Genomic DNA, 71,677 nt, shown 5'->3' with positions numbered 1-71,677 from the left:
AGCCACTTCCTTCATCTGCTTTCTGTTCTGTTTTATATCTGAATATCTTATTTTTGAAGAATAATTATCGTGAGCAGTTTACAAGGCACTTTCACACATGATATCTCACAACACACCCCCCCCCGCCCTCCGTTTGGCACAAATTTAAGGAGTGCCTGCTGTGGCCATTCACATTGCACCATGCAGCACACACACAATGATCCATGAAACAGCGCAGTGGCGCCTTCTACAATCTAGTTCAGGAGACTGACATTAACTGAATTATTGTAATAATAATTACAACTGTGGTAAGTGGAGCAGAAGAAAATACCGGGAGTTCTAAGACTCTGAGGGGTCAGGAAAAGTATCCTTGAGACTGAAAGATGAAAGAGACTCAGAGATGGCTAAGGTAGCATCCAGTCAGAATCAAGTCTGCCCCAGGGAAGCTCTGTAAAGTGATCACTCAGCTCCTGCCTGCACACTTGCTGGGACTGGAACCAGTGTGCATTTTGGAACAGCACTAAAAGTCAAAATAGAGCAGAATCTGGCTCATGTGCTTCTGCCCAGAGATCTATCCCTTGAGCCCACACAAATAAGCTTAATTCTCTCCAGCATGGCTTTGCACAGCTGGAAGACGGCAACACTAAGCTCCCCATTCACATACTTATAGATAGATCTGTTCTCTCACAGTTAAAAACAGGTTTTTCCATTTGTTTTTGTTTCCCAATGATGTCATGTTTAAAGAGACTTCTGCTTGTTTGCAAATACCCACTCCTAGCTTCTACAGAAACACTACTCCTTGCTTTCACATACAGAATTGCTAGCTAGATACCTGACTCTCCAGAAGAGAGAAGAGAGAAAAAAACCCTTACATTTTAGCTTCTCTTGCAACTGCATGCAGCAGATTACAATGTTTAACAATAAGCTCTCATAAAAGGGAAGGTGGAAAGCCCTGATTTGTAAAATGTGCCGATTTGAGTGGTGCTGATTCTCCTATGGCTAATTTCAAGCTATCACCATGACTTCCTGAACATGAAATTGGGAAGAAATGCACACACCGGGCTGTCGCAGGCCATAGGAACGGACTCCAGCACACCACTGGCAAGGTGGGGCCATACGATTTCATTCCCAGTGGAATGTGAGTGGAAGCGATGTGCACAACTGCTCAGTTGTGCCTTAAGTGGAAAGGAGGGCCCTCCACTTTCCCTTTTCCTTTTTCCATGGTCTGGAATACAGACACAGGGGAGAACCCATTTTATGCGATGTAGATAAGATATTTTTCTAGAGGCAGAGGAGCACCAAGATAGAAGGAGACTGGTTCCTAAATATTTTAGCCTTAGTTTCCTTGTGGGTGTTTTTTTTTATGTAGAGAAGAAAGGAATTTCTAACTTGTTTCAGCCTTTACTAATCTGAGTCTCTGTTGAAACAACTGAAATTATATCTCAACTGATAGAATCATCCTTCTCAAAATGTCAACCAGATCACAGCTCTATCACCGTGCAAAATGCTGCTATTTACAAGGCACAGTGTAAACAGGTGAACTAGACATCCTTCCTGCTCTAGGGATCTCAGCCCAGACCAAAGCTGGCGTGTAATCAAATTGCCATCAGGCAAGGTAGAGGTCACGGATGCTCTAAGGCTGTGCAGATGGTCAACCACACAGATTTAAAGGAGCTGATGATGGTGGTGGTGATGGCCATGATGATGTAGAAGAAGACTGAGGCAATATTTGAACTCAACCTTCAAAAATAGTTAGAATTTTGATGAGTAGAAATGAGCAACAGAGCTTTCCTGGCTGAGGGATTACACTTTTCACTCAGATTTGAAATTCCGATCATTCTGAAAATGTGATCCCTCAGAAAATCTCTAGACTGTTATTTTTCCTTCTCTAACAGAACAAATTAATATTGTAAAACTATGACAAAAATGTTTCAAACTTTTAACAGAATCAATTGTTTTCTGAGTCTCTGATCCCTCCCGCCATTTACAAAGAAGCCCTTGATTTGTTTATTTCAAAGCGTTTTGGTGGATTAATTAAAGCATCCCTCTAAGTGCTTTCCTAAGCAGTGCTTTCTGGGTTTATTTCAAATTACTAAAGGTACATAAAAAAACTAAAACTTCATTGTTTTTAAAAAATCGATGATGCAAACTCTTCATTAATACTAAGAGAACTCTTTCCCACTAGTCTTACTTAAGGAAATAAATGAAGTCTCATTCATTTTTTTAATTGCTTCACAGTACCCAGTATAGCAGTGAGCACAAGAGAAGCTCTCAGTACATACTTATTAGTGTGAATAGGAGACACAGAATTTGAGACATTGAAGGAGGAATGTGAGGTGAGGAAGGGACTGTGTCCATGGCCTGGAGATGGGAAGAACATGCCCACATGTTCACAGTAAAGACTTAGGAATGAGCCAACAGACCCTGGCACCAAAGCCCCGTTCTCCTCTCCCCTTCAGTTTACAGGTCAGAAATTAGAGGCCCTCAAGAAAAATGGCCTTGACTCCTAGAACTTAGTCCAGCTTCCTAGTGTCTTTCCAACCTAATTGATCCTTGTTACCCAAAAAATTATTTTAAAGTCGTGTTACAAAAAAGGATAAAAAGAATCTTATGCATTTTTTGACATTCAAATTCACACTGTTTCTTCCTCAGAAATTAATGCATGAAACTCCATAAAGTAATAGGAACAAAGTCATATACTGAAGTTCCAAGCTTGAAAATGTCACTCCTTTTTGTAAAGGAAGAAAAATTTTGAAGTTTGGAGGTTCTCCTAACCCATCAGAACATGCAGGTGTTACCTGTTTCCCTTACCCCTCTCTGTAGTGTTAGAAGATACAAGCCAGGCAGGCAGATTCCTGTAGCTAAAGCAAAGCAAAAGAACTAGAATCCCATGGAGGCTGTGGGGCTAGAGTATAAGGCAGAGCGGGGAGATCGGGGAAACAGGATGGTGCTGTCAGGACAGTGTGGATGGGAGCCAGTCCTTGTTAGGTATTAAAAGACGACTGGGTGGGGTTCTTCATAGGAGCGGCCATGAAAGACACACTTAAACCCTCTAACGTATCAGCAACAAAGTGTATTTATAAGGAAAACTTTTTACGAAGGGGGCAGCATGCTGGACTGAGAATCAGGCTCTGGCCCAAACTTAGTAACTTTTGTATAATTTGGACAACTTATCTCCCCTCTGAGTCTCAGTTTCTGCATCAAAAAGATAGGACCTCTACCACGTCTAGCAAGCTATGCCTCTTTCATATGTTAAAAGAACAATATTCATGTTTCTGAGAAAGTTTCAACTTTTCTGACTGAAGTATATACTCTACCATTAACTACTATAGGGCATTGAGAAGTATTTTCTTTTGCTTCCGTTGCTTAAAAATTGGCTAAATTATTTGGCTCACAGCCCATTTAAGGATTCAAGTCATATACATACCAAGAGAAGTGATGTGGAATGTTACTTTATTTTTCAACAGGAGAAGGAAAAACTGTCGATACACTTTTCAAAGACTATAATTACTTGGATTACTCTAGAGAGGCAGAAACAGTCACCTAACTTTGAATACAGATCTTATTTTCCTGAACTCTCCCATAATTCAAGACTTTAAAGATACGTTATCTTTAAATTTGGCACAGAGAGTTTTCTTTATTTGGAGCGAACTGTATAGACAATTGTGGCTCAAGCTACAATCATTTTAGGCTTAAACTCTTGGAATAACCTATTAACTCTTCTGCTTCTCTTATTGATTCCTCTCCCTTCTTACCACACACACCTCTCTTCTTTGCTCGCCCACCAAGTCTACTTCCACCTAGCAACCAAAGCGATCCATTCAAAACCCCAGTCAGATCATGGGACACCTCTGTTCAAAAAAAAGTTCCAGGGACTTTTAGGCTCAATCTGAGTCAGAGTCATAGTCCCATCTAGTCCTTGCAAGGCCCAGGAGACTCCCCTTCCTTCCTCACAGACCTCAGCCACTCAGCCACATGGGCCTCCTGACTCTCCCCAGGATGCCCAAGCATCCTCCCACAACAAGATCAATTCAAACGACATTCCTTCACCTGGAACACTCTTGCCCCAAATGGCAGCACCAAGCCCTCCCTCTTCAGACCTTGGATCAAATCTCACTCATACCAAATAGTAGTCCTCTGCCCCATCACTCTTTAACCTCCTTCCTCTAATGTAGTCTTTTGTACGGTGTTTTGCAATGTTATATTTTTTATCTGTATCTTTCTTGTCTCTTTCTTCCCACTAGATTATAAGCTCTCTGGATTCAGAGATGTTGTTTGTTATATTTATTCATTCTTGTAACTGTAGTGCTTAGAATTGTAGGTGGCATATAGTAGGCATTCAATACATATTTATTAAGTGAATATTCATGATGAGCTACTTTTTTCATATGTTGATGACTTTGTTTTGTTGGGCAATGTGTAATCTCCCTAAAAGAACAATTCAAATTAAGAAAATTTTATTTTTTCTAAGATGTAAAAACAGTGACCACAAAACATATCAAAACTGCCTCTGAGATTATTGCCAAGGATGGGAGAGTTCAGGGTAGTATGGAAAGGCACAGTGGGCAGTGGGCAGGCAACTGAAGAAAGTTCAGGAGATTTGAAGACCCAGAAGTTCCATCCTGTCACCCATTATGGGGCTATTTCTACCAAGTTGTGTATCAAGTACCACAACCAATGTTTTTCTTATCTCCTGGGAAACTCAGTTTTACAGGGGATATGTAACTATGTCCTTAATGACAATGACTATACTAATGTGAAGATCTCCCTTTAGATTGTAAAGCCATCATATCTTAATTCTATGAGTGTTACCTTATCAGATGGCTTGGGCTCAGGCAGGCATTATTCCTGTTTAGCTGGCTGAGCCATCAGGAAGTGTCAGAGGTACACACAGAGAAGGAGTACGTGGAACAGAGCCCAGCACCTTTGTGGAAGATTTCAAATCCAGGCTCAACCACTCTACACTGAGTGGATTAATAAAAACCAGTTAACTTCCTTAGACCACAGTGTTTTCTTCTGCAAAATATGAGTCATAAATAATTCCTGTTTTACCATCTCATGGAGTGAAATAACCAGTATGAGACTTTCTCAAAGTATATAGGATTACATGCAAACTGCTTAATAAATGACTAAATAAATGACTGGGTCCTCTGGCTGATTCCTGGAAAGAAGGTTGGGCATGTCTAGGTAAACAATCTCGCCTGAGCCCTGTGCATCACCAAGATACTGAAAATTAGGGAAAGGAGAAATCCAGTTTTACAGTATCTGGTTTTCAGTGCTATTCTGGGGATTTGTTCCTTCATTCAACAACACATCTACTGAGCACCTATTCTGTGTGAAGTATTGTACCTCAGATTCTGTGGGAGAATAAATTTGAACATAATCCAGCTCTTGTCCTTAAGGAGCTCGCACAGAATAGTGGGGAAGACCACATACACCCTGAAAAACTTCTAATCTACATAGAAAGGAACTTGTCAAAAGAAAGACCTGTGGAACGAAATCGACTCATGTGGGCTTGGGCAGTCATCTCAGTCCTCTAGGCTTCAGTTTCCTCTTCTTCAAAGTGCAATAATCAGAGGGTGATTGTCAGAATCAAGGTGGGATATTACTTTGTTTAGGTGCTTTGTTAACTGTATTGCCATCCAAGAGTCATTTCTCCTGCCCTGTCTCCTTCTTTCCTCCTTCTCTTCCTCTTCCTCCTCTTTCTTTTTTCTTCTCCTCTCCCCCTCCTCTTGTCTCCATCCTGATTGTTCTCCTTTTCTCTATCCTGTTTGCTGTGATAGGTGCTCCATTCTCCGTTACTGAGACATTCCCAAGTAGCCGGGTCTAGTTTGGTCATTAAAATAACAGCTGGGTTGGAAATGTTTTTGATCTGTCCTGTTTCCTTATTGTAGCACATGATTGGATAAGAGTTTTAGTGGATTTAATCCATATCTGATTTAAATTTTTTTTCCGGTTTGTTGATACACAAAAGATGTACAATGGGATGCAGGTGAATAATGACCTTCCTTTTCTAAGAGTTTAAATATAATGAGAAGGGGGGTAGAATTGTTGAGATATAAAATATAAAGTGCTCAATATTTCAAGTCAATTAGCACTTAGGAACTAAATAGACACACCCACAATTTCCCTGTTCCACCCTTTCATGTTATCTTTCTCCAGCCAAACCTTGATTCCCTGGAATTTATAATAGAATATCAAGGCTTAAAGGAACCTTAGACATCAGATTATTTGATATCCATCTTTTTTTTCCAGATGGTAAACGGAAGCCCTGGAAAAAAAGGGACCTGACCAAGATAATACAATTTAATTAGCAATAAAAGAATCTAGAACTCAGATTTCCTTATTCTCATTCAAGTCTTTTTCCCTACCTACTCCTTGGGCCACCCTCCAGGTCCAATAGGTGAGTAGCTACAGGCTCTTATTCTTATACACGCTCTTTACCTTGGTTTACACAGCCTTACTCTTCCACCCCACGAACCCCTCACAAACCTTTCTGAGTCACACCTCTGACAACCAAGACTCTCAGGTCTTCAGGACTATCGAAGCCAAACTTGGACTCATGAGTAGCCAGGCATCATGTTCCCTGAGCGCCATGCCTAAGTTCCCACAGTAAGCACCATCTCATTTAATCTTCACAAAAATCAGTGAGGTGTCATTTTTTTTCAGTCTTACAGACTAACCAACTGAAGCCTCACTGTCTTACTTACCACCAGCTTACACCTAGAAAGTAGTAGGGTCAGGATTTACATCTGATTTGGTGCCAGACCAACTTATTGCTTCATTGCCCCTTAAGCACAACCCTGACCTTGGAAAAGAAAACCCAGTGATTTAACTGAATACCCAGAAGGTAATTGACTCCTACCTCTTCTACTGGGGGAGAAGGCACTGTAATCCTGGACTGTTGAACAATTCTGAGTCCCTTAACCAAACACTAGGCAGTGAGAACTAGGGCGAGTAACCTTACTCCCACTCAGGTAGAATAAGTAACAATGCCTCCCTAAGGAGAGTTGTGAAAATTAAGGGCTAGAAGCAGGTAAGCACCCGGTATTGTCTGTAAAAAACTTATATAATGATTTGGTTTCAATACAGTAAATTACTCATGGTTTTCTTAATCCAAATGTTAATGATGATATTGTTTATATTATTTTATTACAAACATCCTCAAATATTTTAATTAAATGGTTAATATACAGATAAATAATTAAAATATTTTATTGGATTTTTAAAATCTGGCATCTTACCAAAAGGAAGGAAATTGGCTTATAGTTTATAAATGCGTATGTATTATTGTGCCAATCCTTTCACCTAGAGGAAAAAAAAACACTGCTGTCTTCTTAACAAACATTACAAAACACATGCTATGTGCCAGAGCCTGTTCAAAATGCACTCCATTCTCCAACATCTCATTTAAGTGTCAGGAAGTAGGTAACTTAATTATCTCCATTTTATAGATACGAAAATTAAAACTCAAAGCATTTAAGTAACTTGACGGAGGTCACACAATGGCTAAGTAAAAAAGGCAAGTTTTTAGACACATACGTGGTATATTTGATATTATTTCACACCATGTCAAAACAATAATTTTAAAAACTCCTGAGGGGCTTGTAATCAAGGTATTCAGTGCAATAACACATGGGCATCGTGTTGAAAGCTAACTGGTAAATATGTGTGTGCAAAGGGACGGGACACAGGCAGAAATGCATAGTAAAATTTAAGCTAAAGAAATGTAGTATAATTGACCATATATATTGTAGTTCGGTATTTCCTCACATAGAAAAACTTGTAGGCTTACCAACTAATTCATTAACCAACAAATAACTGAGCACAGACTATGTGCAAGGACAAGGGTTCAAGTCCAGCGAATATAGAACATGTAGTCACAGAACCTCCTTCATGGACCTCACAAACTCCTGAATAAATCGTCAGATATATGGACTTAAATTTATCGTGTGCATACCACTTAAGTAAATTGCCTCTGGGGTGTGCTCAAAAACTGGTTCTTATTCTAACTCCCTTTTCATACAACTGTTTAAGGAAAGGAGTAAAAAAGACTGTCTAATTTCAAAAATATGAGAATACAATTTGGAGAACAGGTGAGTTACTTAAATTGGTCAAGACATTAGGACATAAGATACTTTTATATTTAGTAGAACTTTGAGCTCTTTGCAAAAAAAATTTTAAATCCAATGTTCTGAAAGCTAAATAAAGCAAACTGGGCTTCTGAGTCCCCAAGGTTCATATTAGGAGCCCAGCTTTTTCATGTAGGACAGGTGGAAGGTGAGACTGGATTTCCATTATAAATAACCCCAGAGTTCCATCAATAATAATTTCTTTTAAAGCCCTTTAAGAAACCTGGGATGAGGACAGAGGAAAATACCCACTAGGCCAAGCCAGGAGAACAGGGGAATATATATATATATATATATATATATATATATATATATATATATATATATATATCTGATTTCATTTTGCAGAGCACTTTTGCTGCAAGTCCCAGCAAAAGAAAGCGGCCAGTGAGGGCAAAAGTAAGCCCTGATTCGAGGGCTCTGTCATCAAATGTTCTCTTCTCCACCACACAGGCAGCATGGCCTTTGCTTTCCTCTTGCAATATCTTCACATCTCCCTACATCAGAAAACAGAAGGACTTGGAATTAGAAGCTATGACATTCACATCCCAGTCCCTCCATAACAGCTCTTGTCACTGGCAGGTTATCTTATGTCCATGTGAGTTTCCTCATTGCCCCACATGGCCTACTTTACAGGGCTACTCAGACGATGTGATGGATGTTAAAGTGTACTGGGAGGCAGTCAAATTGCCCAGACCCAAAGGGAAAAATAATTTAAAGTCTAAAAGGTTTGAATACAGATGCCCATACTCACCCACAACTGAAAACAAAAAGGAATCCAGTGAACAATGCACATAAATCCATAAAAATATACCTGGTCTGCCTAGAATTGAAGACAAACTCCTTGACTAGTTCTCAAGGTCCTCCTCAAGCTATTTCCAATCCTTTTCTCTAGGATTGTCTCCTCTTCATGTCTTTTGTAATCCTGATAAATTAATTGCCCAGACTCTTAAGTACCCCAGATATGGACTTATTTTTTAATACCTATAATTATTTTGGGGGCTATTTCTACACCCTACAAAGCCTTTCTTTTACATGTCTACTTGTCCAAACCTGCTCATATGCAGCCTCCTCCAGGAAGAAAGCCTTATCTGATTTTCCTGTTTTACGTCACCTCTACTTAATCTGAGAACCCCTGGCACTTTTATTTGTAGGTTATACTTAAATAATTCATATTCTCATGGGTATATTGGTTCCTTGAGAAGAATGATTAAGTCTAATTCTTCTTCGTTTCATTTACCAAGGAAATAATAAAACCGATTGCTGAGATTTGTTGAGCACTTAGTATACATGATTTTCTTTAATCCTCATAGCTAAGGATACTAATACCAACATTTTTATCATTTCACAAATGAAGAAAACAAGGGCCCAGAGAGGTTAAGAAAGTTTTCCAAGTTATACAGCTATTAAGTTGTAAAGTCAATTTGGAAACTGGAGATTTCCAGTCTAAATGCATGGTTTTTAACATCTGTGCCTCCACTTACTATATGTTCTTATCATAGGAAGCACTCAATAAGTACTTACTAATTCAGTGAATAAACAAATACATGAATGAAAAAGTGAGTCTTAAATATAAATATTCTAATTTTGTGCACAGAACTTCACATGTCCTTTCAGGTAGTGGGCCACTGAATGAATATTTACTGTTAATGACTGGAATCAATGACTGGAAGAATCAGTACTAGAACGGATGACTCAGGGATTGTTGGGTCTAGAAATCTCTCAAAGGGGAGCCATTCACTCATCCTTTCAACAGTTACTCATCATTCATTCATTTATTCCTTCAACATTTATTAGAAGGCTGCTAGGTACTGAACAGATGCTGTAGAAATAAAGAATAAATCAGACATGAGTCCTGGTCTTTGGGAGCTTACATTTTTGTAAGAGGAGAACTGACTGTTATTTTTAAGCCTAAGAAAGAGCACACACTGATAGACGAAAGGTAACTCAAGCTCAGGCAATGGCCAACAAAACATTCAGAGGTATGCTATAAGGTAAGCCTGATATTGAACATAAAGAAACCTTCTCTTAAAGAGGAAACTAACTCAGCAAGAGTAACTGGATGACTCACCCATCGAAATAGGAAGCTCTGTATGGTAAGGAAGATGGTGGCATTCGTTGGCAGAAACCACGAGGATCCTGCTCAAGCACTTACCACAGTTGATAAACTTCACCCTTGCTGTTGGGTTACTGTGTGTGGACTGGAGCACCTGTTCACTGGCCAGGGCTCAATAGAGGCAGTGCAGCATTGCGGTGGGAGATCCCATGCTCTTGGAGTCACTGCCTCACTCTTACCAAAGCCTCCCTCACATAGCAGCTCTACAAACCTGGGTGGATATAAAAGAGGTGAGAATAGTAATTCTTCTTTACTCATTGGTGGAGACCAAAGAGTTAGTACCTGTAAATGCATAGAGCAATGCCTGGGTTATAGGAAGCACTCATTAAAGCTTAGCTATTTTTATTGTGTTTCTATTCTTTTATTGACTCTAACTATATATTTAAACTGAAAAACCCCTGGTGAATTTTATAAGGAAGAGAGAATGTTTATATTTTACTTGGGTAAGAAATAGAAATAGAAATCATACATTTTGCATCTTATAACAACTTCACTCATACAATGACAGTTCTCTCACTGGTTGGGGGACAGACTTCTCTAGAATGCTATGTAATTGTCCTTAGCAGCAGAACTCTAAGCAGATCATAATGTTCCATGTTTGTGGACTTTTGCCAAGACTTCAAGAGCAGCAATACAATGTTTCTGCTAAAATCACAGTCACATTTTCTTTCACTTTACCAGACCATTGCACGTAAGAAAGAAAAATTCATAATCTATTACTCTAACCTAAAATGTATATATTTCTTTATTAAGATAAGTACTGATTTAATCCATGTACTTCTTCTCTGTATATTTCTCTAAAATATATGCATTAAGGAAAAATTGTTAATGCGAGAATTTATAACCAGATGCTGGACCTACCCCTACTGCAAAAAAAGTTATTATTTTAAATTTTGCAGATACTTTTAATCTAAACATGTTTTAGTACAAACAACAGTTGGAAAAATTATGACCAATTAATAAATATTTTCAAAATGTTGTTATTTCTATTTAGTTTGTTTACATATCAGATATTACAAGTTACCTCTAGATGTGAGGGTATTTGCCTTATTTTCCATAAGATGCATCAAATATGAGGAACACACCAACAAATAGGGGAGATACTTTCCAAATTGACAGATAAGTTAACTAAGTTAAATAGTCAAGGAATTTTTTAAAATCTCAACTTTATTCCACTTCAGCATCAGTCATATCAAATGTTTAGGGCTTGATGGGCAGGCCATGGAGTGAGTTTGAAATTATCTAGAGATGGTGGCTGTGATGAAAATAGCCCAGGCTTTGGAGCCAGAAGACTGAGTTCCACATCTTGACTCTTCCATACTGGCCATATATCTTTTCAGCCTCACTTTATTCACCTGAAAAACAATCATAATAATACTAACCCCATAGAGTCATTGGAAAAGATTTGAGTTAATAAGGTATATGAAGTGCCTGGAGTACAGTAGACTCTCAATAACTTTCAGTTCTTATGGTGGGGATCATGTCAATATATTTGCATGCAGATAAAATTAAATGGCGTTTATTGTGTAATTATTTGTTGTGTATTCATATTTTAAAGATATGTTGGCAATCCTCACTAACAACTTCATGAGCTTGCTGCATGGGGAGGTAGGGGAAGCTGGTTCATTCCTCTAGTCCGTATGACTTTCTATAGCTCCTGTTTCAAAGCTCTCTGGAGAAAATATCACTCACCTCCATACTCAGCATATCATCATTGACAATGAAGAGTAGAGCACTGTACTAGTAGTAGGGAGACCTATGACTTAGTCCTGAGTCCATGTGACTTTGGGTCAGTTGCCTCCTCTCTCTGTGCTTCAGTTTTCTAGTTTTAAGATGAGGAAAATGGATGAGAGTCCTCTGGGAATCTTCCGGTTCTGTACACAAATCTATAATTTCCTGACTTTGGCATAGATTCAAGGAAAAGAAAATCTGTAGAAATAATTAAAGTAGTGGGAGAGATAAACTGTCCATCTGGCACCTGAAAAGGAGTGATATTCACCTGATTTTCACATGTTCTCTTAAGAGCTGAAGTCAAAGTAGACCAGATCAAGTTCCTTTCCTTGTGACCGAGGAAGGATTTCCACACAAGCCTTGTCATCAGTACCTAAGGTTGTCATTTGTAAACATTTTTCTAATCCTGACAATAGATGTGCACGGCATACAGTTTTTTGTGTTCACTCTCCTGACCAAGGACTTGCGTGTGGGTTGGGATTTAGTGTACAGTCCGTGCCCATGTACCCTATTGGCACTCGTTGAGGTCACTAACCACACATAGCCCCAAACACCTTTGGTAAGTGTTATTTTTCTACAATGAATTCCTTCTTATATTTGAATCAATCAGTAAGTTCAAGTTAAGATCAGCCAACTTCTAAATCTGACCTACCATGAAATGGACTACCTTGGGAAGCAGAGAGTTTCCACCCTTGGAAATTACCAAGAATAGTTCAAAGGACACTAACTTAGAAGTGTTATGTCAGAGGTTCAGATACGGAGTTATCTCTAAAGTCCTTCTGAAGCCAACACTTTTATGATTTTTTGGTTTTGTTTTTACAAGGACAACTCTGAAAATGTGGTGATGGGTTTTATCTTTATATTTTAAAAAATGAGTTGTTTACCTTTGTTGAAGAAGGAGCCAACTCTGCACATGGGTCAATTGACTCTATTAATACTAAAGATAACAAATATTTCAGGATTGTATCCATTGGGTCCTGGGGAATGCATTTCAATGAAATATGAATGGCAACACTCTTTAAAAAAATAGTTCAGGAGAGATCATTGACATGCCCAAACCTGGGCTTGGCAAACAGGAGAGGGCAAGGTGAAGTTGCTGGTATTTGCTGTTGGTAGCTGAAAACTTCCTACTCTCCTCCTTCTCTTTGGATTCTCCGAGAGTCCCTGGACTTGGCTTGTTTGTGCCTAGTTCTGTGCCCATGCTCAAAAGATTGTTCTCTCTTGGCATGCTGCCTGCTCCAACCCAGAAGTTAAAAGTTTACACTTCCTTAAAATGTAGTATTTCCCAACCAAACCTGCATCAATTGACCAAATAGTACAACTACGCATGCACTACTCAAAGCTCGACACTAGTTAATGATAGCTGGCTTTGTCCTGTACCAGGCTTACTGTTCCTGATCCAACTGAGAATAGACCACTTGAGAGGAGGTGCATGGGAAGATCTAAAGTGCAACAGAGAGAACACGGTGTCAAATTGCCAGAGTCATATGGGAGACAGCGCTTGCAGCATCTCTCCAGATCTGGTAAGGTGGTTGAGTCTTGGTTTAACTATGGGGTGTGGAGGGTGACTCAGGAGTTAAAGAATGGCATGGCAGAGGAACCACTGCAGTGGATTCCTGCCCTAACTTTCTTCTGGGGCTCTTTGGAAGGCCCTAATGTCCCACCCCCATGTCTTAGTTTTCTGATTCCCACTGCTCACCTTGTCTTGATTCCCTGGTGGGATTAAGGAGTAACGCTGTCCGATGCCGGCAGGCATGACTGCTGGATCTGTGGATCAGGAAGGGCTAGGAAAATCTACAGGACTCACCCTGGATTCAGGTGGAACCCAGGACTGGGGAGAGAGGCCCATCCCTAGAAGGACTGTACCTGAAAGGCCAAGTCCATGCTTGTTCATGTAAGGTAAGATGTCAAGGCCTGTCTCACTCTAGTGTCTCTTTTAGAAACCACAAATGGGTGGTAACATCACTAGTTGGAGAGCAGGGCTCATGTTTCTGCTCCTGCCCGCTCCTGTCTGGGATTCCTGTGACCTTCTCTGGAGAAAACTATTTGGCTCTAAACTAAAATGTAAGTCTCATTGACCATCCAAAGAGCACAGCTGTGTCTCTCTCTTTCTGCCCTTTCTCCTCTTTCCTTCCTTCATTGTTTAGATTATAGTACATGTTCAAGCAAGAGATTTAATGGTTTTGAATGTGTTGGTGAAAAAAGGGAAGTGATACTGGCCATTGGGCGAATGGCGATATTAAAGAGAAGCCCATGTTCTGTTGCTACAGTGTGTGGCTGGGATTTTTTACTCCGAGGAGAGAATTAAACTATAGAGCTTTCCAGGAAAAGATTGACTGTTGCTTTTTTGCTTCTATTTTCTTTCACAATGCACAGAGAAATATTATAAGTATTCGATACCTGAAGACTAATTTTTTTTGGAAAGGACTAAAGCTATTGATAACTAATTCTAAAGCTATAATTAACAAAAATAATAATACTCAAATGCTTTTTATACCCAGGTCATGGATCCTCCAAACAACACAGTAGGGTCTAAGAGTTCAAGTATGAATATCGTCCCAACTTTTTCATGAAGTACACCAAGGCCAGAAAGTGAAATGCTTATCTCAGGATCTTATACCAGATAGACAGAAGCATCAAAACATAGTCATTTTTCTGGCTTTAACCTTAGTCTGTTTTTCAATACTTTGCTGCCTCTTCCCACACAATAATCTCTTAAGATTGTCTTTAGACTTCAGAGTTAGGTTCATGGAGTTACTGAGGGAACTAAAAAAAAATTGAGCTTTAATATGCTCATATGCTTATCCTTTCTCTGTGCAGTGTCTGAGTATCAAAGGAAAGAATTATTTTACAAATTCATTTTTAAATACTGAAATGGCTTTGAAAATTCACTGGCCCATTTTTACTTGATGAATGCCAGCAAAAAACATCCTGATATTAAAGCCCCAATCTTTTTAGGTTTTCTTTGTTCGTTACTTGGCTTAGCTGAAGAGCCAGCTACGTTCAAGTTTACTAGCAGGAAGTTGTTCTGGGAGCAATGACAGGTTACAAGGTTTCTGTTGAAATCCAGGGAGCAACTCTGGACAGGTACCTGCCTTTTATCAGTGACGGAGATGGAATATAGAGTGCACATCAAACTGGTCAACGCTGCCCAAGAGCTTCATCTAGCTGAGTCTTGACTGTTTGATCACAGCCTGGATTGTAGGACGAGGGACAAAATAAGTGATGATTGTTCATCAGAGGTGGGATCTGGTCTTGAAAAAAACTAACCTCATTTTGTGTGCCTACCTGTGGGAAATAATTTCCAGTTCCTAGTAAATGAGGGTAAGATTAAAAGACCCATTCTCCCCCTCTCTCCTCCTCTCTGTCATTATCAGTTCATAAAATCAGCCATGGGAAGGACCTTGGAGAGATCAGGCCAAGTGGTGAGTGCTAAACCCCTCTTCTCTCCAGGCTCTGTAGGGTCGCAGACAAGTCATTTACCCTGTGGGCTTTGGCGTCCCTTTTTATCAAAGGAGGAGTTGGTCTGTATGACCTTTAAGACTTCCAGGCCTGACATTCTTTGACTGTACCTCTCATATCAGATTCCAGTCAGAGTGCGCTTAACCAAGAATGCCAAGGATGCCCAGGCTTCTTGTCTTTGGTTTGCCTCTCTTTCACCGAGGTTGCCAGGAGGACAGCAGGCAGGAGCAGCCCACCTTTCACCTAACATGCCCCCCACCCCACCCACACCATTCCTTCCCTCTACCAAAAACCTGAGGCTCTAACAATTAAAACACAGAGACACAATAGGAAAGCCCTTATGCAAAGGGCTCTCACTTGAGAGAGAAGAAAAGGAAGACACTGGGAGTGGGAGACCAGCTCGGTCCCTCAGATGGACAACCTGACCCCCTAGTTGAGTGCCTCATCTACGGCATCAGTAGACTGAATATTTCGTTTTCTAAGCTCTCACCTGGATTAGATAGTATCTTCTGTTCATGACCTTCAGAATCCAGAGGATTACTGTATTTTACCATGCGTAATGTGCACCCATGTTTTTGGCCCAAACTTTCAAGAAAAAAATCTTCCATTTAAATTTTTAAAATCAATTATTTGTTTATTTATATTTAGAAACAAAACTGATCATCATATTCTAGGATATTATTTTGCACACGGTTATTGCTATGGCTTTCTGGAGTTGCACTTTTAATGCATAAGCATAGATAAAATAATTTAAAATATTTATATAAATACAGAATTAGTATTACCCACATGTAATTAACATCCATATTTTTCCCTCAAAAATTGGGGGAGCAAAGTGCACATTATACACAGCAACATGTGATAAATTTCCTAACTTTAATCAAGTGATTATCTACACTGTACTCCTGTTCTAACCCCTTCTACTTGGTCTCTTTCCCATAATGAGCTTGATAATTATAAGTGCTTCCAATACATTACCTTAAGGGCTTTTAGTTTTTTAGACAAGAAAGGTGTTAGGTAAAGTAAGAAATGAACAATAAATATGAGCAATTAAATAATGTCTAATTTGAATACCCATTTAATGTACACAATTAGAAATCTAGTAAACAAAAGTAAAAACAAAACCTGTCATTATTTCAAAAATATTCACTGTGAACATTTTGGTGAGTTTCCTAACAGTGTATTTTTATATGATACGTGCATATTTACTATTATTCTTTTTTTTTTCATTACTATTTCAAAGGGGTTTTTTGGACTCCTCCCTACACATCTTTAGTCTCTTACCAGCTGTGTATGTCTAATTCCTATTATTCCACAACACTTTTCCTAGTGATTTGGAAACCTTAGAGAGGGTTTTTTCCTAGCTGAATCCTGGTTGATACAGAGAGCATGTTGCGGAAACTCCTAAGGACATGTCAGGTCTGGATTTTGGTATTGGGTTTCCCATCTGGACATATTCCAGAAAAGACTTTGGAAGCATTGGACAGCATGTTCCAAAATGGCTCTAGGGTTTTAAAAAAGGCAGCCACTGACAATTACATTTTAACATTTACTGAACATCTGCTGTTCATGTCAGACATTGTGCTAAGTGATATCACATATATGTTATTACTTAATCCTAATTCCCTGGGGGTAAGTGTATCATTGTTCCAATAATAAAGATGAGGAAAACCTGTATTTAGGGAAGTTACGTGGCCCAAAGTGGCATAGCTAATAAGTGGTGGGGTTGTGATTCAAACCCCGGGCAGTTTGGTTTTGGAATCCATACTCTGGACTCAAAGTTGTCACTTGCTAAGGCACCAAGCTGGAGAGGCCTCACTGATTAGTAGGAGGGCAGGGTCTTCAGGCAGTTGTTTGTCCTGTGGGAACAAACAATCCCAGGACACGAGTCCTGCTGAAAGAGGCTGCAGGGGTGCTGGGATGAGCACTGGCCTCCAAGTCAAACAGACGCGGGCTCCTGTCCTTGTCTCTGGCACGCGAGCCTCGTGCCCCTAGACATGTCACTTTCCTGTCAGCGCACTGTGCTCTCATCTATTCATCTGTGAAAGGGGAATAGTAGTATCTGTTTTAGAGGTTGTGGTGAGGATGAAGAAGAATATGTAAATGTCCCTGGCGTGTTTCCAGGCAATAGAGCAAACGGCAATGGAGTTGAGTTGAATCTGAACCTGAGTAGCAAATTTCAAGCTGGAACCTGTGTTTGAGTCTTGAATGAACATTTGGCATGCGATTTCAAACAAGACACTGGAGCCTTTCTAGGCCCAAGTTCCTCATCTTTCTAGGAGGTGGTTAGACTAGTTGATCTACAACCCTGCCTCGGATTCTGGGCCTTCAGCTGGTCTTAAGAGGAAGGAACATGCCAGATGATAACTCCTCTCAGCTCAGTCTGAAACAAGGCCAACATTCACAGAACGCAGCACGTTTTTCCTTGCCCCCTCTGTGTGGTGGAGGTTCTCGACTAGACGCAAGCACTAGTCCATGTCTGAAGTGTCTGAGGCATGATGAAAATCACAAATATTTCTTAGAAGAAAGGGGTGAGGCCTTTGACAGGACACTGTTGTTTTTATTAGCTCTTCTAGGAAAGGAGGGGTCACAGCTTCATAGGCTTCCCAGTGATGAAAGAAAATAGTGCCTTAACTAGCTAAACAACTCCAGTTAGGAAATCACAAAGCCAGGTGATTGCTTGGAGCTCTCACACTCACTCCCTCTGTGATTCAGCTGGAAGACAACCAGCTGAGTTTTAACTGAAGGGTTCCTAGATGCTAAACCCTCTGGGGAGTGGAGAAGGGACTTGAGCCTCACTCTGAAGATGCCTCTAGTCTGCCTCCAGCAAGGAAACATAGACCTAGAATTGAAGGGGACAGACACATTTTGTTAGGATTTTGCAGAATGGATTACCAAGGTGTTCTCCTATCTCCTCGGCCACTCCTCGTTCATGTGTCTGGGATCTCCTCTCCGAAGCTCAGACTGGGAGAGGCCTGAGGCTCCCTCATTGGACCACGTCTTATATTATGGTTACTTCCCTGGGGATTTTCTTCAGTTTCACAGCTTTAATCAACTATGAACACTGACAACTCTTAATTTCTATCTCCAGCTTAGATTTCTCTCTGGAACACCAGACTCAGACATCTAGCTGCCTGCTCGGCCGTCTCCCTCTGTCTGCCTACTGTCTTCCCTACCCGAACAATACAGCCACGTTAGTGTTCCCAATGCGCCCACAGCTCCTTCAAATCTGCTCCACCGACAGCCTCTCCTTTTCGGTAAATAGCAATTCCATTTGTTGCCATTCCTCAGGCCTGAGAACTTGGAGTCATGTCTGAGTCCTGTTTCTCCACAACCCACATTGAAACTACCATGCCCTGCCTTAAAAATACATACAGAATTTGAACATTCCTTACCGTTTCTGAGTCTAAGCTACCACTATCTCTCCAGGATTATTATACCAGCTTCCTAAGAAGTCTCTCTGCTCCTACTTCAGCCATCTCAGCAGAGAGGTCAGAGGGATTCTATGAAAACAAATTTTAGATCCTGTCCAAACCCTCAATGGCTTTCCATCTCATCCAGAGTAATAGAAGTTCTTCCATTCTATTCTGTACGCCAATGTGGTGTATGCAATGCATTCCCCTTTTTTCTCTGTTTTCTCCCACCACTCTGCCATCCTTCACTCTATCCACAGGTGGCAAACACACGGCCCAAGAGCCAAATCCAGCCCTCCACCTTGTTTTATCCAGCCAGGCACCTTGTTTCTACCTGGCAGTGGCGCTGAGCTCCTTGCCCCTAGTTAAGGAGTAGTTACATTTACACAGTTCTACAGTTACATTCGGCCCTTTGAAGGCAACCATGAGGCTGAAGTGGCCTCCAGTGAAAAGGAGTTTGACACCTCATAGAGTCTATGCTAACTATACCAGCTCCCTGGCTGCTCCTAAAACATGCCAGGCACGATCAGGCTCAGGGGTTTGGTGCTTATAATTCTGTCTGCCTGGTTCTCTGACCCAGGAAATCCAAATGTTCCTCTCCTTCACCTCTTCTCAACCTATAGTGTAACTTCCTTGGTGATGTCTTCCCTGGCGTCCTAAGCCCCTCACAGATGCCCTATCCCTCTTCCCTGATTTTTTCCCTTCTTAGTATGTATTACTTTAAAAACCTACTGCACACATTTACTTCCCAGTGTATTGTCTGCTCCTCCCTGCTAGAAGGAAATTCCAAAGGACAGTAAAGCACTGTGCCGGGCATTCAGTAAATGTCAGTTGAAAAAAAATTGGGGGAGGGAGTAGACAGGGGCCCATTGAAGCTATGCTCTGAACCAGAGCATCTGAGTGACCCCAGGCAGAGAAAGCAGCACTCAGAAGTGGGGGCCACTGGGCCAAGGCTGGGGGGCCAGTGGAAATGGAGAGGGCCAGAATACCTGACTCACCCTCCACCAGCTTTTACCTTCCTCTTTTATATCTTTCAGGATACCCATTGTCTGTCTTTTAGTATGTAGTGAAAATCCATGGCTGCTTGGATAATAGAAAGCTCATGTGTGGAGTTCAGAGTCAAAGACCTGACTCTAGCAGTGTGTCCCTGGACTTAGCCACTTAACCTCTCTCAGCCTTCGCTTGCTCATCTGTCATAGAAGGCTGACAGCACTGGCTTGTGTGCCCAGGGGATACGGTGAAGATCAAATGGGTAACAGATGATGAGAAGGTGCCTCACGTTCCAAAAGCTGGACAATTGTAGTGGGGATTAGTGAGGTGCACGTGAATGTCACTGAAATAATTACTCAGACTCACAGATGGGTTACCTACCTCAGTGGCAAAGAAAACAGAAGAAAGTATTCCAAATTGATGACTAATTCAGAAATCCTTCATCGGGACTTTAGCGCACGGGAGGGATGCAGGAGGGACCGGAAGATGTACTTCCTAAGGATGCGGCTGGTGTCCAAACCAGGTTCCCATGCAGCAGGTTCTGAAGGTTACTTCTTCTTCTTTCATCCTTACAGGCATTTATTAGTTCACTATTATTACCTCTTTTTTGAGAGATTAGAAAACTGAGGCTTAGAGAGATTAAGTAACTTGCCCAGAGCCACACAGGTATTTGGTGACAGAGTCAGAAGAAACCAGCCGTGTTTTAAGAGTCTGTGTTCTTTCTATAGGCTACCTTTTCAGTGACCACTGACAGTGCTGCCTACGTTGCCTGAATTTGGGCGAGTGAATAATACACGAGTCTAACATCAGGGACCAAGGCAGATAACAGACTCTGAACTATGAAACACTGATTCTAAAAGTGAAAAGGAGGGTCTCTGTGCCCCCTGGGAACCCCAACCCTTTCTAGACCACTGCCTTGTGATGGACATGGTTTGTCACGGCAGGACACAACAAAAATTTAGAAGAAACCAGAATTTTGAGCTAAATGTTTTGTAAGGCTGTGAAAATAACAGAGCTGGAAACAATGCCCACTGGTCTTTTTAAGCATCAGAAAAAAATTAAAAGCAGTGGTATAAGAAATGACATGACTTTTTGGATGATTAGCAATCCCAGTCTAGATTTTAATAGGTGACACTTAAGTAGCAACTCATTACCTGTTGCCTGCCACAGAACAGGTTTAATCAATGTTCCCAGAATATATGCAGGTGTCTGCATGTGTAAGCACAACATGTAGAGTAACGGGTTTGGTGATGGGTAATAATGGATGTAAATCCATTTGGATAAAGGATGAATGTACAGATAGGTGGATAGTAGACCCATAGTTTGGAGAAATGGGGGGAAAAAAAGCCCTATAACAGGAAGCAGACAGAATACTTGCTTTAATGTAGGCACAGGAAAGTTTATTAAGCACCTACTAGGTGCTGGTGGAAGGAAACAGGAAGCATATCTCTTTGCATTGGCCTCACAGAACCATAATAAACACTTATAGACAATGTTAAGTAAGTGATTTTTATAGGTAAGAACAGCTCGGATTTGGAGACAAAGGAGGACCACTTCTCCTTTGGTGTGAAGTACCAACTGCACAGTGTTAGCGGGGGAAGAGGCCTGGGTGCACCGAGCCATGTTAGACTGCAAACTTCAGCAGCACAAAAGGAAGGTTACACAGAGATTCATAAATAAACTGTAAAAAAATTAAAATCAAAACAACGCCCCCTCCCGCCCCCAGCTACCACTGCTGTGGAAACCCTGAATACTGGGTTTTTTGCAAGGAAGCAGAAAACTTGGTGAGATGATGTCAGGTCAAGAGCTTGGGCTTTCGGTTGAGCTCAACCAGGGTTTGACTTCCCCCATCTGCTTCTTAGTTCTTTGATCTCAGGGAGACTATTTCCATCCAGAAGCTCTGGTTCTTAATTTAGGAAATGAAGAGGGCAGCCTGTCTCCTGTGAGTAAGAAATAAGATGAAGAAGGTGAAGGTGGTCAAATAGGCAGTGATGGAAAAAGATTAGATTTGGGGTGGTGAGCACACAATAGGGGAGTATACAGATGTCGTATTACATATAAAGTTGTACACCTGAAATTTATATAATGCTATTGACCAGTGCCTACTGGTCTTTATAAGCACCAGGAAAAAAAATTCAAGAAGAGGTATAAGAAATGACATCACTTTTTGAATGTTAGCAATCATTGTGACTGAACATGCACAATAAATTTAATAAAAATAAAATGAAAATAAGATTGGGTGGTCAGGGTCTTGGCAGAGCAGCGACTTACATTCTCACAGTGTTCTCAGTCTTTCACTCCTCCCCAAACCCTCAACTGCTCCCTGAAACTCTAACTCCCTCTGTGCTGGCACCCTTAGGCAAGGCACTTACTACCTCCTCTCTTCTCAGCCACCACACTCAGGTGTTGGGCCAAATGATCTCTATGGTTTTGTCACAGGAGCCTAACTGGCTAGTTCTAGTTTTTATCAGATGACTGGAATAGCTGGACGGTACATCAAACAGTCTATTTCTACACTTTATGTTAACTAGCCATTTACTGTGCCTTACCGCATTTAATCCTCAGAAGAATGCCTGTGAGATACAGTTGTTCTCCCCTGAGCAAACCAAGGCAAGAGGCAGAAAGAGGAATCAGCCTAGACCTCTGGTTTGGCATTCAACTTGCAGGGAAGACTATTTTGAAAGGCTTGACAGCAGCATTTTTTTAAAAAAGAAAAGATAAGATAAAAAGAAGAAACAAGACCCTTTATTATACCCTTGGCCTTGAAAATCAAATGGAAAACTTCCCCATTTTCACTCCATCCATTCTCCCTCTTCTTGCACTAAAGGCTTTAGTCATCTTATCTCTCTTTTTTGTTGTTTCTTTTGAATGTTACCATTCTGGACTGAGGTCGTGACTCTTCTAAGAGCCCTAATCAAATCTGGAAGGCAACAGGACTGAACAGTCTTGTGCCTGGTGCCCGAACAGAACGTGCACAAACAACGCTGACACTCACACAAAGCTGCTGCCCCTGCTGCCTGAGGCCATGGGGTTGGCTGTGAATACTTACCAGCCCTTGCCTGATTGTCTTTCTTCAGCATTTGACATAATTGTCACTGGATCCATGGTACAGCCAATCTCTTTGTCTTGCCACTGAATTATGTTCCCCCTAAATGGCCTAGAACTATACCTATACAGCAGGCACTCACTGAGCTGGGGATGGAACCACCAACCAGTGCAGTGTCAGACTCATCAAATATTTCAGCAATTGCACCAAATTGTTGGGCACCCTTAACGGTTTGGTCAGACCTATTCCCAGCATTTCTCTCTTAGACTCACAGAGCCCAGTTTTGGCAAAATCTTAATAATGCAATTAAATTTTTGGAAACTAAAGCCAGGTTTCACATTTAAAGGTTGACTTCAACGACACAGGAAAATTTGGCCAAATGCAGGAATGACTGGAGGATTTTGACAAAGACATTAATTGGGATTTTCCATTCTCAGAGACGCTGCATGAGCTAATGCACAGGTAACACTCCATCTTCAGGGGTTTCCAGGGACCAAAGAGTGGGCAAAGCATGAAACTGAAAACCAACAAGCCTCATAGGGAATCACTAGTGTTCTCAAAAAAAAAAAAAAAAAGGAAAGAAAAGAAAAAAAGTTAAGTAGTGGCAAAACTAAACTGGTTTTTTTTTTTTGGAATGTAACACCCCTACCTCTCTGGGTATGGTGGGGATCCACAGGGCCTTGTTCAGAGTGGAGGGCAACAAATGTATGTAGTTGTTAATACTACAACATGGGAAAAGGCACCTGTCTAAAGTTAAACAACCAGGTTTTGAACTTCACTTTGCAGCTAAGTAGCTCAGCTTATGCTCTTCCAACTTGTGTTCTAATTTCCTAATCTTTCTACCTGGAATAATAATTGTGGCATACTTCACAGAGTCACCATGAGAAGCATATTAAAGAATGTCTGAGAAAGTTCTTTGCAACCCAGACAGCTTTCTAGACAAAATAAAGCCACATTAGGTGTATACCTAACCTGTGTCACTGTTTCAGCACCGCAGCTCTGTCTAAAACATCTGCCTTCCCCATGCCCCTCTCCTAACCCCCTGTGGAAGTTCTTCTCTCCGTTCATTGTGCAGTAAGTAGAACACAGTGGCTACGAGCAGAGACCTAATTAGTCAGGGTTCAACTCCCAACTGCTTGTTTGTTAGCTGTTTGATCTTAGATAAGTTACTTAACCTTTCTGTGCCTCAGCTTCCTGTCTGAAAGTGAGGATAACAACACCACCCGTGTTATAGGGTTCTTGTAAGGATTAAATACATTGACGGTGTAAACTGCCTAGAACAAACAGTATATACTAAGTACCATATATATGTTAGCTCTTATTATTTCAAGGCTATACTTATTATTTTGATGTCTGTTTCAAGGGTATGTTCCTTATTCTACATTATTTTATTACTGTGCTCAAACTCCACCCCTCCAAGAAACTTTTGTAGATCTCTTAGCTTGAAGTGGATATGTTTCCCTATGCAGCCATATTGGCTGCAGCTCAGGGATAGCCTGGGTCATGGCCTGTGTGCTTGTTGACCTCTCCTGCACTGGCCTGAGAGGCCCGAGTGACAGAACCTTCCCCTCTCACCTCCGCACACATGGTAGATGCACACTGAATACATGTTGAATTGGATGCAAGGTATGCAGCTGTATGCACAGGAATAAGCCTAAATATACTGGACAAGAGCTAATAACACCCTTTATATGATAGCTGTCCTTTGAAGGCTGAACACAGTTGTAACTTTGAGCACCACACCTGACACACAGTATGTGCTCAGTAAATGTATTTACTTGGAAGGATGGAAAGACAACTAAAGATACCTCAAGTCCAATGAAAGTTTCAGTCTATTGGGTCTCTCTCATCCAAAACATATGTATTAGATGATTAATTTACTTACCTTAGGTGCCAGGGCTGGATTAAGGTATCAAGGAGAAGAGGCTCCTGACCTCAGGCACTCACATTCAAGAGGAGAGGCAGTCCAGCCCCTAAGGAACTGCAGAGGGCCACAGGTGGCTAAGCTGTGTGGGATGGAGTTGCACAGGAATGTCTGTTCAGCAGCTCAGTTGCCACTCGGTATCAAACTGCCCAGGTGATTTTATTTGGGGTGACTGCACTTTCCTTTTCCATAACTACAAAGCCAGGGGAGAAGGTTCCAAGTTGACTGAAGGGAGAGATGAGCAAGTTCATTTTCAGGGTGTGGTCGTTTACGTACAGCAGGTGAGAATATAAAAGAAGGGAGTTCACGCCATGAGCCACATCTGTGGAATTACATCTCATACAGAAGATTTCACAGTCTCAAAACACTGCAACACGAAAAGAAAGGCGCTGGTGCAGAAGGGAGATTCGTCTCCCACCAACACCACTTCTACCGTTGGCTTCACTTCTTTAGCTTTTAGTTTTGCTTATCTACAGAGATATCAGTCTGGACGGGAGTGTTTCTCAGGGCCATCCCACCTTTATTGGTTTTTTTATTCTGTTTGTTAACACCTAGTCTGACAGGAAAACCAATCCTTTCTCTTAGCTTCAAATACTATCTGTAGTTTGAGGAGTCTCAAATTTCTGTCTCTAAACTGGACATCGTTTGTGAGTTCAGGTCTTGAACATCCATCTGTCTACACCTATCTCAGAGACATCTCAAACACACCAAGTTCAAAAGTGAGTTCTTGATTGCCAGCAACTACCCCCTGCAAGATTTTCCTCTACAGTGTTCCTAACTCAGTAAATGCAAACACATACATCTAGTTGCCCAAACTATGGTATTCTTTGTTTTATTAATGTTTTTCTTTTATTGACTTTAGAGAAGGGGGAAGAAAGGGGGAACAGAGGGAGAGAAACATCAATGTGAGAGAGAAGCATTGATTGGTTGCTTCTCCTATGCACCCCAACTGGGACCAAACCCATAACCCATGCATATGCCCTGATGGGGAACTGAACCCATGATCTTTTGGTTTGTAGGATAATACCCAAACAGCTGAGCCACAACAACCAGGGCAAACCATGGTATTCTTAATGCCTAGCTCTCCTTTACCACCCCCTTTCTGCTTGATCCAATCTTTCTTTCAATCTTGTCGATACCATCTTCAAATATGTTTCAAATCTTCCTACACCTTCTACTATATGGCCACCTCCCTAGCCCAAGCCACATTCATCTCTCACCAGGGGTCCTACAATAGCCTCTTAAACAACTAATCTTGACTCTTTCTATTTCATCTTCCATGCAATAGCTGGGGGGATTTTGTTAAGATATAAATTAGATCATGTCATCACCCTGCCTAAAAACTTAAAATGACTTCTCCATACACTTAGAATAAAGTCTAAAATTTTCATCATGGTCTACAAAGGTCTGAATTCGTGCATGATGTAGCTCCTGATTCTGCCCTTAAGTTCATCTTCTGCTGCTCTCCTGCTTGTGCCACAGTGGCTTCTTTCAGGTCCCTGAGCATGTCATGGTTTACCCGGTTAGGGTCGTTTGACCTCTGTTCTCTCTGCCTGGCGAAACTTCCCCCTCACTCTTGCCATTGTTAACCCATCCTCCTTTTTCAAATCTCAGTTGACAGTTTATGTAAATAGAGAGGCCTGTACACTGGGTAAACCAGGCCCTGCCCTCAGCTCACAGCTCCTTACTCATTTCCTATGTGTCAGCTACGATAACTTATAGTAAATACTCATCTGTGGGTTTACTTGTATAATACTTGTCTCCTCAACTAGACTATAAGCCCCTCTAGGAACAAGCCCATAATTGTGTATATGGAAAGTCTAATACAGCACTTAGCTGATAGTAGGTGCTCAATTCACAACTTTTGTAGCTACATATTGGTAAGAACCTAAAATATCAACGAATGTTTATTCTATGCTAAAAAAATAAAACCCAACCAAATGGGTGATAAAATTAGAAAATATGGTTGAATATATATGTTGCTTCTTCAATATTTTTAATTTATAACCCCCAGAATCTTCATTTTCTTACTGAACCTTCAGGTTTCAGAGTTGAGAAGGGAAATATCCTAGCATAATGTTCCTTTGCTTTGCTTGGATACATTTAGCTTTGTGCAAGAATGTGGCTTCTACAGGTATGATTGGGTGAGAGGTGTTGGGAATAGATGGGGTAGAAAGGAAGAAAAAGGAACCAGATGGGAGAGGCGGCTGCCCCAGTGCGGGCTGGACATCATCCCAGCTCATCCATCCACACTGGAGGTTTTTTAACGTGACATATATCCAGAATTCTCTTCTTCCCACCTCTAGGAATCCCCAAATAAATGAGCTGATGACTATGGGCATGGTGCTGCTGGCCAAGCTGGCAAGCATAGGCAGATGGGCTCCCAGTTCTAGGGGTCCTCTCTGGCCACCACCACCCACTGTCCCTAAGTCCTCTGGAGACTGTTGACTACTTTCCTGCTGAATCTCCTGAGTATTTTGTTCCACTTAGGCACCTATTGTTGCAGATTGCCAGAGGTAGGGTATATATAGGCTTTTAAGTGTGTTTTTTTTTAAATCTCTAACAGAGGTCTGTGGCTTTATCTGCCTGGTTCCCTTACCAGAGTGAAGCCCTTACTCCTTCTCTCCAGTGCCATGCTCATATTTCCTTTCCTCCTCCCTATCAAGACCAGCTTGCTCCCAGTCCCTTTCCATGTATGTCCCAGCATCAGGGGATCTACTTGGCATTTGTGACAGAGGCAGGAGGGATAGATCCGGGGACTCTCTTAGCAAAACCACATCTGCCCAGGGCTCCCTGTCATTCAGGCCTTCGGTAGAAAGTTATCCTATTTCCTTAGTTTAGTAACTCACTCATTAACTCAATTGCTCTTTTTAAAAAGTATAGAAGTCTACCTTGTTGATCCTAGAAATCAGCCCTGATAAATTGGGACGTTGTTTGTAACTTTTGCTGAGAACCAAGTTAGCTCGAAACAAAGGGATTATTTTTTTCATTTGGGTGCAGGGGAAGGGTGTGGAGGGGCTAAGGTAGAAAGAGGAGAAAGAGGAAGAGCTATTAGAAAGGAGGATCTAACACTGGATTTCAGTTCTCACTACTGGGAAACGGTTCATTTCCAATTCTGCATTTCAAGGACAAAAAGACTTTCTGATGATCTTTTTCATTTTCTTTGGATCAGTATGAATCCTTGACAGTAATTTATGTCCTCCTGTACTTAAAGGGTTAAAATATTTGGGGAAGTGAAATAACCATATTTAAGGATGGCTACAAAGTCGAGGCTGGGCATTCTGAACCCATTGTTCTCCACATATAATCTGAGTCACAAAATCTATAATCTATTCTGAAAAAACCTCATGGCTTTACTTAACTATGACAGTTTGCTCATTGGTTTGTCCATGCGTTCAACGTTCAACAACCATTTTGAACTGCACATTATAATTTTCAAAGTATTTACCCCTCCATTGTACTCGATTCTTATGAGAATCCTGTGATATAGTTAGTCCCTTAACAGAAATTATCATTTTGGAGAACAAGAAACTGAAAACCACAGAAGTTAGTCAGTTGTAGAACTTAAACTGGAACACAGATCATCAGATTTTACATCAAATTCTCTTTCAGTTCTACCTACTTTAATCAACATTTTCTAAGTGAGTGCCATGGGTTGGATAGAAGCTTAAGAAAACAAAAATCAAGTACTCTTGTCTTTGAGGAGCTTCCAGCCTGTCAAAGACAGGCAGTGACCAGGGTGGAGTGCAGGTAAGTACGGGGGTCTCCCTGGAGAATGCTAAGAAGTGGGTATAGAAAACTGTGGTAGAAGATGAGACAGGAAAAAAGCTTGAGGGCCTAAAGTGCTTGATTTATTGGTTCACCATCACCACTATCAAGTCTTCTCAATATGCCTTCCCGGATTATGGTCTTTATTAAGGTCATTGTTAATCTTTTTTCATCCCATTTGCTTTTGAGCATTTTGCTGGCATTTCAATGCCAGTGCCTCTGAAGGGTAAGGTTGTTCATAGCAACCTGATGTTTAGACATTACAAGCTACTGGACAATCGTAGATTGCTGAATCTTGTCTGGTAATTATTTGCATATGCCACCATATCTAACTCATCCTTGCCTGACCATAGAAAGGAAATGGTTATAACTCCTAGCACATAGATTCAACCCTGAGGCAGTTTGGGCCTTGGTGCCTAGGGTTCTGTGGAAACTGGTCTGGTCTCAGGGCTGGCATCTGGAGATGTCACCTGTCAGTTGGAATGGACTTGGGATTAGTTGGATAGGCATCAGAATCTATGAGGTGTCCAGTTCCTGTTAGGGATGGTAATGTGTCCTAGAGTCCAGGCTGTGGGCTGTGGAATAGCATGATTCTGGGTGATCAGTCCGTTTGTGGTAGAACCTGCTAGATACAGAACATATAAAAATATCAGGGTCTAGGCAAAGCTCTGGTCTGTAAGCTGAGCCATCCCGGGGATGGTGGTGGTGTAGCTAGCTGAGGCTCTGCCTGTGCTCATGCCAGGCTCTGGTGCATCTTCCCGCCTTGCATATTGGGAATTGCTGGATGGTGCATTGAGATAGCTGGGTTATATCCTGTTCTAATTAATACTGGATAAAAAACTCAGAGGCTGAACCTGCTCAGAGAGGGAATCAGTGCCTTCCACTGATGTTGGAGTGAGATATAGGACACAGAATGCGAGAAGCCACAGAATTTTACTGGGCTCAGCACCAGGATATTAGGGGTCCAGTCCTAGCTCAGTACTCTTGCATCACCTGAAAAAAGTTTCAGCACCACTTCTTGGCTCTTCATTTCCTCAGTGGACTGTGTGCCTACAGGGATCAGGGGCCTATATTCTATTTCTGTTCCTTTCCCCAACATCTAGCACAGTGTTTATTCCACCAAAACAACAAGAACAAAAAGTCCCTGCCAATGAACCATGTGTTGCTTGAATGAGTGAAGGAAGGAATAGAGTGAGCTGCACATGAAGAATTAGCTAGGAGCTTAAGGGAAGAGAAGCTTATCAGACCCATGGTCCTTACCCTTACCCTCTAGGTTTTGATGTCTACCCCCATGCCTTTTACAAGAAACAGTGATTCAAATAATAGTATACCCCTCAAAGTTCCTAACAGCCTCATGAGTCTCCGAAGAAAAACAAACGTTGATACAGTTTATTTTTGCACTGTTGTCCTTAGCATTCATTAGTCAAACATTACTAAAGTTATAAGAATCAAAAGCAAATCTTCTCCAGCCCCAGAAGGACTCCAAAGAAGGTCTATCTGCTAGGAGAGCTCCTGGTTACGTCACAGAGGCAGTGAAGTAACCAGGAAACCCTTTGACATTTACAAATGCAATGAAACACCAACAAACAAGATAATCATAGTTAGATGAAGGGGTGGAAACAGATAAAAGATTTACAGGATCTGTTTAATTTCATTATGGTCAACGTGCTCCGAAAGGAGTAGAGACAAGTATCTCCCAGAGTGAAAGGTCTTCTCCAAGAGTGAGTGGGCAGTTCTCACTTTTGCTATACGCCCTAGAGAGGTGGGTGGCTTCAACTTTAGGTCAAACAGTCAAAAGTCTAAATTACAGGACTAATTGTTTACATTTAATGACTTTACCTAGGGCTTTGCAATGTATTGAGGGTGAGCTTATGAGATAGATATTGAACTGATATGTAAACTTTATACAATATGGAAGATAATGAAAATAATATATGAAATTTTTTATTGTTATTCTATTACAGTTGTCCCAAATTTTCCCCCTTTGTCCTCCTCTGCCCAGCCCATGCCCTGCTCCCACAGTCCATCCCCACACTATTGTCCATGTCCATGGGTCATTCACACACGTTCTCTGACTAGTCCCTTCCCTTTCTTTACACCATTATCCCCTCTCCCCACCCTTCTGGTCACTGTCAATCTGTCCCACATTTTCATGTCTGTGATTCTATTTTGTTCATTAGTTTATTTTTTTTTCATTAGATTCTTCTTATAGGTGAGATCAAATGGCATTTTTTCTTTCACTGACTGGATTATTTCACTTAGCATAATACTCTCCAGTTCCATCCATGCTGTTGCAAAAAGGTAGGAGTTCCTTCTTTCTTTCTGCTGTGTAGTTTTCCATCGTGTAAATGTACCACAGTGTTTCGATCCACTTATTTACTGATGGGCACATAGGTTGTTTTCACCACTTGGTTATTGTAAGCGATGCTGCTATGAACAGAGGTGCATAGGTTCTTTTGAATTGGTGATTGAGGATTCTTAGGGGATATTTCCAGCAGTGGAATTGCTGGGTTATAAAACAGATCCATTTTTTTAAAGGAAATTCCATGCTGTTTTCCAGTGGCTGCACGAGTCTGCATTCCCACCAACAGTGTGCTAGGGTTCCCTTTTCTCTGTATCCTCTCCAGCACTTGTTTATTGATTTGTGGCTGATGGCCATTCTGACTGTTGTGAGGTGGTATCTCATTGTGGTTTGGATTTGCATCTCTCTGATGGCTAGTGATGCTGAGCATCCTTTCATGTGTCTAGGCCCTCTGTATGTCCTCCCTGGAGAAGTGTCTGTTCAGGTCCTTTGCCCATTTTTTAGATTGGATTCTTTGTCTCCCTGGTGTTGAGTCTGATGAGTTCTCTATATTTTTGGAAATCAAACCCCTATCTGACATATATCATTTGCAAATATATTCTTCTATATGGTCAGTGCCCTTTTCACTTTGATGATGGTTTCTTTTGCTGGGCAGAAGCTTTTTAATTCGATGTAGTCCCATTTGTTTATTTTTCCCTTTATTTCCCTCACCCTAGGAGATGTATTGGCAAAAATGTTGCTACATGGGATATCTGAAATTTTACTGCCTATGTTTTCCTCTAGAACTTCTATGGTATCCCAACTTATGAAAGAATGAAGAAGAAAAAAATCATCAATAGTCCTGCTACCCTAAAATAGCCATTGTAAATATTTTCTGTTAACTATGTACTGTTGTGTATGTATAGCCTGTCTAATTTCTATAAAGGGTACTGTTAGACAGTTATGAACTACTACAAACACACATTACACACAATGATCCCTCACTTATCACAGGAGTTACATTCCAGAGACCCCCGCGATACATGAAAATCCACAAAGTAGTGGCATTATATTTATTTTATTACATATATATATATATATATTAAGACTTTAAAACCATATAAAGGGTTTAAAGCCTTATAAGGCTTTAAAAGGCTTCATAAAGGGTTTTTTAAAACCCACGATGCAGTGAAGCCACAATAAGTGAAACTTGATATAGGAAGGGACAACTGTATTCATATAATACGGGCCCTATTTCTTCTCACTTTACCTGTTTCCATAAGTATTGTACAGTTCTAATAGTTAAAAATAGCTGTACTATAATATACTTAATCAGTCTCCATCCGATACCCTCTCCCCAACCCAATCATGATGGGACCATGTAGGATGTTCAAAATTTGTGTTGTTAGAAATAATGCTTGAGTGCATATGTTTACTCAGAGATGTTTTCCCCTGTATTCCAAACTGAGCCTTGAAGACAGAGTCCTAGAAGTAAAATTATTGGGTCAAAGGGCATGACTATGTTTATGAGTGCTGAGATATATGACCAAATAGATCACTTGGTCATGTTAACCTAAATGGTGTACAACATGATTTAGCCTCACTACATTTCATCAAGAATTATTTACAGGTCAGCCTTCACAGTAAATATGTGTCAATTCAAAGATCTTATAACCAGTTGGCAGAGAAGCTAGCTGATAGAAGTGGGAAAAGGTGAGGGAAAGAAGGAAAAGACACTTAGAACTCAAGCGCAGCATTGGAACTAGACACCACTGATGACTGACAATGGGTTAGAAATTAATGAGATACTTCTAAATTCATGTACAGTGCATCAATGTAATAGCAGCCCTGTTTACCAGCGAATACTACAGCAAAATAAATGGTTCAGGGTGCAGTGGTTGATGGGAATCAGCTCCATCACTAATTTGCTGGGTGATCTTCGCAAACCATTTTCCTCTCTTGACCTTCCCAGTTTACATTAGGGGGTCACATCCAGGTAACAAAGACATGTTCCTGGAGTTTCGGCCTCCAGTCAGCTGTTCTTTAGACACCCAGGGTTACAAATCTGCTTGCTATCCAACTATGATGAGATCCCCAATTTGATTGCAGTTATACAATAAAAGAGCAGATATTCTAGGAAGCTCCTGAGGCTCCCCCAACCTCAGTGATGAATCCCCAAGTTCTCTGTGTCCCTTACAGACTGATGGATTTTCAGGGGCTTGTGTCCATGAGGGTTTCCTCGAAGTGTGGAATAAGTGGATTGATGAGGTGGCTTGAGTCATCTACCATCAGGACAGTATTTGGCCTTTGGTGCCTTCCTAGGTTTTTCCTGTAGTTCTTTATATAGAAATTGGCTAAATTGCTTTTAATTTAGTAAACTAAAAGAAAAAAAAATACAGGTTTCCTCATTTCTCTGACTAAATTTTGGGAGCATGATTGGGTGGGAAGCAAGACCTCTCAAATTTTCAAAGAGTCCTGGCATATAACGGGTATGTAAACACACAAACACACACACTATGGTGCATTTGTATCAAGTAACAAAACAATATTGATACAATATTCCTAACTGAAGTCTACCACTTATTCAAGTTTGCTTAGTTTACCTTCCATCTTTTTCTGTTCCACGCTCCCATCTGGGTTACTATCTTACATTAAGTTGTGATATCTCCTTAGGCTACTCTTGGCTCTGGCAGTTTTTCAGATTTTCCTCATTTTTGATGACCTTGATGCTTTTGAGGAGTACTGGTTATGCACTTCGTAGGATCCCCCCCCCATGACTTGATGTTTTCCACACAAATCGACTGGGGTATAAGAAGAAGACCACATAGGTAAAGAGCCCTTCTCATGTCAAAGACACATACAATCAACATGGTTCATCATTAGTGACATTGACCTTGATAACCTGCTTGATGCTTGTCAGTTTGACGGCATAAAATTACTCCCTCCTCCCTTCCTCCCTCCCTCCCCACACTGTACTCCTTTGGAAAAAGCCGCTCTGTGCAGCTCACACTGAAGGAGCAAGGAGTTACCCTCCCTCACCTTGAGGGCGGCTTGTCTACGTAAACCATTTGGACTTCTTCTGCCAGGGAGATCTGTCTGTTCTTCAGTTTATTAATATATTCAATAATTTATTTCTATCGGTGTGGATTCATGGATATTTATTTTATATTTTGGGTTGTCATCCAATATTACTCTATTTTATTGCTCAAAATTTTCCAGATTTGGCCACCAGGATCTCTTCGGGTGGCTCCAGAGTCTTTTTGAAATATCCCTCATCAATATAGCTTTTGTTTGTTTGTTTGTTTGTTTGAGCAATTCCTTACTTTACGGTGTTACAAGACATTCCACTCTAATTTTGTGTATTTCCTGCTCCAGTGCTAGAACTAGAATCAGCCATTTGTCTAAAAAGCCTTGCTCTGGGGAGAATGTTATCAGAAATCACCATCTGCGTAGGTGTGCACATTCCTATTGCAGCATCATTGCTTTTAGGTCAAATAATGTTTTTAATTTAAAATTCTTAACACCAGCATGCCCACAGCTACAATACAATTGCATCATCATTAAACAGTTAGAGATTTATTAACCATATTAAATCACAGTAGTTTAGGAGCCTGTGGGGGCTTCTATCTTGGGTCCTACACTGGAGCCCACATCCCGAACATGTGGATGGTGGTCTTCTCCTTCCCATCCTGCCTAGGTTCTGCTAAGATGGATGGAGAACCTCAGGGAAGATCATGTAAAAATCCAAAGGTGAGGCCTCTGTGACTGTAAGGTCACAGAAAATGGCTGTGTTGCATGGCTGACCACCCCATGTCCTCTTTCCGTAATAAGCCCCAGAGCAACCAGAACCCAAATTCTGGAGCTGGCTCTGTCAGTGATTCAGTGTCTGGCAAATGCATTCTGTCTGGGCCTCAATTTCTAATTACACAAAGTCAGTAATGCAGGACGGGATAATGCTAAGGACCCTCCCAGTTTTAACACATTATAACTCTCAATAGTTTTTCATTGAGAGAATGTAACTGGCTCCACCTCTCCTTGTCATGGGCAGCAATGTTCCAGAAGGCCCAAGCCAGTGGGGGCTGGTGGGGGCTGGGGGTGTCACTGCTACATTTTGTTCTAGGCCTTATCTAGACAGTCAGGTCTGACACATTTTAGACCTTTCTTTCTTTTTTTTTTAACTGATTGATTTTAGAGAGAGAAAGAGGAACAGAGAGAGACAAACATTGATTTGTTTCTTCATTTACTTATGCATTCATTAGTTGCTTCTCGTATGTGCCCTGACTGGGAATCAAACTCACAACCTTTAGCAACACTCTAATCAACTGAGCTACCTGGCCAGGCAGGGCCTAGACCTTTCTTTTTAAATTATGAAGAGCAAAACAATTATAGGAAATATTAATCTGATGGAAAGAATCGCTTTCATTGCCTTTGAGTTTGTTCTGGTAGATCAAGGCTTTGCTTTTTTTTTTTTTTTTTTTAGGGCAAACCCTCATCTGTTATTCCTCTGGCTTTAAATAATTGTCTTTAATGCAACGATGGCTGGGCTACCTCTACATTTCTTACCAGGAATCTCTCTCTAGGTTTTTTTTCTTCTTTCCTTCCTTCTTTGTATGTGTGAATGTTATGACATATTTTTCACATCTACATAGGGCTCAGTGGCTCAAAGACTGCCCACTTTACAAGTGTTTTATTTTTCGTTCTGTCATTGACTGGGACAATTTCCAAAAACAAACAGAATATAAAAAAGAATTCTAGTGCAGCAAAGATACTTGGGAACTGTCAAATCTGATTCCGAACTGTGGAGATCAAAGGTACAAGGTCTTAGAAACTGCCTCCTCCAACCTCTAACATTTAAATTTTTCAATTGGCTTTTGGACCCACTCAGCATAATCCCAGACTTTGGTCTACAATTGGTTAAAAATTGATAGAGGGGAGGATTCTGGGACTGCTTCTTTACTTAGAAGCATACATTTTAACCCCTTCCCCCACCCCAGGTACACAGACACACGCAGCTCCTTTCCGTCTCGCCCTCCCCATCTTAAAGTTACGTAAGTATGTAGATAGGAAGGTATAGAATTTTGAACAGACATCATGCATATCATCTGGGCTACGCCTTCACATAGTTGAGGAAACTGAGTCCTGACAAGTGGTTTTGCCCCAGGTCTCATAAGGACTTCCAGGCAGAACTGTAATTAGAAACCAAGGTTTTTTTTGGCAAACTACCCAGTCCCCCCCACCCCCACCTCACACTATGCCCCTGTGGAGTTACACGTTTGTGTGTATGTGTCTCTATGTGTACATATGCTACATAGACACCGATATGTAGGAAACATGCACCAAACATCTGTAGTCTGACCTCAGGGACCAGTTTAATGACTCGAATTTCAGGCAGCTGAAAGGTTTCTACGGGGTGGAGGCTGAAATAAACAAGAAAAGCCACTGTGGAGATGTGAATGGAAAACTACCAAGCACTCCCTCCCTCTGCACATTCTTCCGCTCTCCAGCTCTCCCTGACATCAAGCCTGCTTCAGATAGGCTTCTGCACGGTCAGGTGTACAGAGGGCGGTGTGGAGAAAAAAATGCAGGCACAACATGCAAATCAAGTTTTTCCACTTCTAGCCTCAGGTAGTAAAGACAACTGAGTACAGTGCGGGGCAGAAGGATGGGCCCGCCACCTTGAGTTTACAAACACTCGAGTGCTTTCCTGCCCTGGTGCCCTCCTAGGCCAGCTGCTGCTCTCCCCCGAGCTAAGGCTTCATAGGAAGTGAAAACCCTGCTACTCAAAACAGTTTTCGAATGCGACAAACAAACGATTCCACACCCCCAGCCCCAATTACTTCTCTAAGCTCCCAATATTTATTTCCATTTTATGTAAGTAGGAAAAGCGTGGAAAATCAGTGTTTTAGGGGAAAACTCTGGGCTAGGCTGAAAAGAAAAAAAGGTAAAGCCTTAGAATAATACAGGCTGAAAGCAGGCAGCATATGGATCAAAATTTAAAGTTGACACTTTTTCAGAAGGTAGTAGCTGGAAATCATCTTCCATTTTTTTACCATCTCAAAACTTTCTTCTCAATTTCTTTAAAACATACCACGAAAACTCCTTTCTTTCTCCAAGGATAATGCAATGAGCTTGTTTACAATTGCTCTAAACAAAGGATGTGAAATAAAATGAATAGGTAACATTTTACATGTCAGGCAGATAACATCTCCCATACTAAATGAAAAATAGTGGGGTTTCCAACAGCACGGGTGACAAGCATAACCAAACTCAAATGACCATCAAAACTCAGTCTTCGTCATGACTTGGGGTTTGTCCTGAGAACCATTTTCCAGTGTACAGAGCTCAAAGCAGCCTTGCTTTTCTCGATTCTGCCAGAAAAAAAAGACACCATTAGGTAGTCAGATCACCCTGATCCTCTAAAATGACACAGGAACATCAAACCAGGAAGACCCATTTTTTTGTTATGGTACTGAGGTCATGCAAGTCTCTAAGTGAGGGCCATCCTGTCTTCCTGATAGAAGGAAACTTGGGGGAGATGTGTGATTGATTGGCAAGGTTCCTTCCAGCTCAAAACCCTCTAATTCTGAGGTGTGATAGTCTAGAGATCTATGGAGGTGGCAGAAGTTCCTGACAGGGGGCACCAATTTCCTGTTTGGAGCCCCCTCAGGAGGTAGACCAGACAGTGTTCATTCCAACAATAGCTTCCTTTTCAGCTATGACTGAATTGTGAGGGAGGTTTTGTGTGCAAAACTGGATGCAAAATCTGTTCTTTTCCTTAAATAGATGTAATATTAGGGTCAGGATATTTTATTTTGTAACAAAACTTGTGTTTACCCAGCAGCTGCAATTAGGGACCTATTACTATGCTCAGTCCACTAAGCAAAGAAGTGGTCTGGTCCCCAATTTTGAGTATTAATAGCCAGTAGAGTCATTAAAGCATGGAACTGGTTGATACACAGTTCCTCCACGTCTACAGGAATCACACTTAAGACCCCAGATGTGGGATCTCTCGTTATAGTTTTTTCAGGGTAACTTGAAAAGAATCTGAATATACTCAAGTCAATCCTTTCTTTAATCCTATAACATAACACTGCTGTGGTGAGGCAGATTCACACAGTGATGCCAACTGGCTGCTAAAGGGGGGAGATCAAAATGAGAGAAGAACATGCTGAAAGAAATTGGTATAAATGTAATGAAGCTATTTTCCTAGGAATTGAAAGGAGATTGACAGGTGGGTGCACAATTTCCTCTTCCACGCATTCAGTAGAGAGAAGGGGACCTACCTAAAAGTGAGTTTCCACCTTTGGAATACTTTCAATGATTTATTTTTTGCAGTTGTCTCCTGTTTTGATCATTTTCTTTCAACGTCAATAGTTTGATTTTGGGGAGGGGAGTAGAAATATGGGACTCTGGAACTTGGTCCGACAAATAATGTACTGAGGAGGTTTGACAGACCTGGTGGTGAGGTTAATTATCTATAGTTCAGGCCTGGTGGTTTCTCCCTATAAGCTCTTCCTGCAGAGAATAAAGAGGACTGAGGTCCAAGAAGGGTGAATTCCTTTCCCAGCCCCCACTCAGGGTTAGTTCTACTGCCAGAGGGAGCAGATTTCCCTTTGCTCTGCAGCGCCCCCATGGGGCTAAGACTGGAGTGGCAAAGAGAACGCAGGAGGGACACGCTGTGTGTTTAAGGTGGGGGTAGGGGAGGGACCAGTGAGGCTGGATGACAATTTTGACAAGAAAAGTGCCCCCAAATCATAAAATCTCATTGTCCCATCAATAACAGGGCAGAGCCATTATCATTCACATTCCAAACCACCCAGATACAACCGAGAAACCCCTAAGTTCATATTGCTCATAAAAGAAAAAATATTACAAATATAAACACACAAAGAAAATCTCTTCAGTAAAACTGGGGTGTCATTTTAAATCCAGTGGGATTCATTTAAAACTCTCTGAAAATGAGGGAAAGGGAGACAATAAAAAAAAGCAGATAAGCCTCTGGTAGAACGAATCTTCACTAAACAGTATCATGTGTCTTTGGGAGTAAAATGTTCATTTCAACAACAGTGACAGGATTAGGACTAGGTATATTTTTCAAAAATCCTTCACAAGACAGGCTTTTCTGCAGAGGATGCAGTAATCCTCTGTAAATAAGTATTAAAATATTCACATTTCACAGGGACAGACATGCATATTTTCTACGCTCCAGCCCTTCTGCAAAATAATCAACCCCATGGACTTCTCCAGGTTCTAAAACTCCCAACACAGCCTTTTTAAAAGGGGGCAGCCATCAACCACAGCATTGCCACCAATAGATATGGACTTCTTTGGGGAAAGAGATTCCAAATATCCCAGGAAATAGCCAACAGTCTTTCCTAGTTCTGCTTACTTCTCCATCATAAACCCAAATTGGGGGGATAGAGAGGTAGATTACTATGGGAAATAGCTTTATTGGAAATTACCGGGTGCAGCAATTTTGTAGAACCTTTAAGAACTCATCTGTAATTTAATGAGTCACCTGAAGGATTCTCATGGCCAAGGCTCAGCGCAGCCTGACCTTTGAAATTTACTTTTGGCCCAAACATTTTGGGTTAATGCTTGAGGAATCTGAAATATTATTCCCCCTTCACACCCCTTTTTAAAGAGAGACATAAAAGAAACAAGAGTCTCCCTCATTTAGGGATGAGTAGGAGGGGAAAAAACCCCAACCAACATTTAAATAGGGAAACAGGCAGTTCTGAATAAACAAACCAAGGCCCACAATGAAATGATTCTGCGCTGCATTCGCCTTTAAAAAAGAAAGGAAGAAAGAAAGATTTCCCCTTTCTCCTCCTCCTCCCAACTCAGCTCAAAAGCTGAGGACTATGCTGCGTGCAGCTCGTTGTGGTTGTAGCACAGTCTGTTCTAAATACACGCAGTATCTGTGATTCTGGCACGGCAGGCCTTTAGAATTCCCTCAGGCTAATATCTTAAATAAAACACAGACAGAAGAGATTTTTGACAATGACCTTGAACCAAGACAGGAGTTGCGGAGTGGAGAGGATCAAGACTTTAAGAAAAAGCGAAACACAAACAGGTATTTGGCTCAAAGGATTTTGTGGAATACAAGAGTACACGTACCCAAATACACACACGTTTCTTGCAGCAAGTCTACAATAACAGAAAGAGTGAACCCACCACTTGCTGTCCTGGGAAGAAACGAACCCAAACAAAATAAATCCTGTGACCATGTCTCTTAAGTGCAGCCTCCTCTCAGGAAAATCCAAAGGGAAAAACAAAATTGCACCAAAAAAAAAAAAAAAAAAGAAAGAAAGAAAAGTGGGGGCCGGGGTGATTACATACAACCAAAAATTTCAGCTTTTTTTTCGATAATAACATCAATATTAAAATACCACATCTTCCTTAAAAAGCTTGAGATGAGGGGGAAGATACACAACAAAATCCAACATCAAGATCCCACGATTTACGTAATACCACAAACTTGCAAAAGAAAAAAATCAGAAGCAAAACCCCGAAAATCATAAAAATACAACAACCCCGAATTCCCAAGCCATCACATCAACAAAGAAAAACTGTCCCAAATAAAAATAAAGCAAATGAACCCACCGAAAACTGCTTGGCAAATATTTTTCTCGTGGTGCCTAATATTCTAGCTGGAAAGAGCTGTGGTGTTTTTTCTCTCACTCGCTTCTATACCTACTATATATAACAGACATTTTCCAGTGGTTCGAATCTCTCGCTCCCTTTTGTGTAATTTAGCTCGAGGAGCTGAGTTTATGCGTAAGAGAGGAGAAATTAGCCCCAGACCCCGGGAAAGCAAAGCGCACTCCCCTTCTTATGTCACCGAATAGCAAATTAGTTCTCAGAATCCCAGAGGCCGAGCTTTGCTACAGAGAAGACGCCGACGTCACAGAGGGGGAGCCCACGTGACGGTGGCGGAGCAGGCCGTACCATCGTCCCAAGTCCTGGGAGGTAGGACCACTGTCTGCACCCTCGAGCCTCGAACCGGAACCTCCAAATCCGAGACGCTTAGCCCATTATAACCTCTAAGTATGCTGGAAAGTGGAAAAATATTATGTATTTGATGGTTTTTTGCGAGTCAAAGAAGGCGAAAGTCCCGAAGAACTGACACCAAGTCCTCCCCTTCCATGTAGCAGTGGTAAAGTCCGAAGCTCAAATTCCGAGAATTGAGCTCTGTTGATTCTTAGAACTGGGGTTCTTAGAAGTGGTGATGCAAGAAGTTTCTAGGAAAGGCCGGACACCAGGTGATTATTGCTGTTGCTGCCGCCGCTGCTGCTGCTGCCGCCGCCGCCGCTGTTGCCGCTGGTGCCGCTGCCGCCGCCGCTGCTCATGATCATTATTTTACCTTTTAATTCTTTTTTCTGCTCTTGCCAAATGCTTTGGCTCCAAGTTTCCTATGTGTATCTATTGATATAAATGTATATATTTATTTATTCTAGCTGTCAGGTGTTAAAATAAATGCCGAAGATTAGTCCCACGTCTTTCCCACTCTAAGATAGAGATTTTTTTAATGTATTTATTGTTTTATTCTTGTTGTCTTTGAGTGAATCGGCCGGTTTGGGGAGGCTTTTGCCACCCTCCCTTGTGTTGTTTTGGTTTTGGAAAAGGAGGTGGAGGAGAGGAAGGAGGGGAGTTAGGGGCGGCCGGAGCAGAGAGGACGAGACAGTGTTTGGGGGGTGATTCGGGCAAGTCTGGGGACTGTCTGGCCTTAGACCGCGGAGAGGACGCGCGCTCGCGCTTTCTGCTGCCTGCTTGCGTACGGCTTGTGATCTCGCTGGATTCGTGCGGCTGTGTTTTTTCCTCTTTTCTAGCTTGCAAACTGCTTTCTCGCTAACCTGGCTCCTGCCTCCGCTTCCCTCCCTCCCTCCACCTTTCCCTCGTCTGTTCTTCCATCCCCTCTCCTGTCCTTCTTAGTAACTCCGGGAGGCGAGGAGGGAGGCTGCCTGCTCCCTCGCCCCGCTGGCTCTCTTCCACCGGCCTCGGTCCTCTAGATTCACTGCCTCCGAGCCGAGATTTGAAAGGAAAAATGCGAGCGTACTCTTCGTGGGGTTTTTTTTCTCGGTGTTTTATCCCCCTAAAACCCAGATGAAGTATAGTTTCTACTCTTTCCTTTCAGAGCCGTGATCTTCCTAACCAGATGCGAGTGTTTTGGTGTCCCCTTCCCCAGTGTTTTGGAGGAGGTTTAGCTTGCCTGGGGGCGGGGATGTTGAATACTTTGAAAATTATTCTTTCTTGGTTGCAGTTGAGGGAGTTCGGAACACCCTCGCGCTCCCTCTCCCCATCCTAAAGAAGGAAGCTGATGGCGGGACGGGGTTGGGGGAGTGGGTGGGAAAGGGGTGCGCGTTTGCACCTGCGGTGCTATTTGGCGTGTGGGGACTCCGGGAACCTTCACAGGACAGCCCAGCCGAGCAAGAAGGTGGCGGGATTTCTTGGCGGTCGCGGTGTTTGTATTTTGGGCGCTGCGTGACTCGGTGTTAGCTCCCAATGGTTCCTAAATTTTATTTTATTTTTACCATGGTGCAAGCTTTGTAAATGACAACTGTGGGCCCGAGAGTAGCCAACGTCAGGCTTCACATTCCCGAGGTCCTTGCGCTGGGCAAGGGGAAAAACAGAACAGCCCCAGCCCGCGTTCCTACGTGCAAGACCCGGGAGGAAAGAAGGGCACTTTGTGGTCCTGGCTTGGAGACGGGGCTCGGGAGGAGGGGGCGCGGAAGCGAAAGGGAGATCTTTGTAAGTGATTTTGCAAAAACGGATTGCGAGGTTAGTTGGATTTGCAACCTGTGGCTCTCCTCGAGGGAGTAGGAAACGGAGAAGGCGGCGGCGGCAGCGGCGGCGGTCAGGGCGGGAGCGGGTAGGGAGTTGGAGCCTCCGAAGTCGGCTGCTCCCGGGGGCAACTGTAGCGAGGGGCCACCCCGCTGCCGGCTGCAGTGACCGTGGTAAATGTCTTGAGAACTGTGAATTGCGTTGCCTGTATGATGCTGTGTTATTGGAACTCTAGCGAAAAAAATGGAACTAGTGTTGCAATCATTAGTTTTAAAGGCCCCCCCCATGGAAAACAAGAACACAACACAACAGATTTTTTTAAAAGAATGAAAAAAGACCCCTTTTATGTTGTATCCCTTCTCACAATAATTAAGACTTGGTGATGGGGGGTCCCGACAGCTGAGTAGGAGCAATGACCCTAAACAGGGTGCTGAAAGTCCAGAGCTGTTACTGGGTCCCCTCACTGGAGAGCTGGTCATCGCCTCCACTCCCCCAAAACTGACTTAATCTTTCATGGAGTTTTTTCCAGTCAGTTTATAGTTTCCAGGAGAAAAATCTTGTAATGCTGCTTTGTTTTTTGTTTTTTTTAAGTAAAGTGAATGTCAGTAGATGCTTTTTTTTTATACTGTCCGGAAAGAAAAAAGTGGGGCAGGAGAGAGGGAACCAGGGAAAGGACTGTTTAGAAATACAGTTTGTGGCTCTGAGCGATGCCACTGGCTTCCTCTACAGAGACTGCCAGTTTCCCTTTTTCTCTGCAAGGTGTGTGTGTGTGGTTTTAATAAATAACTTTAAAAAATAAGGGGGGTGGTGGCAAGATCCATCAGGAGACAGGTATCTGTTTTGCTCACTATTTACTACCAAGAGCGTCTGGCACTGGAACAGAACCTCGTAAATCTGCAGCCCAAGTTGAAGTTCATCTGGCCCTAGTCCACACGCTATTCCTGGAGGTAGCAAACATGAGCTCAAAGGAATGAGGTGAAATCACATTCTTGCTTTAAAATACGTACTTTTTTTTTAAGGAGAAAAGATATTTGTCTCTGGGGGAGCAGGAAATGGAAAGAGAGCACCAGGAAATGGGTCTCCCCTTGCTAAAATGAGTGCAGTTGAGTCTTGAGGCCAAAATAGAAACTTGTAGGTGGGAAATATTTTCCCCTCCTCCCATTTGTTAAAAAGTTCCAATATCTTATTATTTGAAAGACTTTCTAATACTGTAGGCCCAAGCATTGGCTGATTTTTAAGGGTCTGTTGATAGGATAAAGCTAGAAGTTGCGAAACCTAGGCAGGCAACTTGAAGGAGAAGGCAGCCAGAGGAAGTGGGAATTCTCCCATTGGCCTTTTCCTCCTGTGCTCAGTTTGGAAGGGTTTACCCATGCTTTCTTGAAAAGACCTTCCAATTCATTCCCGGTTTGGTGGACAGGGGTGGGACCCTAAACTCTTAAGCTGTCGTTTGCTGAGCCTTTTGAGAGTTCCAGTTATTGGTTGAGTAAATGGTAGCCATGACTAGATGTCAAAATCCTTCCTTCCCTCTCTCCCCTACTTGGTAGCCACACTCACAACCCACTTTGTTGTGAAAAACTTAAGATTCAGAGGAGGTGGTGTGGCAGCGCCACCCGTTGGTGGGTGAAACTCTCTATGTGCACAAGTCAAATAATTGAAAAATATTGTGAAATGACCTTAGGAGGATTTTTTCCCCTTTAGGAATGGGAGATAAAGTAACTTTTTTTTAAAAAAGGACTTTACAGTTGGTCTCTCAGGTGGGAAAGGAAAAGGTTGCTTTTCAGCTAGGACGGTGCCATATAATAGGCAGAGTAGTTCCAGTAAGTGTGTCTGTGTGTGTGCCAGCCCCAGAGAGGGGAGGGTTGTCTAATTGGCTTTAAGTAAGAGAGTTCTCCAGGAGGAGGCAGCCCCTCTTCCCTTTTGGACTTGACTTCTCAGGGCACCTGAATTCTACTCCCTGTCTGACATTGAGATAAGAGGGAATGTTTTAGTGTAACAATCCATAGTGACTGGAAGCCCTGTACTTTTACTAGCGGTGATGGTTGTGTATGAGGGGAGGAGTGGATTCCCGAGTGAGGTTAGGGGATTGCGCGGGGCAGTGGTTGTCTGGTCTGTAGCTGGGTTCCGAGTCCAATGAGAGTCAAAGTGGTGTGGCGCATGTCGGTTTCCTGCACTGCGCAACAAGTGGGAACGCTGCCGCAGTGATACGAGCGAGGGTGGTGAGTTGTGTCAAAGCCAGCTGATTTCTCCTCGCCCCACTGGAAGCCAGGAACTGCTTCTTCCAACCCCCACTCCCCGTCCAAGATCAGCGAGCCCACCAAAAGACCAAACTCGACCCCTTTTCCCCCCACTCCCAGATTTTTTCTGGGCGCTGTAAGCCTGGGTTGGGACCCTGCCCTTGGCTTCTAGGGATCACTTTCTTTATGAAGATCGGGAATTTATTCTGGACTTTCTTTGCTGGCCGACCAGTGTTTGACAGAAAGCTCTGCTAAATGCTGTCGACTGTCGAGTGCCATCCTGCTTTTTGAATAGAAGTGCACTCTTAATCCTTTTCAATACATTCAGCCTTTCCAGCTGGAAAAATCAATGTATAATTCAGGAACTCAGTTCCAGATAGTGTTGTGCTTGCTAGAGGCGTGAGCATCGTGAAGAACAGAATCACATCTAGTAAATTAAATGTTTTCCAGCTTTGCCTATGAAGGCAACCCCTCCCCCTAACAGACAAAAAGGGGGGCTCGGGGTGGGGTTAGTTGGGGATAGTGGAGTGTGGAAGGTTGCGGTGCGCGGTGATTGTCGGGCGGACTGAGTCTGCCACCTAGTGATGGGTCTTGGCTGAGATCCCCGCTTTGGGCGGTGGGTCAACCGCGTCATCTCTGGGCCAGGTATCCCCACCAGGTGCTAGGACTGACATGGAGGACTCCCTCCAATGAGGGTGGCATCCGACCTCTAAAATTCCAGTAAAATGGATGAAAATTAGAAAGCCTCCGGGTGCTTGCCCAGCTCACGGTTGCTTAGTGTTGGGCATCTACCCCCAAGAAGAAAATACTAAAATAACGCGTTTTGATCACGCTATTTCCTTTTCGCTGTGGTCTCGCCGGGATCAGAGGGGCAGGAGTGGGGGAAGGAGGAGTAGGTAGTGGAGTGATGCCTTGTGGATTCTAAGACATACATCTTAGAGTTGAGGAAACAGGCCTGATGAGAAGGCCTGTTAATAGTGAGATAGTCACTTAGCCTGGGCCAGATTTTAAGCTTCTGAATTTCCAGGTCAGTGACTGAAAGTCAAAGGCAAGTTTATCTCGGCCCCTTTGAGGTTATCTAAGAGAAGGAACAGAAGTCAGAGAGACCTTGATTTTAACCTCTAGGTCACTGGACTTGAAAATGGTTCTCCAGTTGTCTTGGACAAATTGGTTCGTGAAGTATGGCCTAAGATTTTCAGTAACTAACATGAACAGCCTACAGTTGTGCTGAGAGGTGGAGATGGGGTCTCGGATCTTGGGGTGCCAATGTTAGGGAGTGATTAAGGCCCAGTCTCTAGTCATGCAGAGATGCACCTTGCTACACCAGAGGCTCACATTTGGATCCTAAAATCCCTCTGTATCCCCTTCTTTCTAAAGGTTGCCAAATGGCTTGAAGAGAAATCAGTTTTGTGGGTGGGTCGTATTGATCGGCAGAGTGTAATCCTCATAGAATTTGTGCCACAGCTGCTTCATAGCTAACTTTTCTTTTTGGGGAGCTAAAAACCTAAGGTGGCAAATGTGGCCCCGTGTCCTGGTGGCCCGTAGTGACTGCCGGCACGCACACCCGCAGGATACGCTGTCAGCTCCGTCTCCCTGGCCCGCCAGAGTCGAGTTTAGCCTCTCCCACTGTGGGAGCTGTTGGAGGCCGCGTCGGAGAAACGCTCCTCTGTTCGGTTGGAAACGAATCTGGGGACGTGTTTGAAGAGCGGTCAAATTTGACTCATCGCTTTCCAAGGACAGTTAGTGCCTTCCATCTTCATTAACGTGAATAAAAAGACCTTGGCTGACTTCTGTCCAGATCAGGTTTTTGAAGGCATTGTTTGCTTGGGAAGATCATGCCGCTCCCCTCCCCCGCCAGCCTTTTTGCAAAGGCTGAGCAGGTCCAGCCAGGATGGCCGAGATATCTTTGCTTAGGACGTGGTTTGCTGGCCCTGTCTGCCTGACCCTTTCTGGAAGGCTGTGGCAAGCCGGGAGCATGGAGAGCGTCCCCTCTGCAGCTCCTCTTCAGATCTTGCTGATAAAACACATCCCTGTTTTATTGCATTTCCTAGAAGCTTGCAGGCTTGCAAGAACGCTGTTGTCAGGAAACGTGATAGAAATGAAAGTCAGGACATAATGTCCCCGAACACCTCAGTCACCCAAAACGACTGCCGAGGCCACCACGTTATCGAATTCGCTTTCGTCTACTGTCCACTCCCCACCCTCCCGCTTCCCAGAGAAGAGAGTCCCCCACAGAACAAAAACAACTCCGCCGTTTGACCTCACCCCCTACCGCGGGACCACTGCCCGCCAGACCGGAGCAATTTCTTAGCTGCGATGCTGCGGGAGAGAGGGAGCGCTCCTCCGGCGTGAACCCTGATTCGGGTTTCACTGCGGCAGCTCCAGCCTTACTGAAATTCCTCGTCCCTGTCCCTAAACAGTGCTTTGCACTTCCACGTTGTTCTTTGAATTTCGCGAGTTATTGGAGTTATTAGATTACCAATAATCCAACGGCCGGCCGGGATTGGGCGGGGGTTGGGGGAGGGACAGGGTGGAGGACGGAGTTCTCCACATCCCGAGACTGTCGAAACTGGGTCAATGGGAAGGAAGGAGGGGCGGGGCGACAAGGGGGTTGTTGGTTTCAAGCCTCGGTGCGAGGCCTCCCTCTAGTGATAAGTAGCGGTAAAACATGATTAGGTTTGCGCTCCCGGAACCAGGGGACGCCTAATTTCCAATAAGTGCATTTTCTTAATTTTAACTTACCTTCCTGGATTCTCACTCCATACCATATTAAATGTCAGCCTTTCCTTTCACCATTATTCCACCGGGCGAAGGGATGAGAAAGCCTCAAAGTAGAATTTTATGAGACTGAAGAGGCCCAATCTTTGTGAGCGGACCTTGAAACTGCCTCCTTCGTTGATGGGTTGCGTGGCTCAGTGAGTCGCCAAAGCCAATTTTAAGACCCATCTTTGGCCTTAAAAGCTGCATCTTTTTCATCCTCAGTTCCCCAGCATCCGCCCCCGAAAGCGCCTCTTGGAGGCCGCTATTAGAAGAAGGCTCCCAGGGGTTATAATTCCAAGCAAGGCCACGGGAAGGCGAGACAACTTGAGCGCGCCTGTGCGCACAGTGGGGTCGCCGTCCAGGCTTCTGCTGAATCCTCACCATGTTTCTACGGGGTTTCGGTGAAATCAAATTCGGAAATCCCTAAACTTGGCCAAGTTCGGCCTGGCAGGTCCTATTCTAAAGACTTAGGCGGAAACCCAAAGGAGCTAGGTTCCCCTACTTGCCAACGTAGGCGGAAGGGGCTTTCGGTTTAGTTTTTGTCCAACTCGGCAGGGGTACGCTGGACGGGAGTCCCTGAGTCCTGGGGACTCCACTTTTTAGACCCTGAAGCCTCACCAGACCACTCTTTTAGAAAGGGAGTTGGTGGCCAAAAGAAAAGAGAAAAAAGAAATGACGCCCCAGTCAAATAAACGCCGGGATTGGGCAAATTAGTCTGGGACTAGACCCGAAATCCTGTGTTCTGGACCTGCTCTGCTACGTAACTTGTCTGACTGGGATTTAGGGGAAAGTGTGCTTCATTCCCCGCGAGCGTCCCGGGGCGCCCCCTCCCTTTCCGGTGAATCCCCGGCGGCCCTCGCGGCGCAGGCAGCGATCCTGGCGGCCGTCGGGGCCGGCAGCTTCCTGGAAAGTTACTTCTCGTTGGAGCCAGCGATAGGCAGAGTGTTCTGTGAAATCCGCTGAGCTGAGATCGACTACGTTCCGGGAATGAGAGGGCTGTGCTATTCCCCTTACTGCCCCCTGCCTTGACAGCGTAACAGGAAAAAAAAAAAGGCACACACAATGTTAGTTACCGAGGTGCACGAAAAGTTTTACCTGAATGCAACCAAATTAAAGGCTGCCACGGTAGTACCACGGGGCCTCCGCGGAGCCTGCGGGGGCTTGGATGGGCAGCAGTGGTGGCACAACGCCCCCGGGTGGGCAGGCCCTGGCAGACAGGTATGGTATAGTGTGTATTGTAGAGTGGGCGAATCTGTGCCGGCTAGCTCCTGCGCCCCCGGCTCGGGTTTGTGCCGGGTGTGAAGGAGACAAGGGGGCTGCCTAGTGCCGGGAGGAGTGGAGGACTGAGAAAAAAGGACGCGGTCTTTCTTTCTATTGGCACATTTTCTCTCCAAACCTAGCTTCTGGCCTTCCTCTCATCTCCTGTTGGTTTTTTTTTTTTTTTCTGTCATTTTTACTGTCTTTTTGCTTTCTCTTTTTTCTTTCTTTCCTTCCTTCCTTCCTTCCTTCCTTCCTTCCTTCCTTCCTTCCTCCCTTCCTTCCTTCCTTCCTTCCTTCCTTCCTTCCCTCCCTCTCCTCCCTTCCCCTCCCCTTCCCTTGCCTTCTTTCTTTTTCAGGGGGAGAATCCTCTTTTTTTTCTTTCCAGACCCTTTAAAAGGATCTGCCATTTTCCTGAAGTTGCCTGGAGTTTAAAGCAACAAAGTAGTGAAAGTGTTTGTGTTGTGGGGGAGGGGAAAGGGGGGAAAAACAACCTTCAGCCTTGTGGTTATCTAACTCTCACCTTAGTGGTTATTTAACTCCCTTGGTAGTTGCTGTGGCTGGGGTGGGGGTGGGGTCAGGGCTGTCCGGGTCTGGGCCCTTGGTTTGTCAGTTTCTCCTGCACATCTCTGTTCTCTTGGTTGTTTTTTTTGTGGAATGAGTCTTGTGTGTGGCATCCGGAGGATGTCTGAAGCTAGCAGTCGGGCTTGTCCAGGGCTGGCTGATGATTAGTTTTGAGAAGTTGGGCAAGGCTTAGCCCTTGGAGCCTCAGTGTCCTTCCCAGTAAATCAGAGCTGTTATGAGGATCAGATACAATAATGGGCTGGAAAGAGCTGAGTGGTCTGTAAATAAACAAACCGAATGCTAGTGGTGCCTCCACACCCGCAGCATCTAGAGGGAAGCCTGTTGCCCACACCCACCATAACCCACATATTCACTAATTGTGGGTCTCCTGAGACAGAGCTGTATAGGAAGGAGTGGACTTAACAATGACATGGACCTTAGCATACGTGCATTTGTTTTTGGCCAACCCAGGCAGAGGTTTAGAGAGAAAAGTGCGCAGCCTAGATAGACCATGGCTGATATTAGACCCAGGGGAACTGTTTTGTTTGTTTCAGTCCAAATCTGGAGCGAGTCATTGCCAAGTGTCAAGGTGAGATGGCAAATCTGGGCTTCCTGTGGTTCCAAAAGTGTGTGACTGGAAATCCACAGGCAAGCTGGTGGTTGAAGCTGGCTACAGGACAGCCTTAGGTATTCCAGAAGTGTTTAAGGATCTTTTCCATGAGGGATGAGGAGAGGGTTTATAAATAAACCTCACATGTGCCTTCAGCATTCTTTTTCAAAGGAGACCATCCTTGAACTTTGGTTAGCACCAGGTTAGTGTGTCTCTCTCTGCCCATTTTGAGTTAGGATGGGGAGAGGAGGAAACAGGTTCTTTTGTCTTTTTCTGTCCTCTCCCTTCCCCCATTTTCTAACCCCCATCCCCACTCACTCACATACACACCTAATCTTGAAGCCGATGAGATTGAGTGACTGACACTTGGGACCACAGAGAAATGTCAGAGGTTTTGGTTACAGACTGAAGGAAACTTCTCCTTTAGAGTGCTCATTTGGTAAGACTCAGCAGCTTGGAATGGGGGCAAAGTGTTCGTGTGGGGGCAGGAACTTAAAAATGAAATTCACCCACATCAGGGTGCTGTCTTGCATGTTTTACAGCACGTAGGCTGATTTGGAAAGGGATCAGGAATTTGAGCCAGAAGATCTAGGACTGGGCTACTTACCATCTATGTGGCCTAACAGGACCTCCCTGGCCTGGGGCCCCTTTACCTGGAAAATAGCTCTAAGGCCTAGGATTTTTTTTAAAGGGGTGGGGTGGGAGAGAGGGCTCAGGTATTGTTTTGTTCTGTAGCCCATATGCAGTCATAAATGAGAATCTCCTAACAGAACCTTAAATTATTTTGTTTTAGAGAAACCAGTTCGGATAAGGTGTGTTGTTTCATGAGTGCCCCCTGAGCAGTTCTCAGCTAAACAACGCAATTAAGTCTTTGACCAGCAGGGGGAAGCACAATCTTGGGAGACCGTGACACTGTACCTGGCCTTGCACCCAGGAGGGAGGGGAGAGAAAACTTTTAGGCAGAAGGCAAAGATTCTTAAGAAAAGCATAGATATTCATGTCAGGTTGTATTCCGTAGTGCGTTTTAAGTGTTTCGGACAGTCAGGAAGTACTGCCTGGCTGTTTGTCCTGGGCAAAGCACTTGAACCCCAGTCTCCGTTTTGTCACCGTTGAAATTGGCATAAAGATGTTGACTTTGCCTTGTTGGCCTTGTGGAACCATTTCTAGGATTCGAAAGATAATATTTTAGCAGGTTTTGAAAAGCATACAAAGTTTTTGGGCCCCCGAAGGACCGTCCTCCATACTGAAGTTTTTTTCTTTAATTTTTTTGTTTCCCATAAAATCAATGGCTTTAGGGTGGCATACACTTTTTCCATTGAGAAAGGAGACATGTGTATACATATATGTAACATATCCCGATTACTCAGGGTATAAACATTATTGTGTGGCTTCGGATGCCTGTCGTTCTCGTAAGAGCAGTGCTGGAAACTGCTTGCTAGCTTATGGTAAAACCGCACCAGCTGGCAGGCTGCAGCTATCAAAGTAACACTAAACACGTGTGTCCTAAAATAAGACTGTAGTGAACAATCTTACATTCATTAAATCAATTTCTATTTGCTTTTTTCTCGTCCCTGCAGGTTATAAGCAAAATTTTGGACTGTGAATCGAGGCATTGGGTAAGTAGTTGAATTATATGCTTTCAAATTGTGTGGAAGAACTATATCTCCTGAGTTTTCCAATGCATATGTTTCTGTGAACTTTGCCACTTTTTCTTAGCTGAGGGAAAGGAAAGCCGATTCCCTCTCCATCACTCCCAGCCCTCTTCCTATGCTCCTGCATTGGACTGTCTTAACACAGTTGTGAGATTATTCATTCCCATACTTATTTCTTAGCTCAAATTAATTTAGCCACCTACTTATTACACACCAGCAATGTGCTAGGTGCTTGAGCACATTGAGATAATTCTAAAATCTAATAGAGGAGAAGTGATATACTGATGAGAATAGCTACAATTTTTGAGAACCTAGACTGTAGATCAGGCATATAGCTCTAATTTTTACACCCACATAGTTGTTACTGCTCTCACGTCAGGAAACCAAAGCCCAGAAGCATTGAGCAATCCGCTTTAAGTCACACAGCATGTAAAGGTACAGCTAGCATGCTGGCCTTCAAAGCCTGGATTCACTCACTGCCTCTCAGTGCTGGCACAGTACTTGGTATATGGGAAAAACACTCGTCAATATTCACTTCCTGCCCCTTTTCCATAAAGGGCTTTCTCTTCTGACTTGTTGAATAAAAATCATTCTCCCCATTTTATAGATGTGAACCATAGTGCCCAGAGAGGGGCCCTGAATTGTTTAAAGACCAAACACAAGGCGTCTCAGTTTGTATTCCAGATGCTAGCGGCCTGAACTAGCTGTTTTAAGGTCCTGGTGAGCAGAAAACAGGTTCCAGAGAACTGACAGGACTTTGACCTTCCTTTGCAGGTGAAGACAAAATGGCCTCGCCAGCTGACAGCTGTATCCAGTTCACCCGCCACGCCAGTGACGTCCTTCTCAACCTCAACCGCCTCCGGAGCCGCGATATCTTGACTGACGTTGTCATAGTGGTGAGCCGTGAGCAGTTTAGAGCCCATAAGACAGTCCTCATGGCCTGCAGGTGAGGGTCTAGAAGGGAAAGGCAGACGAATACAAGTGCTGTGCTGGCCGCGCTGGAAGCGAGCGAAAAGGAACGTGGGGGCCTTTTGCTTGTTTGGGGCAAACGTGGAGAATAACTTCAGTTCACGTGCTGAAAACATGAAAAGTGAAAGAGATTTTAAAAGTATATTAAGCAAGTTAATTTGAAATCTTTTGTTATTTTATTCCATACCTGGCTTTGTTTTATACTGTGGCTATATTCCCATGGGTAAGTTAGTGAAAGTGAGCCAGCTACTTCTTCATAGTTGTCGAGGATTTCCATGTGTTCAGAGCAATTTTATAGTCCATCGTCTTCCTAGACCTTCATAGTGACCTGTGTTATGGACGGCATGATTGCCTGGGTTTTGTGGATGATAAAACAAGGACACTCAGAGTGAACCAATGGCGAGTCAAGCATCTCCGTTGCTGGTGGAGAACTTATTTGACCTCCAAAACAAGCACCTGTTTGTTTAATAGTGGAGAGAACAAGTTTATGGAGATGCAATAATAAAAGTTAAGGGTAACTGTGTGCTTACTGTGTGCCAGGCATCATTCTATACCCTCTACATGTTCCCTCTTGCCACAACCCTGGAAGGTAGACACTATTGTTCCTGCTTTGCAGATAAGGGGATCAAGGTGCGAAGTTGTTAAGTATCTTACCCAAAGTTGCATTGCTTCTTTCTGGTCAAAGCAGGTAGAATTGAGGTGGCCTGCTGTACTGTCTCCTAACTGCCAGGCTCCAGCAGACCACATGGTATCTGGGGGTGTGGATTCAAGCTGCACGTGGGTCTTCTAGGAATATTGACTTTGCCCCAGTCGGTGGGCTTTCAGAGAAAAGCAGTAGAATGTAGATGGAGACATCATTTTATTTTTCTGTCACCATTACCCGACTTCATTATTTTTGTAAATATAGCATGAGTTTTAGAATAAGAATAAAACGATAGATCAAGGGAAAAGCGTATCCCAAAAATATAGACAAAAGTAGTTATTGCAAATGAGTGTCAAATTTAACTCTGGTCATCTACACAGTTAACACCAAAAAGAAAACAGGTTCTAGGACTTCCAGAGAATCACTCAACCTCTCTGATCTTAGTTCCTCCATTTGTAAAGGGGGAGAATGATAGTACCTACCTGGCAAGTTTGTGAGGAATACAAGAGAATGTTTGAAAAGTACATGGTGACTCACTGGCACTTAGTAAGCACTCCATATATGGAACTATTATTAATTGCCACAGAAGTTTTGGAGCTAGGGCCTAGAAGGGGCACTGCATGTGATGCTGACTGTGATTAGTGACGGAGTCTATACATGTGCTATAGCGAGACATTTGCTTGTTTTACAGTGGCTTGTTCTACAGCATCTTCACGGACCAATTGAAATGCAACCTTAGTGTGATCAATCTGGATCCTGAGATCAACCCCGAGGGGTTCTGCATCCTCCTGGACTTCATGTACACATCTCGGCTCAATCTGCGGGAGGGCAACATTATGGCCGTGATGGCCACAGCTATGTACCTGCAGATGGAGCATGTCGTGGACACTTGCCGGAAGGTTATCAAGGCCAGGTGAGCTGCCACCAGATGGAAGCCTTGGAGAGAAAAGGGATCAGAAAGGGTCAGAAACCCTCAATAATGCATGCATTTAGAAAAAAATAATCCTCTATAATGTGCCACAACCTATATTTCCACTGTTTTTATACACTCCTGCCCTTGTGAACTCTTGTGCTCCAGGCCAACCTGCCTCCTTACTGCTATCCAGATGCGTCTTGTGCATCCTCACCTCTTGGCTTTCTCCTATTCACTTTATATGCCCTTTTCTCCTACCTGTCCATGAGGCCAAGCTTGGATGTCAGCTTCTCTGTATACGTTCTTATGATTATCACTCAGGTTTTCTTCAATCCCTCCTCTGTGTTCCAAAGCCTTTTGCCTGTCCTTTAGAATTCCCTGCTATTTTAGCTAACTCCTTATCCAGGGGCTGGAAAGACATGACCATTACTTAGAGGTGAGGCATTCGAGAGCCAAAGAAGCTAGGAGCTTTGTTGCAAACCATTTGGTTCACTGCTCTGGGATAACTGCAACCTTTCTCAAACAGAAGGGTTTCCAGCCTCTGTTTAAACTCCTCCGGGAGCCAGGAACTCAGTGCTCCCAGAGCCACGTGGTCTACCTTGGACAGTCAGAAAGTACTTTATGATGAGTCGGAGTGGTCCCCTTAATCTTTACTCACTGGTTCTAGCTCTGTTAACTGTGACCGTGTTTGAGTTGCCCTGTTTTTCACCCACGTGGTGTCTCTTCAAGTACACACAGCTAGAGCTCCTTGTCTCCTGTGGGTGGTAATGAGGGCAAGATCATCCCTGCCCTGTGTGTGAGTACTTTCTCTAGGTCAGGCCCTGTGCTTGGCGTGTTAAGTAACTTGCTCCAGGTCACGTAACTGCTAAGTGGCTCATCTGGGATCGAAACCAGGCCTGGCTGCTTCCAGGTCGGGGCTTCCCGTGCGAGCAGTGCTGCCCATTCTCCAGAGTACACATGCCCACGACTTGAGTCCTTTCCTCGGCAGGGCACCAGTCTGTCTGTGGCCCTCTGCACACGCAGCACCAGGACTGCATTTCTTCCCACTCTGATCTTCAGTCTCCCTGTGTATAAAAGGGAGGCAGTGATACCTGCCACCCTTCTTTGTAGGGTTATCCACGGGTGACAAGAGATAAGGGCTCTGAAAACTTATGTTGTGTAATAATCTGGAGAATTACAGATTCACCTACCTACATACATATGTGACTTAAATATACAAGATGGTGTGTAGACAGGCGCAGATTGTTTAGGTAAAACTCTCTTCTCTGGGCCTTGTTTCCCCCAACTCTGGGCTAGATTGCTAGGTTTCAAGCAGAAATGCCTTGTAATTGCAGGTGTTTCCATACTGCAGAGCCACATCCCCTACATCTAGCCGACCCAAGCACACCTGTGGTCACATAGGCCAGCGCCGCTTGGAAGACGGTCTGATTAATAGTTCTCATCCGGAGGTCGTTGTCTTCTGTTTCTCCCCTGCAGTGAAGCAGAGATGGTTCCTGCCATCAAGCCTCCCCGGGAGGAGTTCCCGAACAGCCGGATGCTGATGCCCCAAGACATCATGGCCTATCGGGGTCGGGAGGTGGTGGAGAACAACCTGCCGCTGAGGAATCCCCCTGGGTGTGAGAGCAGAGCCTTTGCCCCCAGCCTGTACGGCGGCCTGTCCACACCGCCAGCCTCATACTCCGTGTTCAACCACCTCCCCGTCAGCAGCTTCCTCTTCCCCGATGAGGACCTGCGGGACGCCCGGTTGCCCGTGGCCAACCCCTTCCCCAAGGAGCGGGCCCTCCCCTGCGATAGTGCCAGGCCAGTCCCAGGGGAGTACAGCCGGCTGGCCATGGAGGTGTCCCCCAGTGTGTGCCACAGCAACATCTATTCACCCAAGGAGGTGGCCCCAGAGGATGCACGGGGTGACATGCACTACAGTGTGGCTGACGGCCCCAAGCCGGCGGCCCCCTCAGCCCGGAATGCCCCGTACTTCCCCTGTGACAAGGCTGGCAAGGAGGAAGAGAGACCTTCCTCAGAGGATGAGATTGCCCTGCATTTCGAGCCTCCCAATGCACCCCTAAACCGGAAGGGTCTGGTTAGTCCACAGAGCCCCCAGAAGTCTGACTGCCAGCCCAACTCACCCACGGAGTCCTGTAGCAGCAAGAATGCCTGCATCCTTCAGACCTCTGGCTCCCCTCCAGCCAAGAGCCCCACCGACCCCAAAGCCTGCAACTGGAAGAAATACAAGTTTATTGTGCTCAATAGCCTCAACCAGAATGCCAAACCGGAGGGACCTGAGCAGGCCGAGCTGGGCCGCCTTTCACCTCGAACCTACACAGCCCCCCCGGCCTGCCAGCCACCCATGGAGCCTGAAAACCTTGACCTCCAGTCCCCAACGAAGCTCAGCGCCAGTGGGGAGGATTCCACCATCTCACAGGCCAGCCGACTCAATAACATCGTCAACAGGTGATTTCACAGGCTGTCCAGGCCTGTGCTGAGGGGGTCACCTGGCAGGTTTCCAGGGTCATTTCTTCTGGTGGGGACAGGGGCTGTGTTATTGGCTTGCCTGAGATGCTTCCACTAGAGGTGTGAAATAAGTGCCTAATGATTGAATTAACCTAAGTAAAGAAGGATATTAGGCATCTGAATATTTTTTCATAGCAAATAAAAGAATCCCCTTCTGTGGTAGAAGGGCATTCCCTGTGGTCTTGGTGTGGCAGGGGACGTTCCTGCTGGCTTTGGACTGAGGGAGGCTGCCCACTGCAGTACTGAGGGGAAGAGACTTAGTGCGGGGATGGGGACTCGGGGAGGGCTGGACTCTGCCCCAGTTCCAGGTGCTGAGGCCCTTCCCTCCCGCCCACAGGTCCCTGGCAGGCTCCCCCCGGAGCAGCAGCAGCGAGAGCCACTCGCCGCTCTACCTGCACCCCCCCAAGTGCACGTCCTGTGGCTCCCAGTCCCCACAGCACTCGGAAATGTGCCTCCACACTGCTGGCCCCACGTTCCCCGAGGAGATGGGCGAGACCCAGTCTGAGTACTCAGACTCCAGCTGTGGTGAGTCCCTTCCCACCCCCCCCCATGCACCCTCCCCACCACCCCCTGGCCAGGGGGAAGGCTGGCCCCCGCCTCTACTCTGCAGGGTTTGTCTTCCATTTCATTTATGCTGTTGTCACTGACTGGGAGAAACTCATGATTGGAACTTCATCAGCACCAGCTGAGTGCCCCACTCTTGACCTCTTAGGGAACTAGGCTCCCCAAAGCAGGAGATGGGGTGTCAGAGTTAACCTGGGGTAACAAAGAATGACCCAACAGACTTTTCAGCATCATTCCAGAAAAGGTAGCTTGTGGGCTGGCTGTAACTCCCAGAGATTCTCAGCCCCTCCAGACCTAAACGTCTGGTGCAGGATCAGTGCACATGTTAGTGCCCCTGTGAAGCTGTCCACCCCGTAAAGGGGAGCAGGTGAACCGATGGATTCCTGCGTCTCCCGTAAGCCCTAGTGAGTCTCTGCAACAAAGTGGGTATTCAGTAAATGTTAGCTGACTTAGATTAGTTAACCTAAATTATTCAATTGAAATTTCTGGATAGGCTGTCTTTGACATCCCCAGTTTTTACCAGATGAAAAAGTCTGTGTTTTCTTGCATCTCTGGCTGCAGTAATACAGCCCAGTAATATCGAATTAGGGCTGAGCCACCACGATGTGTCTTTTTCCAATTGTTACATCAATGAGAAAGAGTTACACTGAGAAGTTTGGCACAGGGTCATGGACCTGTAGTTGAGAGAACCCTCCCCGCCAGTCCCCCGAGCTCATTTGCCTTTGGCCTGCACTCTGCTTCCTTCTCTCTGGGCCTCTGTTTCTACTTCCACCATCACTTCTGTTCTCCCCATCTGACCAAAGTGTTTGGGAGACATGCAGATCGGTGCAAGGGTGACTGTGTTTGTCATTAATCTTCCCAATGACTTCAAAGTATCATTGCATTTGATTAATATCTTACATTCCTGTGATGCTTTGTGTCTCATCATGTGCTCCTGTGAAGTAGGTAGAACAGGGATTCATTATCCTGATTTTGGAGATAGAGACACAGACAGAGGCTCAGGGACTTGAAATGTCTCGCTGAGGGCATATGGATGCAAATAAGACTATGAACTGATAAGAGAAGTAGTTCTCAGTGCTCTCCAGCAAAGGAAGAGCCCTGCTGAGCTCTCCTCCAGCTGGTCTTGGCCATATGGGTACCTCCTGGTTTGAGCTTCCCTCCTGTACCTTAATATTCAGATGTGTCTCCTTTCTCCTTTGTGACTGAGACTGTAAATGCTAAGGAAAACAAAATTCCCACAGGTCCTTTGCTCGGGGCTCCCGTGTATGTTGGGTGGGCAGGGGCACTGGGGGTGGATACAGAGGTGAGGGGGCCGTGGAGCCCTCCCTCCCTCCCTCCCTCCCTCCCTCATGCTGACGTTGGTGTCCCCTCCCCTCCTCTGACAGAGAATGGGGCCTTCTTCTGCAATGAGTGTGACTGCCGCTTCTCTGAGGAGGCCTCCCTCAAGAGGCACACGCTGCAGACCCACAGTGACAAACCCTACAAGTGTGACCGCTGCCAGGCCTCCTTCCGCTACAAGGGCAACCTCGCCAGCCACAAGACCGTCCATACGGGTATGGTCCTGCCTCACCCCACCTGAGCTTGCCAAGGTCACCGGGGTCAGGAAAGGGAGAGGATTCCAGAGAAAGCAGTCTGGGGGCTTGGTACCTGGTGGGGTGAGGCAGAGAGCAAGGCCCCATCTTCGCTTAGTGACTCATCCACTCCCTGTATTCTCTGTCTTTCCTCTGAGTTGCTCTGTCCTGCTTCTCTACTCTTGCTGGAGTCAGAAGTGTTAATCCCATTGTCCAGGGGGAGAAACTAAGGCTGAGAGACACAGAGTAGCGTTGGCCTTTGTAAAGCCACAAAGAAAAAAACTAAAGGCCTCTTGGTTTCCTCTAAGGGCGTATTCCTTATCAACTCACATTCCTTTACCAGGTGGCTTCTAATAACCTGATTGTTGTCCAGAGTTGACTCTCTTTTGGTATTTTAAATGGCTCCTTTATCCCAGAAACTTTCCATGAAGGAAGGCACAGCCCTTCTGTTGGTTTCCTCTGTCTGAGCATCTACTCCAACTCAGGCCCCGCCTCTCTGCAAATGGAATCCAGCTGTAGTTGCCACAAGTGGAAAAGTATGTTTGTTCTCAGAGAGAGAAACTAGAGCAGCAATTGTACTAGATACGATTGTATCTCCCTGCTCAGTGGGTTGACTACTGAATGAGTCTTACCCAAGCGAAGAGCTAGAAGGGCCTTCCCAGATCATCTAAATTTGCCCCTCCGGTTCCAGAGAGGGAAACTGAGGCCCAGAGAAGGAGAGTGACTTTTCCAAGTCCCACTGTTAGATAATCCTAATGACAAAGCTGGTCCAAGGCTTCCTGGAACCTTGCTGTCCTCCTGCCCCACACCCAGCCTCGTCTCTACTCTGCTTCTTCACTTTGACCAAGGGATGCTGGTGTGTGTCTAGGGGGCAGCGGGCAGGCCAGGATTCATTCGGGTGCCCAGGTCCTCTGTTTGACATCTTCCAAGGGACAGAAAGTCAAAAGGCAGCCTGCTTTGAAATCCAGGGGCCAGGGACTAAGGGGACCTCCACTGAATGTAGCTGTCCTTCTTCCCTTTCTCTCTGCAACAGGTGAGAAGCCCTATCGTTGCAACATCTGTGGGGCCCAGTTCAACCGGCCCGCGAACCTGAAAACCCACACTCGAATTCACTCTGGAGAGAAGCCCTACAAATGCGAAACCTGCGGAGCCAGATTTGTACAGGTGAGCAGGGGGCGTGGGGAAAGGACCCCGCAGCTTCTGCGTGTGGCTGCAGAAAGGGGTACAGCTCTCCCTGACAGGGCTTCTCATGCCTCGCTCTTCTCTCCAGGTGGCCCACCTCCGTGCCCATGTGCTCATCCACACTGGCGAGAAGCCCTATCCGTGTGAAATCTGTGGCACCCGTTTCCGGCACCTTCAGACTCTAAAGAGCCACCTGCGAATCCACACGGGAGAGAAGCCCTACCATGTAAGGGAGCCTTCGTGGCTGCTGGCTGACCTGGGAGGAACAGGGAGGTGGAGGGGTGGGGCTGCGGAACTGTTTGCTCCAATCTCGAGCAAACAGAAGGATGATCACTGAACTGATGATCATAGACCTGGATTTGGGCCTGATTTCCAAAGACTACCTGCTTGACCTTGGCCCAGGTCTCAGTGTGCTCATCTTTAAAGTTAGGGTATTGGGCTAGGTGATCTGGGCCTTAGGGAAGAGGTCTGGACTCAGGATACAGAAATGGTGGAGTTATTCATTTATTCCACAAATGTTTATTGGGTGCTTAGAACACTCCTCTGTGCTGGGCTTGATGTCTATTTAAGAGGACCTAAGGAGTTTCAGAAGAAGTACCCATAAAAGTAGGAGGAGAACCTGGAGAAGGTGGTGATATCAAATAAAGAGGTCATTTCAAGAGGGAGCAGATGGCCAGCAGCCGGATGCCGGGATCACTCATCAGAATCATGGTGCTCCAGAGCACCAACAGCCAACTAAGGAATGGTTAACCCATACCACAAATGTCAACAGTGAAGTGTGGTTACTTTCATGGGCTTGCCTATCAGTCCTTGAGTAAATATCTTACTTGCTGGAAGTTCTTGGGCAGCATTGATTATCCTCTCAGTACCTTAATTTCCTCAGCTGTAAAATGAGCCCATACTAGGACTTACCCCACAGAGCTGTAGTATTCAGTTAATGAATTTGCTGAAGTGTGCAGAGTGGTACTTGGCATATAATAAGGAGATGACAGACATTTCCTATTATAATTATTCACTAGAAGTTTAAATGCACACGATGTCCAGGTTAAGTGTGGCCTGCAGAGTACGTTGATTCAGTCCCTAGGAAAGGGACAGCCAGGACCCAGGGAGAGAGAGAGGACCTGCTCAGGACACACCACAGAGGATGGCGTGGATGGGCCCCATTTCTCCTAAGACCAGGGCTCTTTCTATTTACTGCCCCTCCCATTCTATTTTTTATCTCTCTAAATTTATTTCTGTTTTTACCTTAAAACATACTCTCTCTATGTACATATTTTATTACACTTTTATTTGAGAATAGTTTTAAATTTCCAGATCAGGTGCAAAGCAGGGTGCAGTCCCCACGCACACCCAGTTTCCCTGTTGTTAGCACTTCACATCAGTAGCGTACACTTGTCACAACTGGTGGCCGCATCCCGAGACGTTGTTGGAACAAGTCCATGCTCTATTTGGATTTTCTTACTTTTAACCTCGATTGCCCTTTTTCTATTCCAGAATTGTGTCCCTGTTACCCCAATTAGTCATTCATTTCACTTTTAAGTAACTTTTCCGCTAAACTGTGACCATCCATCCCTCCATTCATTCAGTCAAAGCAAGAAATAGCTCTACGTGCTGATTGATGCCTTGTTAGCTTCCCTAAAGTGTGCACTCTTGAGAAGGAATAGAACTGCACTTTTGAAGGTGTGTCTTAGATTCGATAATTTTCATGAATTCAGACTTCTTGCGGTCCATTTGTCCAAATGTGTTTAGATGTAGTGCATAATTGCCTAAGAGGTATATTCTACTAGATACTAGGAAGATTGTAAAGTTTAGTAAAAAGTGGTCACTGCCCTCAAATCATTTCCCACATGATAAGGCTGGAAATCTCACAGAGGTTCAAAGGAAAAAGGGATTCTTCTCATTCTAGAGAGATTCAGGGAAGCCTTAATAATGAGGACAGTTTATATCTGAACTGCGTTTTTGAATAAGACTTGAACTTGTGGAGTTAATTAAGTCAGGGAAACACAGCTCACGCAGGAGAAAAATATGAGCAACGTTTTGGAAAGCAGGGAAGGGACATTTGCACAATACTTACTGGTCCCTTAACAGAAGCCCGGATGCAGATGGGCTCTTATCCCGGCCGTGGAAAAGGAAGAGCTGCCCGCTCACTCAAGGGAAAAGTTCCTTCTCTGAGCCTGACATGTTTTTCGGGTCGATGACGGCTAACAGTTTGCCTCTGGTTTTCCTTCAGTGCGAGAAGTGTAACCTGCATTTCCGTCACAAAAGCCAGCTGCGTCTTCACTTGCGCCAGAAGCACGGAGCTATCACCAACACCAAGGTGCAATACCGTGTGTCCGCCACCGACCTGCCCCCGGAGCTGCCCAAAGCCTGCTGAAGCATGGCGTGTTGACGCTTTCCATCCGAGCCCCTTCTCAGACAGAACCTGCCCAAAGGAAACTGTAACACTTTACGATGTTCATCCCATGACGTAGTGCCTCTTTCATCCAGTAGTGCAAATCGTAGCTGGGCGCGGGGGTGGGGGGAGGGGCGTGGGGACCGGGAGCCAATGCGGCTCCCCTTCCCCCACTGCCGTCAAATATTAAGAAAATAATATTGCTTCTTCTCCTATGTGTAAGGCGAACCATGTCAGCAAAAAGCAGAGTCATTTTGTATATCCAAGTGGGGGAGTATGCAACAGTTCTGACTTGACCTAGTCTGCAAAATGAGGAATGTGTCCGTTTTGTGGGAACAGACGTTTCTTTTGTATGTAAATGTGCTTTCTTTTGAAAGAAGAAACTTAGGTATGTTATCAAACAGAGGGCTTTAATTTTTTTAACCAAAGGTGAAGGAATATATGGCAGAGTTGTAAATATATAAATATATATATAAAATAAATATATATAAACCTAAAAAAGATATATTAAAAATATAAAGTTGTGTTAAAGGCTCGATTTTGTATCTGCAGGCAGACACGGATCTGAGAATCTTTATTGAGAAAGAGCACTTAAGAGAATATTTTAAGTATTGCATCTGTATAAGTAAGAAAATATTTTGTCTAAAATGCCTCCGTGTATTTGTATTTTTTTGCAAGTGAAGGTTTACAATTTACAAAGTGTGTATTTAAAAAAAGAACAAAAAAAGCTGCAGAAGGAAAAATGTGTAGTTTTGTTCTAGTTTCCGGTTTGTACATACCTATACAGCGTGTCCTACGGTGCCTTTTTCATGGAAGTTTTCCACGATGGACGAGCGTGCCATCCCTTTCTGAAGTGTAGGCAGACACAGGGACTTGGAGTTGTCACTAACTAAGCTCTCTTTGGAAAAGTTTGTCTCATCCATCACATTCTGCGTCATGCTTGTGTCGTAACTACTCCGGAGACAGGGTTTGGCTGTGTCTAAACTGCATTAACGTGTTGTAAAATATAGCTGTACAAATACAAGAATAAAATACTGAAAAGTCAAGTCAGCTTGTTCAGGGGTCTTTCCTTGTGTTGGAATTGGGCCTTGAGTGGCTCTGGTTTCCTGTGCTCCCAACCGAGTGGGAAGGGCCTGCAGGGGGCAGCAGCTGCTGGCTGGGGTGGACTTGGCAAGGTGGAGACTGGGCCTTGCTCCTGGTAACTGGGCAGGGACCTGTGTTTGGCTTTTAGCTCCAAGATGGACCCCAGACCCCAGACCCTGCTCCTGAGGCATTTTGGTGGGGATTTTGGATAGATCTCTCATCCCTGGTTCCCTCCTCTTTGTGTCTCCACCCCTCGCCCACACTCAGAGCTCTAGGCTGAGCTTTTCATGACTTCAGTTTCAGCCCCTCTGACACAGTGTCCGAGTCCTTTCCCCCTCTGGGCTCTGGAGAGTACCCATTCTGGGACAGGAGAGGGTTCATTTTGCTTCCTGGCTTCATAAACAGTTTCTCTCTGCTTGGGTCCAGGGAGATGGAAGGAAGGTCTCTGGCCCCAGCCATACATTTCTCAGCCTTGGTGTCTTTTTGGTGTCTGCTGAGTGGCTGACAAACACCTATAGACTTGGAAGCTTTATAAATGGCTGCCAGCCCAGCAAACCTCCATCCTCGCAGAAGCGTTCTTTATCAAAGAACTCTGCGGTGGAGGCCAGCCTTGTCCTCCCATGTGACTGCCGTGTGACTGGGGCGAGTCATTATCGTCTGGGTCCCCTTCCCAACCTGCCCCGGAAGGGACTGGATTTTCTAGATCACTTATGATTTCATAATTCAGACATAAATTCGACCTAGCTTACTTTGGCACTTAATTTTACTTTACCTCAAAAAACCCCAAGGTCCAAGTTTGATTGATGGGACTTAGGAAAAGGGAGGACAAGTGTGGTCCTGGCCCCTGGCCATGAGGAGAAAGTCCTACACACCCCCCTTCCCATTTTGACCTGGTGGTAAGGCACCGATATGCAGTAGGAGAGCCATGGATATGCCTTTCCTAGCCCCCGAGGCACTGGAAGGAGGGTGGTGCCCCTTGGCAGCGCCTTGGCCATGCACTCCGAGCACACGTGCCGGGAAGCTTACGGGAGCTGACTACCCAGAGCCCCAGGGAGGGCCTCAGAAAGTCACACCACCCTCTCCCAGCCACATGGCCTTCCAGCTCAGGTTTCCTTTGAAAATGACTTTAAAGGACTTGCCAGCTCAAGGCCTCAGCTCACCCTGCTCTTTGAAAAAAGAGAAAATGATCCCTCTGCTCCCATAGAAACTTGGCAAAAGAACTTAAAAAACAGACAGCTTCAGGAATGACAATTCACAGGCCTGAGGGAGGCCGGCCCTAGGGCCCCTTGGCTCCCTGGGGGAATTCGAGTTTGTTTACATGTCATGGCTGTTTAGTAAAGATCCTGGGGGCAGACAGTGTGGGTGGCTTCGAGTTCAAACAAAAGGGAAGATCAAAGAGTAACTGTAGCCAATTGACAATCAATAATAAGTAAAAAGCAAGCATCTCTAAACAGATAAGCTAGAGCAAAGGGAATATAAAATTTTTATTACAAAAGCTTGACGTGAATGCAACTTGTCACAAATACGTAACTTTCAAAATAGGGCACCTGAGGTTCTTCTCTGTGTCGTGGGATTTTTAAGGGAAAGGTTTCTCAGGACCAGGGTGGTGGTGGAAGGGTAGACCCAGAGAAGTGAAGTGGTTAGAATCAGGCAGAGCTGCTTAGAGCTGGAAGGGATGATAAGAGTCACGTAGTCCAAATCTGAAAGGACCCAGGCAGGACCCAGGCAGGAACTGGCCTGGGATCACCGGCTGATCTGGGGCAGAGAGTGGAGGGCAAGCATCTGCTCCGTACCCCAACCAGAAAAAAGGAAGAATAGATACAAATATTCCCACTTTGGAAAGAAGGAGACTTTCACCTTTAACAGGAAGCTAAACAACAAAACAAACAAGCAAGCAAAATATAACCAAAGACACTGAACTAGAGAACAGGCTGACAGTGACCAGAGGGAAGAGGGGAGCGAGTTTCAGGGGAAATAGGGGAGGGATTTAGAGGGACATATATAAAGGATACCTGGACAACAACTGAGAAGGGTGGAAATGGGAGGGAGGGGGGAGCACGGGGGGTGGGATGGGATGGGAGTAATAGACAGAAAACTGTACTTGAAAAATAATTAAGTAAAAAAAAAACTTTTGTGTCAATGATCTCTTTCAGTTCTCACAGCCACCCCTCAGAGCAGGCGTTATGGGGGTGGGGTCGTGGAAACCACACGCCCGCCTCAGAAACCCCAGGATAGAGGCCGTGCCCCAAGAGGTACAACTGAACCAGGGGTCCATAAAAGTCTATCAAACTGCACCTGCCCGCAGAAACTGTCCCACAAGAAGCTGCTCTGCCCCCAGGCCCCGCTGGAGTTGGAACTTGGGCAGCCATAGTCTGTATCATGTGACCCACTGCTCTGGCCACTGATTGCTCTCAGGGTGGACCCTGCATCCAAGGCCAACCAATCACAGGCAGGCCTGTGGGCCTCTACGTGAGGCACGTAAAGTGCTGCCTAAATAGGGGGTGCTAATAAGTTAGGCCACTCAGACGAGGTGTCCTGGGAATTTGTAGTGAAATATGAAAACAACCAGCCAGTCCAGAGTCTCTCCAATGTCAGTCCTTGGCGATCCACATTCATGATTTTGCTATAACATCATACCTTGAATACCTATGTACCATTTTTCTTTCAATCAATTCATGTTTTAGACATAGTTTCCCCAAGTATAAACTAAAGTCAATGTCATCCAAAAGAAAAATGTTCATTCATGTGCCTTCTAGAAATTGTTTTGTATTCTACCAGGGACATTTTGGGGAAACACCAAGAGAATTAGAATAAGAAAGGGAAGGCAGAGAGAAAGCTGACCCCTGGAGAATAGCTGGGTTGCTGTAATAATGGCAGGGTTCTGGAGTGAGGTCCCAGGAGGAGGAAGCCTGGAACAAGAATGACTGTCCAGTATCCAGTTCTAGGAAGCTGTTTGTTGATTGCACACTCTGGTCATAGCTTTCTAGAAGATTCCAGTCCTCTTATAACCACTTCGTAATAAAGTCCCTGCCTCTCCCCCTATGCCTTGCACTATAGTTGGCCTGGTTTGTGTGAGTCTATTTCCCGGGACTCAAGTCTGCCATCAGGAAGACCCTCACATTCTCTCATGCAGCATCCAGGACCACACAGCTCAATGAAAGAGAAAAACGCCTCCATGGTTACTGAGGAAGTCACCTCCTACAAAGACAGGCACTGAAGCAGGAGGGCCTTGGAGTCTAGGAAGGGGACTCAGGAATCTCAGAGCCCCTAAACTACTCTATACCCTAAATCCTGGGGTGAGCTTCTTGTCAAATGAGTGTGATTCATTCAACAGCAATGACTGCTTCTCAGCACATCTGAGTTGCCTGGGTCTCTCCCCACTTTTTGCATATCAAGCAGGCAACTTGGTTAAATAACAAACAAGCTTAGAGTCAGCAACACAGAACAGCGTGACTGGGGGGGGGGGGGCCGGAGCAAATACTNGGGGGGGGCTTAGCAATGACGATTCCATGCTCCAAATGAAGAAACCAGGCTAGAGTGGGAAAGGGACGTGTTTAAAGAGTCACACCAAGAATTTTTTTTTTTTAAACACGTCTCCTGGCTCCCAATTTGGCTTGAAATATCATCCCAGCCTTCATGGAGTGAGTAATCAAGTTTGGAAAACCAAACATGGACCCATACAGAAGTAAAATCACAAAGAAACACAAAGAGATATAACACTTGAGCTAACAACAGACATTCCTGAGATTCTGGGGCTTTGGGGGCGGTGGGCTCCGAGGGGCAAGTCGTCTTCAGGGCAGCACAAGGCAGAGGCACCCTCCAGCCTTTCAAGCACCGGTCCGCCCTCCTGTGGAGCTGCAGCGCCTCCTTCTGTCAGGACGCAGCTGTCCTCCTTGACGTCACCAGTGGGAGCCATGTCTCTGGAGGTGGTTCAGTTTGCGAGGGCTGCCAGAATGAGGCGCCACAAACTGAGTGACTCAGACAACAGAAACGTGCTGTCTCCCAGGCCTGGGGCATCCACTTTGTTCCTTCTGAGGGCTGTGAGGAAGAATCTCATTCCACTCTTCTCCCCCAGCTTCTGGCCGTTCGCCAGCACTCCTTGGCGCTCCTTGGCCTATAGAATCACCTTGCTCTCTGTCGTCTTCTCCTGACATTCTTTTCCCCCTGTGTGCATGTCTCTGTGTCGAAACACCCCCTTTCTATATGGACACCAATTAAATTGGAGTAAGGCTGTCCTAATGACCTAATCTTAACCAATCACACCTGTAACCATCCTATTTTCAAATCAAGTTACATTCTCAGGTGTGAGGCTTAGGACTTCAACATGTGAATTTGGGGGGTGGGGATACAACCCCACAGCAGGGGTTGTTTGTGGGAGGGGAGCTGGTGACATGCTCTCTGAGGTGGCACCATCCTCACCTCCTCTTTGCACTTTGTCCCTGTTGCCAAAGGCAAAGGGAATTGAGGTTTGGAGGCTGGGCACTGGGCCTTGCACACATGGTCTCCATCACCTTCACAACCGCTCGCAGAGAGGGGTCTGTCTGATTTCTCAGAGAGGAGGAGATGAGAAGCAGAAAGGCCAGTCACTTGACCGAGGCCAGGTGTGCTTTCCTCTTTTCTTTCTAAGCTGCGTCTTTCATATCACTGGTGGGTCTCACCTTAAAAGAGTACCAGGCGACAGTGTAGCTAAGCTCAGTGAGCACCACCACTCTGGTTACACAGAAGGGATCGGGAGTGTTTGCACTTACCCCAGTAATGATCTAACCCAGCAGCTTTCCGCCAGACGGAGCCTTTAAACTTACTCCTGCCCGCTCCCCTGGTGACATTTATGTGCAGCCAGAGGCGAGACTCTCTAATCTAATCCAATCACTTCCGCTTGGGTAAAAGGAAGCCAAGTGACACTGACCAAAGACATTCTGCAAGGACTAGGACACCACTCTCCAAATACCTAAGCCAGTGTTCTTCCCATTAAAATCACTGCTTTCCACTGCCATGATTTTCTATTCCCAGATACATCAGTGCAGCCCCTACCTGATTACCTCCTTCATGTATTCCCACACCTCTAATCACTTCTTTGGTGTGACCCCAGGGAAGCTAAAGTTGGACCAGAGGGTAAGAATTATAAAAAGGAAGAGCCCAAGTGAATGGAATCTAGGATTTCCAAACAGGTGTTTAAGGATGGAATGGGCTTTGAGCTTATCACTGCGGCGACTGAACAGAAGATTCACAATGAGATGGCCATCATGTGGACTTGTGCGGAGGGGTGGGCTGAGTAACGCTAGGGCCCCTTTCAAGCTTGCTGCTCTGTAAGATTCCAACCCACGTAAAACCTGGTTTGGGCCATGTGAAGAGGTCCGGAACACAGGTCTGGTATGGGAGACAAGGGCATGGTCTCGGGTTTCTCGGGCCATTTTGTTTAGGGTTGGACAGCTTCTGTGGCCTTGAACTGGGCTGCATTCGAGGGGTGGCCTGGGTCCATCCCCTTTTGTCCTAGCACACCCTGGCTTGGGGTTTCCCACACATCGTTTCCTGAGAGTGAGACTATACCTCTTCCCCCGCTATTTCTACCTGATGCTCCCTAACTTTAAGTCACACAGAGAAGCGCATCATTTCCCAACCATACTGGCTTGGGTGGCCGGGTATCCACCATACCCACTGCTCAGCATGTCCTTTTTCTCCGAGTCCCCCCCCACCCCATCACCTCTACCCAGGAACTCCTTCAAGATTGGCCATCTGTGAATTTCCTCATCCTGAAAAACAACCTGTGCATATTGGTTGAATGATGGAGTGACAGAGTGAGTGTGTGATTTAGGGTTCCGGTTGGATTTACAGTTCCTCTGGCAGCTGGGTTTTAAGAGGCAGTCCGACTAGTGCAGTGTAGGAAATAGCCACAAGGTGGCAGGGTAGGTCAAGTAGTGCAGGCTGCCGTGCCACTTCATCCGGTTCCTGGGAAGTTAAGCAGGTATAAATGGGGTCAGTGCTACTTTTTTTCTAGTTGGCTTCCAGTGCCTTTGTTCCTGTTCCCTTCCTATAACCCTCTCTGGCATCTCAGTGAAGCCATCCAACGGAACTGGCTGGTGGCCTTGTGGGATGTGATTTGAGGTTCTCTGGCCCCAGAGTCTCTCCATTGGAGACCTACTTGAGTGTGTAAATTTCCACTCGGAAAGTCATTCCTTTGAATTTCAGGTTTGCAGTTCTCCTTGGAAATGAGAGGGTCATGTCTCAATTCTCAGACACAAGAGGCCATTCCCTAATAGAACCCTGGAGGGAGGCAGGAGCTTATGCGATGACAATAATAATAAGTATAACTAATGTTACAGATTACCAGTGCCTTTCATTTTCAAGAGGCCACTTAATCTTAACCACATTCTTGACAGTTAAGGAAGTAAAAACCTCACTTGGCAGATGAAGAAACTGAGGTTCAGAGAGGAAGGCCTAAGGACACGAGGCGAGTAAGTGGCAGGGATAGGGATGAACCTTGTGACTTGCAGTCAAGGGCTCAGCTAGCACAGACGACCTTTGTGCATCGGTAAATGAGTGAACAAAAAGAGGCCCCTCTCGCCCTGGCTGGTGTGGCTCAGTGGATTGAGTGTGGGCCTGTGAACCACATGATTGCGGTTCTATTCCCAGTCAGGGCACGTGCCTGGGTGCAGGCTGGTTCCCAGCAGAGGACTCATGAGAGGCAGCCGAACATTGATATTTCTCTCCTTCTCTCCTTCCCTTCCCCTCTAAAGATAAATAAATAAAATCTTTTTAAAAAGAGGCCCCTCTCTTCATGCACCCTGGTGTGTATCTTTTTGACTGTACAACACAGTCCATGAAGAGATTTTAGGATTTCAGAACTGGAATTCTCTTTGAGTCAAAATCTCAGATACTGAATACAGAGAGGGAGCCACCTGGGCATGCGAGGCACCTCGCCATCCATGTTCCTGTGTTGCCCTGATGCTTGGTACCAGGTGTGGACTGGCTGCACCCCGCCACCTCTCTGCTCTCCTTCAACACCTGCAGGGCATTCCCTAACCTTTCCTCTGCTGATCGTACTCAGTGACCCTGGGTAGTTGTGGGGGAGAGGGGGGTGGTATCATCCAATCCCTGCTGGCCGGGGCCCCACCATAGTGAGATTCAGGACCAAAAGCTCCATCCCCGATTCCAGGTTACTGGTCTTTGTCAGGAAGCTTCTCCGTGGCCCGCGGTTTCTGACTATAAATGAAAAGACTGCAGAGGATGGTCCCCAAGTCCCCTCTGGAAACCACGAGATGGGCTTTTCCAGCCTAAGAGACTGGGAGACAATGATGGGCAATTGCTGTCACTAACAGAAATCACTTGTCATGACCACAGAGTCTGACTGTTGGAGGCAATTTCTCACCTACTGTTTCCAGACCCTCCTGTGTCCAGCTGACCAGCCTTCCCAGACTCAGGATTTGGGGCTTCCTTGTACATGGCTCTGGGTATCATGACAGTTCTGAAGGGGCGTATAAAATGACACTAGTTACCAAGTGCTAACCTACTTAACAGTGCACGGGGGCTCGGTTCTATATATCTAACAATAAGTGTCTTTGTTGAGGCATAATCTTTTCCAAAAAAAATTTATAGCTGTTTATTTAATTTCAAAATTTATATATTAAATGTAGAAAAACTTGGACAAGAGCTCTAACAAAAATAATACTAAATAACTTTTACTGACCACTCACAGTGTCCCAGGATCTTTTTAAAAAACCTCTGATTTATACATAATTATAGGGTCACAGGAAGTTACAAACACAGTACAGAGGCATCCTGCCTGCCCTTCTCCTAGTTTCTCCCAGCGGTAACATCTTCCATAACCACAGCACAGTATCAAAGCCAGGAAGTTGATACAGGTGTTATAATCCACAACTCTTACTCAGATTTCACAAGGGTTACCAGCACTCATTTGTGTTTGTGTGTGTGCGCGCACGCATAGATTCCCAGAGTCACCATCATAGTCGAGATGCACAGCCATCCCCTCACGGGAAAGCTCCCTCCAGCTGCCCCTTCCTAGTCGTCCTCCGCCCCTCCCTTCATCGCTAACCCCCGGACAACCACTCATTTGTTCTTCGTCCGTGTAATTTAGAACTCATTAAGGGCACAGTGGAGATTAAAATCCAGATCTGGCTCCACTAGCCTGAGG

General features: G+C 44.5%; 1 protein-coding gene across 4 annotated transcripts; it reads left to right on the top strand.

The window, feature by feature from the left end:
- The first annotated feature begins 41,034 nt into the window (after nucleotides 1-41,034).
- BCL6 (BCL6 transcription repressor) lies at nucleotides 41,035-63,491 on the top strand. Of its 4 annotated transcripts, none has more exons than XM_037037822.1 (10): nucleotides 41,035-41,107; nucleotides 51,629-51,667; nucleotides 52,478-52,649; nucleotides 54,007-54,228; nucleotides 55,705-56,676; nucleotides 57,074-57,261; nucleotides 58,686-58,853; nucleotides 59,905-60,035; nucleotides 60,142-60,279; nucleotides 62,284-63,491. In XM_037037822.1, exons 3-10 carry the CDS (start codon nucleotides 52,489-52,491, stop codon nucleotides 62,425-62,427), a joined length of 2,124 nt encoding a protein of 707 aa, XP_036893717.1. In that variant the 5' UTR covers nucleotides 41,035-41,107; nucleotides 51,629-51,667; nucleotides 52,478-52,488; the 3' UTR covers nucleotides 62,428-63,491. The 4 variants fall into 4 exon arrangements, with proteins under 4 accessions (XP_036893717.1, XP_036893661.1, XP_036893609.1 ...); XM_037037766.1 differs by lacking the exon at nucleotides 41,035-41,107 and adding an exon at nucleotides 41,157-42,799 and having other exon boundaries at nucleotides 62,284-62,427; XM_037037714.1 differs by lacking the exon at nucleotides 41,035-41,107 and adding an exon at nucleotides 42,807-48,838 and having other exon boundaries at nucleotides 62,284-62,427.
- The last annotated feature ends 8,186 nt before the right edge of the window (nucleotides 63,492-71,677 follow it).

Source organism: Sturnira hondurensis, unplaced genomic scaffold (genome assembly GCF_014824575.4).
Source record: "Sturnira hondurensis isolate 20B ecotype Veracruz unplaced genomic scaffold, ASM1482457v3 Scaffold0000396, whole genome shotgun sequence".
NCBI classification, from domain to species: domain Eukaryota; kingdom Metazoa; phylum Chordata; class Mammalia; order Chiroptera; family Phyllostomidae; genus Sturnira; species Sturnira hondurensis.
The sequence above is the reverse complement of the archived record's forward strand: the minus strand, read 5'-3'. Positions and strand labels throughout refer to the sequence as shown.

Excerpts from the sequence above, each read along its gene's own strand:
- BCL6 (XM_037037822.1), top strand. The coding sequence starts at position 52,489 with ATGGCCTCGCCAGCTGACAGCTGTATCCAGTTCACCCGCCACGCCAGT. Across the intron at positions 57,262-58,685 it reads GTACTCAGACTCCAGCTGTG|AGAATGGGGCCTTCTTCTGC; the intron begins GTGAGTCCCTTC and ends CTCCTCTGACAG. Across the intron at positions 58,854-59,904 it reads CCACAAGACCGTCCATACGG|GTGAGAAGCCCTATCGTTGC; the intron begins GTATGGTCCTGC and ends TCTCTGCAACAG.